This window comes from Polyodon spathula, chromosome 2 (assembly GCF_017654505.1).
Source record: "Polyodon spathula isolate WHYD16114869_AA chromosome 2, ASM1765450v1, whole genome shotgun sequence".
Lineage (NCBI taxonomy): Eukaryota > Metazoa > Chordata > Actinopteri > Acipenseriformes > Polyodontidae > Polyodon > Polyodon spathula.
The window spans coordinates 74179540-74251628 of NC_054535.1; the positions used below are offsets into that span (position 1 = coordinate 74179540).

At 37.7% G+C, this 72089-nt stretch overlaps 3 protein-coding genes and 1 pseudogene across 6 annotated transcripts; 2 read left to right on the top strand and 2 right to left on the bottom strand.

The window, feature by feature from the left end:
• Positions 1 to 3831: 3831 nt before the first annotated feature.
• LOC121300388 (hydroxymethylglutaryl-CoA synthase, cytoplasmic-like) lies at positions 3832 to 14296 on the top strand. 2 transcript variants are annotated; one of them, XM_041228980.1, is made up of 10 exons: positions 3832 to 3963; positions 8089 to 8546; positions 8799 to 8924; positions 9130 to 9294; positions 9906 to 10074; positions 10560 to 10730; positions 10843 to 10949; positions 11187 to 11312; positions 11830 to 11984; positions 12429 to 14296. In XM_041228980.1, the coding sequence occupies exons 2-10, from the start codon at positions 8099 to 8101 to the stop codon at positions 12540 to 12542; spliced, it is 1581 nt and encodes a 526-aa protein (XP_041084914.1). In that variant the 5' UTR covers positions 3832 to 3963; positions 8089 to 8098; the 3' UTR covers positions 12543 to 14296. The 2 variants fall into 2 exon arrangements, with proteins under 2 accessions (XP_041084914.1, XP_041084924.1); XM_041228990.1 differs by lacking the exon at positions 3832 to 3963 and adding an exon at positions 6621 to 6644.
• Positions 14297 to 14438: 142 nt separating this feature from the next.
• On the bottom strand, positions 14439 to 45581 carry LOC121300401 (serine/threonine-protein kinase NIM1-like). 2 transcript variants are annotated; one of them, XM_041228994.1, is made up of 6 exons: positions 45437 to 45581; positions 33354 to 33451; positions 22464 to 23118; positions 20848 to 21193; positions 17816 to 18084; positions 14439 to 15930 (listed from the first exon to the last, which is right to left on the bottom strand). In XM_041228994.1, the coding sequence occupies exons 4-6, from the start codon at positions 21137 to 21139 to the stop codon at positions 15184 to 15186; spliced, it is 1308 nt and encodes a 435-aa protein (XP_041084928.1). In that variant the 5' UTR covers positions 21140 to 21193; positions 22464 to 23118; positions 33354 to 33451; positions 45437 to 45581; the 3' UTR covers positions 14439 to 15183. The 2 variants fall into 2 exon arrangements, with proteins under 2 accessions (XP_041084928.1, XP_041084929.1); XM_041228995.1 differs by lacking the exon at positions 45437 to 45581 and having other exon boundaries at positions 33354 to 33771.
• A 1198-nt stretch (positions 45582 to 46779) lies between these two features.
• LOC121300427 (zinc finger protein 131-like) lies at positions 46780 to 59164 on the bottom strand. Of its 2 annotated transcripts, XM_041229003.1 has the most exons (7): positions 59007 to 59150; positions 54903 to 55041; positions 53993 to 54094; positions 53022 to 53166; positions 52197 to 52900; positions 51047 to 51177; positions 46780 to 50381 (listed from the first exon to the last, which is right to left on the bottom strand). In XM_041229003.1, the coding sequence occupies exons 2-7, from the start codon at positions 55024 to 55026 to the stop codon at positions 49812 to 49814; spliced, it is 1776 nt and encodes a 591-aa protein (XP_041084937.1). In that variant the 5' UTR covers positions 55027 to 55041; positions 59007 to 59150; the 3' UTR covers positions 46780 to 49811. The 2 variants fall into 2 exon arrangements, with proteins under 2 accessions (XP_041084937.1, XP_041084930.1); XM_041228996.1 differs by lacking the exon at positions 53993 to 54094 and having other exon boundaries at positions 59007 to 59164.
• Positions 59165 to 67082: 7918 nt separating this feature from the next.
• The window catches only part of LOC121300467, a 5508-nt pseudogene continuing 501 nt past the window's right edge, over positions 67083 to 72089 (top strand).

Genomic DNA, 72089 nt, shown 5'->3' on the forward strand with positions numbered 1-72089 from the left:
ATAGACTAATGGCAGCCTATGGACTGGGATGAAAGCGGTACTGGCAGATGCATTGTCCTCTGATGTTCACTGTCCACCATCATCGACTCCTGCTGGCAAAAATACGCTTTAGTGCTTTAGTGCAAGCCATAGGAAAGCCACCACAAGCTAAGACATTTGGAGACCTGGCCAATATATTCATACAAACCATTCTTAAGATGGGCACACACTTCAACAGAATTGATGCAGTCTTTGATAGGTATTATAAAGAATTGATTAAGTGTGGAGCAAGACAAAATCGATCCAGAGTTTCAAGACCCATCGAGAGAGTGGTAGAAGATAGGGCTGTGCCTCTTCCAAGTAACTGGATGGATTTCATTGTACTGCCTGAAAATAAGGAGGACCTTAAAAACCTTAGAAACCTTCTGTCTGAGCAGCTCATCACACAAAGCACCACATGACAAAATCATAATTGTAACTGGTGGCTTTGAAGATGAAGCTGAAGTATAGTGTATGACATTTGTGAAAAATTACAATTTACACCTGCAGTTCTGGAAACTCTGTTTCAATTTCATGCACTGACTGGTTGTGATACAACATCTTGCATTGCTGCAAGAAGACAGCACTGAAGGTGTTTAAGGAACATCATCAGCTTCTGTCACAACTTGGTGACAATGACCTCAGCCTGGAAAAGGTGAATGTGTGGAGTTTATTTGTAAATTGTATGGTCTGTTAGAGACCCACAGCACAGACAAAGCACGTGCCATTTTGTTTACTCGCTTGAGGTCACCACAAGCCCCACCTCAGACAAGTGATGCTCTGATGTTCCATATACAGAGATCTCATTATCAGGCCTTAATTTGGAGACAGGCACACATATTAAAACCAGTACTTCCTTCCACAACTTCAATGGGATGGAAAAATGAAAATGAATATTTAATGCCTCAGCTCATGTCGCTGCCGCCTGTACCAGAAGATTGCATTGAGGCAATATTCTGTGGTCGGCAGGAGTCAGAGGTGCAAGTGCAGGACAACATGGCTTGTTTGCTCTTCAGCTTGCAAATGGAGAGAACTCAAACCAGGCTGTGTCAATGTACCTGCCATTTAATAGTGAGTTACTGAAGTGTTGTCAAATAGTTGTTTAAACATTTTACTAAGTTCCGATTTTGGTTTAAAGGGCTTTTGTTATATTCGCAAAAGCTTGTTTTCTCTTGCAGTAAGATGGACATGAATGAGATTTTCTGTTATAATATTGTACGTAAGTATTGTGTATAAGTATGTTATGCGTTTCAATAACCATAGTCCAGGTCTCAGCAGGTCCCTATTATGTTAAAAACAGTTGTTACTGACCTTTTACCAAAAAATGCTATTGTAATACATAACATGTATGATGCAAAATGTTGGTGGCCATTTTGATTTGTAATTTTGAGGATGAAATGGTTAACACTCCTATTATTTTCAGAATTTAGGTACATCTGCCATGTTTTGGGTCATATTGACCCGATGCAATCTCAAACTAATTTAACAGCCTTAAATTGATTAACTGTTTTTATTTGCAAAAGTTTTACTCTCTTATGCTCTTTCAGTCCTGGAGCTGTGATAAAACTTATTTGACTGCCAACCTGGGAGCACCTAATTTTGGAATGTCTTTATCAGTGAGATCCTGTTGCAATACTGACAGTGAAAATTAGGCTCTGCCTTGTAGATATATATATTGTTTGATTTTTTGTTTATAAATATCTCCAGACAGGTGCAGCTATTTCCAGAGATAATAATACAAATAATAATAATAATAATAATAATAATAATAATAATAATAATAATAATAATAATAATAATAATAATAATAATAACAAATTGAAGAAGTTTGTTTTATTCCTGCATACAAATTTACACAGATAAATGCCACGGGTCACAGTGACCTGAAACATCTTATTTATATACATGACCTGTTCTAAAAAAAAATAAACATTTCAAAGGTTCTGTTTTCTGTGTTCATGACCCCATCTTAGGAAAAGTCATAAAATATTATACAGAAAATGAAAAGAAAAATAACATTTAAGCTAATTGGAAACTAGAGTTGGGTCAAATAGACCCGAAACCTAATAGGCGGGTTAAAGTACAGCGTGGTAACATACAAATTTAGATTCAGCACACATGCCTCTTAAAACAATAATCGGCGCTCACGTCCTCGGGCAGACTGGCGAGTTCAGAAACCATACAGCTCCCCACAGCTTGCTCTACAATACAGGTATTGGTTTGCAGTTTGTATTTGAAAATAACCCCAGAAGACAAGACGACAGATCTTAGTTCTGGTTAAATTTCAGGAAAAGACATCAGCTCTGCCTGGCTGCTGCTACTTGTGTGAACAAGACCAAGTGTTAACCCCTGGCCCCATATGTATATACCCAGATTAAGAAGCCTGAATGAGACATTATGTGACTTGATGTTACACTTTGGTTTTAACAGAATGTCTAGTCCCAGTATGTGTAAATAAAAGCATGCCCAGTCCAGGAAAAGGTAGTTTCATTTCTAAAGAGACACACATTTGCCACTGCTGTTTCTCTGTGTGTTAAAAATCTCATCTCATCTGAAACTTCACCCTCTGCTTGTCTCTTCTTAATTTCTGGAAAGCTGTACACGGGACAAAAAGGGGTTGTCTGCAACTGGGTTATATTACTGCTCACTAAGCAACACAAGCAAGTAATACCATCCACAGAGAATCACATTTTTTTGTTTATATTTTTACTTTAAGTACAGTACAAGATTTATAATCCACTTAATTAATCTGATATGTCGACACACACGTCACTTTAACGTGAAAAGTGCTGTCAAAGCCCTTTGTTATTGGTGTTTTGATGCACTGCAGTAATTTATTATTGATCATGAGTCATCTGAAGTGTAATAATGTGTCTGATCCTTTTAAACAACTACTGGACATAATGGATTTAACTTTTAAAATATTCAAGCACTTTGTTAATTATCAATTGTTTTCTTAAGGAAGATTTCAAATACAACTTTTAACAAAAATCCAGTCTAGTCCTGGAAATTCCATAAGCTTCACAGTAATACAAGTACATTATGCTCTAGGTCTATACAGTCAAACAATGTGGTATGCCTTCTTTGGGAAGAATACAGAAATGCTGGAGAAAACAGTGTGTGACTATCGAAAAGTGATACCGTATTTACTTGGTAAACCCACACCTTTCAGTCGAAAATGATTTATTTTTTATAACATCCAATTCACCTTTTAACCTTCTATTCTTCGTCACATAATTCAAATAATACGTCCCTTTTAGCAAATTAGGAACAACATGAACGGGCAGAATAATTCCGTTTTCAAGACAAATAAAAAGAACATCATAGGTTGATTGACTACCCCATGTTAACATGTTTATAAATTGTATAATGCATAGTAAGCATACATTATTAATGGAATAACCTTCCACCCAAATGTGTTCTCTTGTAATTTCCCCTGTTCTATATACGGCAGGTGTAGTTCAACACCTGCCAAGTTCAATGCCGTAGGTGTATCAAAAAATGCTCTGATATGATGCACCACATCGCGCTCCCTCTCATTGCCACGGAAACCGTCTGCAGCTTCTTCGCGGATTCGAGCGAGAAAGGCTCTCACTACATCACGAGGAATCGGACGCTTTTTCTGATTGGCTTCACCACTCTCACCATATACCGTCACTTACTCACACCATTCAGCCATTCAGAGTTGTCCTACACTAAGGCACGCCTCCTAGGACTGTGGTTGGTTGAATTTTCAAATGGGTAGGGGCAAATGAACCTGCAGAGCGCAAACTCGTCAGCGTGATTGGATGGTTTGCTGTAAATTACCGGGAAAGGGTGTTGTCCTGAAATACAGTGCTTCAGAGATCTACTCGTAGAGCTGCTTGGAGGAAACTGTCACCTAACCGAAACGTGGAGTGAGCTGTAATTTTTATTTGAAATACCGTTAAACCCAATATCACCACGGTGAGTACAGTTTTCATTTACTCGCTATAGAGTATTTTGATTTGCTTTATATCACACGTGTTTTCTTTCTGATATTTAAGGTGTGTGCAATATTCATAAACTCAGACTTTGTGTAACACTGAGTGAGGGTCTAGCAGTACTGTTAGCTTTTGTTGTAGTCCTACTACACGTTAGACACTACTGCATCTCATTGACTAAATAAGTGGTGGTACTGTTTTTAATTCAACAAAAGTACAATTAAGATGTTTAAGAAAACTGAAGTACAATGCAGGTGAGCTAATTCATTTTTTGCACCTGTTTCGTTGCAGTGTCTAGATTAAGGGCATCTTTTATCGGCTGTCTGGTTTTTAAGACGTAACAGATGGACTATATTCCAGACGTCATTAGCTTCAGTTTAAACCACGTCAAGTTTCTGTAAACAGTGTCGGACCAGAAGTGGTGTCACGGATGTATTGAAGTAATTTTACCCTCAAAACCAGCATGTCATTTAAAATTAAGATAACCCTACTTAGTTCAGGTGTGCAGAAATCCAGTGATTGATTGCCACATGGATGTCTGATTGTGATGAACCTCTACTGCCTTGTTTATTATTAAAACAAAATGTTTGCAAACCAAACGAGTTTTATGTTTATTTATGAACTGAATTATATTTATTAAACTCGGAATTATATCTATTTTAAAGATCTGAAAGCCCAAATAAAAGTAGCATTTAGCCTTCTTAGTTTTTTGTAGGTTGGTTTTATTTAGCCAAACAATTTTACTGGATTAGGACTGATTATATTATGAAGGAGACTGCGACTTCAACTAAGCCCCTCTTATTATTAATATTATTATGATGATGTTATTTAACAGATGCTTTTATCCAAGGCGGCTGTTATGTTTGGCCCTCAGGTCTACCTCTAGGCACTGGTGCTTAAAACTCCTGCTTATTCTAGACATATTGTATAATGTTTGTTTTACTATAATATACTATTGGTTGGTTGGGTTAATTTTAAAGCTATGATGTGTCTTGCCTTACACATCAAAATGGAAGCTATTCAATTCAAAAAGTTCTGTTAGTCTGTTTTATAAACCAGCCTGACTCTGCTGTAGATTTTTTAGTAAAAAAAAAAAAAAAGTGTAGAACATTTGACACAAAAACAGAACTAACTTCCACTCCAGTGTTTAGCTTAAAAATAGAAAGTAGTGTGTACCTGGATCATTTTATTATTTACAGACAGGACTAAAGGTATGTACTTGATAAACCCTGAGTGATGTAATAAATATATAAAACTTCCACACCACTCACCTTTTTGCTTCTTTCTCATACTGCTGATGCTGCTTCATTCCCATTGGGTGTTACCTATTCTAATCTAGTCAGTGTAAACAGGTCATGGTCTCATTTCCCCTCCAACACTGGACTCCTATATGCAGATCTATGAGAGAGAATTCCACTCAAAACTGTGGACTGCTCTGTAGTACAGAAAACTCAACCCAAAACAGCTGGCCAGGCAGTAACCTAATATATTCTTGTTTTTATTTAATACACCTTAGTTTCTGCTGAAGGAGTTAAGGGTTGTGTCGACACAGGAGACAAAAGTAAAGTGTGGAAACTGGTCTGGGATTTTAAGCAATCCATTTCAGCGAAGAACAAAAGAGCTACAACCGGCTCATATATAGTGCAAGTACAGTTAACCCCTCTTTGCATTTTAAGAACAAGGACACACGTTTATTGCTGTTGCTTCCTTTACTAAAACTTTGAAACTTTGTTTAAAAAAATAATGATATTCAAATTCCTTTCTTAGACAAATGAGCTGCTGTGTCACTTAACCACTACTGCTACATGGAAGTACACACTCTACACAAGATATTAATACCATATTTATTGGCCATGCCCCGGGAAGAGGCCTCCAAAATCACAGGCAAATAAGCTGGGCTACAATATTAATATTATTAGGCTGCAACAAATACATTGGATTTTTTATAGGGAAAATAAGGAAAGCTATACAGCTGTGGTAAAAAGTTTTGCATCAGAAATTTAGGACTGAGACAATACAAAATAAAACTATATCAACATAATTTATATATTGTATATACATGTTGCTTCTGAAAGCGCTCTTATCCCAAATAATCAGTTAAACAATAAACACTAAATAAAATACATCTAACGTCAGGTTTCCGTCACATCCGAATATCGAGTGTCTTAACTTCAGCTTGGTGACTGTGTTACATAAGTATATTCTAAATAAAGTATCGTATTGTTTGTAAGTTTAGACTGTCACTTGTTAGTATGACTACAAAGTACATATTGCAAAGGAGAGGTACATAATAATAATAATAATAATAATAATAATAATAACCTGCTCTATACACGGATATCTGTGTTTCAACGTAGTATTACATATTTTTAGTTGCACATTTATATGTACCGTATACCTTGATATTTAAAAATGAGGAACAGTATGGTCATTCTTACCGGAAAATGCAAATCAAACAGTTTACAGACATTAATTGCCAGGTTATCGTATCGAATTAATATAGATAGCAAAGAAAATAACGTAACTAAACAACATTTGACTGAACCCGAACGGAAGTTGATCCGTCCTTGAATATGTTTCCCCCGGACATTGACAGTCCGGAATTTATTCTTGTTTTGTGTTGAATTTCTAAGGGCAGCTGGGAGCGATATATACGGCTGGCAGGTAAAGGTGTAATGTAATTAAATAATTGATATGGTTTTTACTCTACCTTTAAAATGAGTAATGCAATACACCATTTTGAACAAAAAAAAAGAAGAATGAAATTCAATAACGTAACCTTCATCGTGCCAGACGAGAAGGTGCCCGAGTAGTAGTAAGCAGTTTGTACTGTGTCTGTAATACGGTCATTCTGTTGAGGTTAGCTTTGGTTCGTTTGTTGGCATTTTAAGAAATAGCGGCTTAGGATCTATAGCAATGTTTTATTTATAAAATCAACAAATACATTAAGTAGAATAAAATGTGTTTTTCATTTGCTTGGTGTTTATGTTTGAAAACGAGATATGTGACATTGGGTGGAAGACGCTTGAATAATTCAGATACATACTTACAATAACAAAGTCGTTCACTACAGTCTGTCACATGTAGGTAAAATGTCATTATATTAACGTTTAAAGTTTGTATCTAACGTTGTGAAATAGGTACGCTTGAAACAAAACGTTGGACTTTGGCTTTGTTGTTACTATGTTTTTGTGTACCTGTCCAAATTGAATACTCAAAAGCAAAGGGTGTACTGAGTTCATGGCTGAAGTGGAACTTCAACTTTGGACTAATTTGAGGTGGATTTCAGAAAAACACAACACGGGAACGTTTCTGGCTGGTTATCTTTTAAGGGGATAGTTCAACGAGATGGGTTTAGAAGATAATCTAGGTTTAAATTATTTAAGAACCACGGGGTTACAGTAATGAAACGCTCTTATTTCAAGTATGGTAGTGCCGTGGACGAGGTGGTCAGTGTGCTTGTATGGCTCACTGTGCAGTACGTTTTACTAGCATAACATTAAATACAACTAATCCCCACGGAAACGCAGTTACCATTGATTTACCCCAAGAGAAGTCAATAGTCTATTCAAACAAACGTTTTTACTGTTGCCTCATGTTTATTACTATAAGGCTTCCAGATTGTCTAAAGATTACATTTTGTTAGATGTTTGATTTATTTTAAAAAATTTATTGTTAAAAGCATATTTGTATTTTTTATTATTTTAAAATTTCACATGTATGTGAAATATAAATACATTTACATTAACAGGAAATACTGTGGGAGATTACATTTCTTTTATTCTACCACTTGGCAACATTTTCAGAAAACTGTCCAAACCTGAAACTTTGAACCACTGGCAGTCAGATTGCATTTGTAAACAACCTTTAAACTACTTTCATCAAAGCAAAAAAAAAAAAAAAACCTTGTGACTTTTTATTTATTTTTTTAAATTAAAAAAATAAATAAACATAGTTTTAGAATTGGTCGCCAAATATTTATTTCTCAGTGTGTGGGTTTGTGTGAGTGCACCACGGTTTTAAATTAAATACAAATAAAGCAAAGGCAAACAAAATAGTCTGAATTAAATAAAAAGTGACTGAAGCAAATTCCATGTCGCCACCACAGCCCTGCCAAGATGCCTGGATCCGTCCCAGCTAACGGGGAAGCCAGCTGGCCCAAAGATGTGGGCATCGTAGCCGTGGAGATATACTTGCCCTCCCAGTACGTTGACCAGGCAGAGCTGGAGCAGTTCGACGGTGTAGATGCAGGCAAGTACACCATCGGCCTAGGCCAGGCCAAGATGGGCTTCTGCTCAGACCGAGAAGACATCAACTCACTGTGCCTGACCGTGGTCCAGAGGCTAATGGAGAGGAACTGCCTGTCCTACGAAAGCATAGGGAGGCTGGAGGTGGGCACTGAGACCATCATTGACAAGTCCAAGTCCGTGAAGACAGTCCTCATGCAGCTGTTTGAGGAGTCAGGCAACACAGATGTGGAAGGCATTGACACGACCAACGCCTGCTATGGGGGAACAGCAGCTCTCTTCAACGCAGTCAACTGGGTAGAGTCCAGCTCCTGGGATGGTAGGAAATTGACTTCACTTCATAGTTTGTGAGGGGTTGATATGTTCACCAACTCACTTAATTTATCAAATAATTATATTTCTTTGCATTTTTATCTCCAGTAGTAAGCTGTAAGTTAATTATTGAGCATGGGATTTGAAAAAGTGTTAGTAATGTGTTATTGTTTGCCATGGGTTTAATATCAATTTTTCAATCAAATTGTTGTCTCTTGCTTTGTTTTTTTTTTAATTATTATTTTTTTATTTCATCTAGGCCGATATGCACTAGTTGTTGCAGGAGACATTGCTGTCTACGCTACTGGAAGTGCTAGGCCAACAGGGGGCGCTGGAGCTGTAGCCATGCTTGTTGGTCCCAATGCTCCTTTAGTTTTTGACAGAGGTAAATCATTATTTTAGATGCATGTTTTATTTTTTATTTTTTTAGAATATTTTACTAATAAAAAAACAATAGGATTATTACATTACCAATATGATTATGGATGCATTAGAATAGTGACATATAAAAGTCATAAAGTTACATTGGAAATTCAGTTGCTTAAATAGAAATACCATTTTATTGAATATGTACTGTTTCTGTTCTGTAGGTCTGCGCGGAACGCACATGCAGCATGCCTATGATTTCTACAAGCCTGATATGGTGTCCGAATATCCAGTTGTTGATGGAAAATTGTCCATTCAGTGCTACCTCAGTGCATTAGACCGGTGTTATACTGTGTTTCGCAACAAAATCCATGCGCAATGGCAGAAAGGTATGTTCGTGTTTTTGTGCACTACATAATTGTAGTTAGATGTAAATCTGTCGGGATACTTGCAGTGTTGTTTATATTATAGATTTTGTCCTTTTCATGCATTTTTTTAACACAAGACTACTGAGACACAGACATCAAGTAGTCCTCATCAGATTTAATTTGCCTCGAGTGAGCGGGCATCAACTGATGATGAAGTTCATTCATTTCATAAACTAAGTAAGTCATGTAAATCATCATCTCCCATCACAAATAGTCCTGACCCTTTCTCAAAGTAAGAGTAGACCTGATGACCCGAATTGGATAATATACATAGCTTAACATACATGTTGTCATGCTTGCCAGCTTTTGCCTTTTTTAAGTTTAAACATGTGTTTTCATAATTGATATGTGCAAATATAAAACTGAGACCAGAGAACTGATTAGGTTAGTGGTAAGAAATGTGAAATATGTTGGCTAGGAATAATAGAGTATATACTTTTATGAGATTCAACAAAATGAATAGACAGTTTTACTGGATTAAGAAATTGTACAGTATGTTATGGGTTAATTCCGTTTCACTTCTCTAGGTAATTATTGAACTCTGCATTGTTTTCTCTGTGCATTGTTTTCAGAGGGCAGTAACAAGCGCTTCAGCCTGGAGGATTTCGGTTTCATGATCTTCCACTCACCCTATTGCAAGTTGGTGCAGAAATCACTGGCTCGCCTAGTGCTGAATGACTTCCTCAGCCACCCCAACCCCAACACAGAGAGCGGGATCTTCAGCGGCCTGGAAGCCTTCAGGTGAGGCAAAGTATGATTGAACCTTTCAGAACAGTGTTTAAATGTTAATTTCAAGCACTGTAGTTTGTATGAGTCATTTTTGCCCCTCATTTTGATAGAGGCCAATGAAATACTGTAGTTTGTTCAAGAAATTATCTCCAGCTGTTTTTTACTGCATTACCAACTGTGTATCATTACAGCAACTGGGTGTGTAAATCATTTAGAGTTTTTGTTTAATCTTTTATACAGTATGGGTACACTAAAATGCTTAAATATGTCATTATTTTCCACACGAGTTGTACACATGTAGTTGGCTAAATGTTGGTGTCACTTGTGTATTATCTGAGGGATTTCTCGGGTGGGTTTTCTGATTGGTTACAAACATTAAAAATACAATACAAATGTATTATTGTTTGTACTTAATGTCTAACCCGCAAACCAAGAAACATACACTGGTTTTCAGTACCCCATTTCCAATGAATGATTAGTCATTTCTAAATCTTTAGGGATGTGAAACCAGAAGACACTTACTTTGATCGAGATGTGGAAAAAGCCTTCATGAAGGCTAGTGCAGAACTGTATAATCAGAAAACCAAGGCGTCTCTGCTCGTTTCAAACCAGAATGGCAATATGTACACACCATCTGTGTATGGCTGCCTTGCCTCTGTCCTTGCACAGTAAGTACATGCCCAGAAAATTCCAAGTTCATTCTGAAATGAATCCTTGCTTAAAAAAAAAAAAAAAAAACTCTAGTTTAATAGTAATTTTAAAATGATTTGTTTTCTTCAGGAACAGCCCACAGCAGTTGGCAGGAGAGAGGATCGGAGTTTTCTCTTATGGGTCAGGCTTTGCTGCTACACTGTACTCTATCCGAGTGACTCAAGATGCTACTCCTGGTAAGTTTGTGTGTTTTTGTGTTGTCTAATAATTTTAGGAGAAACTGGTCTTATGTGCTAAATGACAGGGCTCTCACACTAACACCCACATGATTGTTGTCCTGTAAAGTGCATCATTTTCAGATGCTATCTTAATTCTGCAATGTACCTATGTATACACGTTTTCTCTAATCCATATGCTTTATCCTTGTTTGGCCAGTGCATCAGTAAAGAGTATTTTTTAAATATTTTATTCAGGCTCCTCGTTGGATAAGCTTACTGCCAGCCTGTGTGACCTCAAGTCCCGTCTTGACTCCAGGAGGAGAGTAGCACCGGAGCTCTTTGCTGAGAATATGAAGCTTAGACAAGAGACTCACCACCTAGGTATGGCTGTTTCTTGATTCCTCTTTGTGCTTACAGACTGGACATGTTGTACTTCCAAATAAAGTTCAATGTGTGCTTTTTAGCTTCCTTATTCTGTTTCATGCATGGGTATTAATGTTAAATGTAGTCTAAAAGATCAGGCAGTCAAAATGTAAAGAATTAACAAAACATTCTTCATTAGGAAAACCTTTCAGATAAACTTGGTAATAGTTTAAATTTTGATTTTTAAACATCTGCCTGCACTTTGTTGCTTGCATTAAGCTTGTAAATTGATTCTGACATTCAATGTGAGAGACAGGATCTTTTCAATTAGGGGTCACTTTATTACCCTGTTAAGGGTCCTCAGTCTTATTTCCAAGTAACTGCCCCTGATTCTAACCACAGCCTCCAAAATGGCATATCCAGTACATGAGCCATAATGGGATACTACCAGCACCGGAAATAAATATTGTTTAATGTTTTTATTGGGTTTCCCATATAATTACATTCATTGCATTGCCCTTTTTATCTTTATTAGCAAACTACATCCCTCAGGGCTCAGTAGATGATTTGTTCCCTGGAACGTGGTTCCTAACAAAAGTGGATGAGAAGCACCGGAGGCAGTATGCGAGACGGCCCCTGAATGAGAATGGACCTCTGGAAGCTGGATTAGTTCATTCCACTGCTTCAGAGGTATGAAGAAAAGGTTGCTCTGTATTTTTGGTATATTTTTTTCAGTAAAATCAGATTTATTCAGTTTCAGGGCAGAGTAATACATTCTCAACCATAATGAATGTTGTTCAAGTAAAATCCACAAGGGGTAGCAGACACCACTTACACATTTTCATTGAAACTTCTGTTCCACCACAGTTATTTTGAGTAATTACAAACCATTAAAGCAACTTAAACTGTTTCCTCAATATACAGTTTCATTAGTTGCATAGCAAGTGTTAATGAAAGAGGAATACAATGAATGACACTATCAGTGTGCTTCAGAGTCAGTCCTATTGTAGGACATTACTTTTAGCCAACTACTTTACATTGCTGTGCTCAAAGTTTTATCAAATGCTATAAAACTGTATTTCCTTTTTATATTATCAATTTCTATGTTGTTTTTTTATGTTTCTTCTTTTCCAGCACATACCCAGTCCTGCTAAGAAAGTGCCAAGGATTCCTTCCATTGCTAAAGGGCCAGAAACCATTGCCATTAGCAATGGAGAGCAGAGTTACCTCTGTGAGGTGAAGAACTGATGGCTCACCAGTGGAAACAGACAAGGGGGAAATAATAAACAGACAGCCCTTTCCTTAATCCCTTATGCTAAATTAAGCATCTGCACACAATTTATTATTTAATCAGCATATGCAGGAATTATCTTGTGCTGCCGTGTCCATGCTGGGGTTTTGCTGCAAACTTCACAACACTAACATATACCCATCAGGGTATGGGACAACTGATGTTACGCTATGTAAAAAATATACTCATATTTACAGGTACAGGCTGTGTTCAAAGACGGGAAAGTGAGGTTGACTTGTGTAACAGTTTTTATCAAATGCTGCTATAATACACATGCATATCTGTTTGTGATCTCCAGTTGTGTTCAGATCTAAATAGTAGATTGTCCCACAAGCACCAGCAATGTTTGTGCATGTTTTGTAGCCTAGCATCTCAGCGGGCTTTGTAGGGTCTCGTGTTTTGAGTTTTTTGGTCTTATACTGTACATGGAGTCCACTTTTTCATTCTTCTAGGCTGAATCAGCTGTAGTTTGGAATCTCATTTGCAAATGTCTAATCTGAAAAGTCATGTGTAAACCCCCCCCCCCCAAGTTATTTAGCTGTATAAAGTGATAAAGAACATTCTTCAGTGGTTTGCTCAAAAGAGATGGTCCAAGACTAAAGTGGCCTTTTTGCATTCAGCATAATTCTGAGTTCCAGCCCGAGGAGAAAGGGGTTGATTGATGTACAATTGTGAAATAGACAAATTGCAACTCCTACTATAATAGGAATGTGGTTCTTATAATTAACTGTTTATTACATTTATTTCAAAAGGTACCCTGCCTTCTCTTGGGCTGTGCTCAAAAGTACAAACTGTAGACCACTTTAGTCCCTCCAAATGCATGCTTCTTTTTGTTATTTAGCTGGGTTGGCTATTTAATCCGATAAGGTAGTGAGAACAATGCTCTCTTAACCTGTATTGATGACTGTCAGTTTTTGCAAAGACAGATTCCGAATCTGCCTACACAAGGTCTTGATTCAGCTATGCAACTGTGATATAACAATTACTAGATACTTAAGGCATCAGTATGCTTTTCCATTTCACTCCTACCAAAGCAGTGTGATATACACCTTTTACAAAGGCCTTACTTACCAAAATGGTGTTGTAGCATGTGTGCTGGTACACTGTTTTGACAGCCCTGTTTGTTTGGAATATAAAAGGACACTGTACTGTACTTCTAAAGCTTGTGGTGACATTTCAAAGCAGTGTATGAAACGGTTAAATATCCTGTTTATTTGCTTCCCCTTGGGTTTGTGTCTGTTTTCAAATTATTGATCGGGGCAAATTGACATTTATACCAGTCTGGTTTTAAAGCAAGAACGTTTTTATATGCGCTGCAACTAATGAGGTTTGACAGACAGGCATGTTTTGTCAGTATTAGAATTTGCTCAAGTCTCATGGATCTTAGTGTAAGCATGTCAGAATGTAAACAGAAATAATCTTAATGTACAGATTAATGTAATTTTTTTTATTTTTAAAAGTTGCAAACTAATGTGTACTCATTTCTAGTTATCTGGGAAAGATTAATGTTTACAGTTTGTTTTTGTGTTTCAGATTAATTATTGTATATTGAATCAATGTCTGATCACTTGAATTTGTCAATAGTGCATAAATTAAAACAGAAAAATGAATTCTAATTATCTGAATGTAGTGTATATAAGGCTGACTAGAGAAACTTGAACTATGAACTTGGAATACTTTGTCAGAATAAAAATGCTACATACATTTCAAATTGATTGTGTGTTTTTTCTTTTCTGGTCTTAACCCTTTTAGTCTCGTGAAATGTAACATTGGTGATGTTCTCATAATAATGTCTTGAACATTCCATGCAAGCATGTGTCATACTAAAATATGTTCATGCTATGAAGGGGTGGGTAAGTCTTATTTTCTCATAATAAAGTAGGTTGCTTGTCCTTCTTAACAATAAAGGATGGATGTCTTATGTGGAAAATTGGCTTACTGAAATACATTTAAATGAAAGACAGATTTTTGGAGAACTGGTAAGCAACACAAACTTTTCTTTAGTTAACAGCCATTAAAATTGTTAAGATAAGCTTTAATAGGTCATTTTTCACTTGTTTTTGCCCCATTGATACAACCTGACAATTTATTTTGCTCATTCTCATGATAAAATCTAAACTATTCACATACAGCCTTTTAACTGGAGTATTTTCATGACACACTCATCCAAATACTCTTCCTCATTTGCATATTATCATAGCATGAAGGGAAAATGTAAAACTGGTTTTATAATAAGGAAGGGGTGGGTACTACAATGTACTGCACCAATGTGAATTAACTGAGCCATGTGATTTGAGTGTCGTAACAAAAGTCCCATCCCTACCACGTTGCTGATTTCTCGGTCTGTGGTAAAACAGCAGATCTGATAGACAATAGTAGTTGGTGCTGGGTTAGGTGCTTTTGTATATAAGAAACCATCTCAAAAGTGATGACTGGAGCATTCAAGACTTGAACTAAAAAGATTTTTAGTTTAATTAAGAGATGCAATTTATTATTTTAACCTTATAAAAATGTAACACAAACATTGTGGGGCAAATAAACAAACATTCTATTTTCAGTACAAAATCTGTAGGATTAAGACAATGACATCTTCTCAATTTATAAAATTGAACAGAGTTTGGATGTGTACCTGATCTCACGATAAGGCTTTGGCCTCTCTTTCTTGGAGTCTTTGAGTTCCAGCTGTGTGATAATGGGCACGCTGTCGCTTGCCAGTCTCTTCTGCACACGGTGCAGGATGATGCGGTAAACTCCAGTGATGGAGCTGCGCGAGTCCTTCCCCTGGTTGTTCCTAATGTGCTCCTCTGTGATGCCCAGATTCTCCAAAGCCACTTTAACTTCCACCTCCTCTTCCTTCAGGTCACATGGTTCAGCCAGATACATGGGGTCCAGTTTGAAAGGCTCCATAGCTTTGGGAAACTGGACGGAGTGAAGCCACTCGCTGGTCATGATGTGGTCTATAGTGTAGCGGTTGGCAGGCACAGGCTGCAGGATGCCTCGAATCAGTCTCTGGCAGGGCTCTAAGATAAAAGGGGGGATGGTATAAGTGCCGTCCAGAATGCACTTCTTCAGCTTAGCTACAGTGTCTGCTCTGAAAGGCATGGTGCCAGTCACCATGAAGAAAAGCAAGATGCCCAGCGCCCAGACGTCCACGAAGACGCCCACGTAGTTCTCGTCTCTGAACAGTTCAGGGGCTGCGTAAGGCGGAGAGCCGCAGAACGTGTTGAGGGTCTCTTCCTTCTTGCTGATGGTACTGAAGCCGAAGTCACCCACCTTCACGCACATGTTGTAGGTATAAAACACATTTTCTGCTTTCAGGTCTCTGTGAATTATGCTGCTATCGTGCTGAAAATACAGGAAAAAAGGTTGGGTTGAGTGCTTTAATTCTACATGCATGCAGAGCTTGGAACAGTAAACTACAGCTTTAAACCAACGTTTTGCAGCACCCTATCGAATTAAAACATATTGCTTCCTAAAGTAGAGTGAAACCTGCGAATAACGTTACATTAACATACGGCTTTGTAGTTTCCCGTATACTTGACGAAAAACTGATAAAAGCTGAAAAATGTGACATTCTGAAATCCTGTACTACTATTACGGCTTCCTTGACCTTTGCAATATCATTTTGTAGTTTCTTAGATTACATGATGTTAAATAAAAGATCTAAATTATGTTCATAGTTTTATTTTATTTTTAATTATGTCTGTGTGGGCATGAGAATTTCAGGTTGTTGTTAAGGAACATATAAACATGCAATCATTTTTCATTAAAATTAAACTCACTTAAAATATTTGACAAAACCCCCCAAGAGATAAGAGTGACACCTGCTGGAAGAAAGATGAGCAGCACTCAATGTTGAATATAATTCTTATTACTGACCTTTCCATGTATGGTGTATTTTTTAAAATAGCTGGAATATATGGGCTATCATCAATAATGAATATCAATCAAAACTTTATTTACATTGCACCTTTCATACAAAAAGTATATCAAAGCGCTACACAGGACAATACAAAAGAAAATCTAAATGCAATACATTATAGAATTCAGTTTAAAAAAGCAATATAAAAATACAAGAAAATCTAGATCACATTTGTATTGAGATTAAAACAGAAACAAAAGTTTAAAACTCAATTTAAAAAAAAGCTAATATAAAAAAGTTTTCAATTTTGACTTGAAGTCGTCGACTGATGTAGCACTTCTGCTATGAGGTGTCAGTGCATTCCCCAATCTGGGAGCACAGGAACTAAAAGCTCTCTCACTTTTTGTGTACACTTGTGGGAGGCACAGAAGGCCTGTACCAGTTGATCTTAAATCATGAAAAACTTACCTTTAAGTGCTTTATAAGTTAGAAGTAACATTTTAAAATCAACTCTGGGAGCCAGTGCAGTGAAGCCAGCACAGGAGTTATATGGTCTCTTTTTTTAAATCTGCAGTGTAGTCTAGCAGCTGCATTCTGTAAAAGCTGCAATGAAGTCTAGCAGCTGCATTCTGTATAAGCTGCAGGTGATTTATGGCGTGACCCGAAAACCCAGTGAAGAGATCATTGCAATAGTCGAGTCGGGAAAACACAAGAGCATGAATTAGTTTCTCAGCACCAGACAAACAGAAGAATGACCTAATGTTAGCAATGTTTTCGCAAATGGTAAAAGGACACTTTGGTGGCATTGCGAACATGTGACTCAAAAGATAAATCAGAGTCAAATAAGACCGCTAGATTTTTCACTTCTGGTTTTTATGTTTGTGGTCAAATTGCTCAGGTCTATTTTTTGAGATTTTATGGTCTCTAGTTGCTGCTGAGAACCTAATAACAGAACCTCTGTCTTATCAGAGTTTAACTGTAAAACATGCTGGAACATCCACCTCTTCACATCAGTAAAGCATTCAGGTAAGGCTGACACAGCCAGGGTATCATCAGGTTTTACAGAGATGTAGCGCTGTGTGTCATCGGCATAGCAGTGAAAGTTAACACCATGTTTACAGATGATCTCACTCAACAGTAACATGTACAAAGAGAAAAGGATGCTTCCCAGTATAGAGCCTTGGGGAATGTCACAGGAAACCGATGAAAATCCAGACAGTCTCCTAATGAAACAAATTGCTGTCATGCATTGGTGTCTTCCATATGTCCCTCTAAAAAGACTAGAGAGTTTGTCCCCATATGAGGTCACCATGCACGAAAGGGTTAAAAAAAAAAAAAAAAAAAAATCAAACGCTTTTGTAAGCTCACCATGTGTTTGACCGCAGAGAGGATTTGAGAGAAGACGATTCTGCTGTCTGTGTCGGAGAGCCTCCCCTCTGTGCTGATCTTGGTAAAGAGCTCCCCTCCTCCTGCATACTCCATGACAAGGTGCAGCTTGGACAGGGTCTCCACAACCTCGTACAGCCGGATCACATTGGGGTGGTGCAGCATCTCCATGCTGGAGATCTCTCTCGACAGCAGACGTTGCGTCTTCTGGTCCAGCTTCGTCTTGTCCAGGATTTTAATTGCTACCTTTTCTGGGAGACAAACACAGAACGTTAATTCAAGAAATTCTGTATATTTTCCACCATTTCTGTTATTTTTCTAATAATGTCTAGCACCAAAAGCATTACTATCATGTCTCCTGGGAACAAATTTAAATCGCTGTGGCAAAAATCTGACAACGTTTTAAAAACAAATGGAATGGAATATAAAAGCTGTGTCTGTGTTCTGGTAGTCTGTCCCTGTTCGTATTCATTATACCAACATTTTCAGTGTTCTCTGTACTTGAAAGGTCACAAAGTAACCAGGCTAAAAATAGACTGGAAGCCTTGTACTCTGCATGGTATAATGGGATTTGTACTGTCATGTATGTTGATTAGTTTAATAGGATTGTTGTGGGATTGAAGGTACAGTACTGTGGACTGTCGGGGGACTCACTCAGACAGACACACACATTTTCAATGAGCTAGTCTGGTGAACATCAATAATTAACACACCTGCTTAATATCACACCAATTAGAAACACGCTCCGCTTATTATTATCAAACCGAAATGTCCCAACCACAATATAATGGGAAGTCAATGGAAACAAACGTCTGATAATATCACTTTGGTTAACATCAAACTGCGCTTCACATCAAGGAAATGTAACAGACATGCAATTAATTTCCACCCCACTTAACATCACTTCAAAATGCTGCATGTACTGTCCTGTACTGTAGACGCATTGTGTATACACTGTACTGGACAGCCTTGTGTCACATGATCACCCAGCTTGACTCAAGGAGATTAGAAGTGTGTTTTATTAACCATTGCATATTAAAATGAAAAAGTCTCAAACTAAAAGATTTAAACACAGCCAAGGCAGCTGAAATAATTGCTGTATCCGAGAAAGGAGAGACAATAAAACAAACTAACTGTCGCTTACAAATTTTCCTTGCACCTGTCAACGATCGCAAAGACTATTAAAAAACAGGAAAGGATTTGAGTGCCTAGTGGCTTCTACTACAAAAAGAATGTGAGCAGGAGAGTATGAGGTTTCAATGTGTACGTGGTTGTTTGGTTTGTTAGATTTTTGATAAACTCCGCTTATCAACAGCATGTATGCCCTTTGAAGTGAGAGTAAGCAGGTTTGACTGTATATTAATTCATATTTGGATATGGTGCTATAGAAAGCTGGCTTGATATGCAAACATTCTAAATACAACATCTGCAGATAAACTCTGACTGGAGCAAGACAACTGGAGTGAGATTAAACCAGAACACATGCAGTGGTCAGGCACCATTCTGTCCATCTCACTGCCTTCAGCATGTTTCCAATGGAATTATACAATATAATAAAAAAAGTACAAAACCACAAGATCTTCAAAAGAAAAATGGGATAGCAGTGATAATTCTGATAGTAATAAAATGGACTAATAAAACACATTTTAAAACCATCTTTTCCAATGCTTCTAAAGCCGCCCCACTCTTGTGAATGATAACTCTCAAAGCAAATGTCTGTAACAGAGAAAGAGTAGATTTTAAACCCCCTGTGACATGGATGGGGACTTCAATGAAGGAGGCAACCATAAGCTGCATTTACTGGATTTGGAATGACATCATAATGGTACAAAATGTCCCAGCAATGTTGAATGAAATTCAGGAAAGATTATTCATGAGTTGTTGTGAACTACATTCATATCCTATAACTTGCCACAACTGCTTCGAAGTCAATAGGAACTTATTTCGAATAGCCAGAGAATGTATTGATATTATGTAGTGATCTCAATAAGTTTGCATTTGTAAAATAAACTACTGTACACTTATTCAATGTGTAACAAGCTTTCCAGCAAGTTTTTTTTTTTTTTTTTTTTTTTTTTTTTTGTCAACTGACAAATACTTCACAAACATTTCTTGTTTTTGAGATGTACTCAGACAAGCAAGCATAACAGGGCTACATAAAAGACTTTTTGTACTTAACATTTAAACAAATCCTTTAATCTCTTGAAGTCTGGTATTTGTACATAAAAGTACAGTAGTGTTATGACTGCACCACTAAAACACCAGGGATTACCGGTACTGTAAAGTGAGAGCAGTAACAATAACCTTCTTGCTCTGTTTGCTGCCTAAGGGAAATACAATCTGCAGCCTCCTACCAATATTGCTGATCTTGATAACAATTTACAGAGTTTGAAGCAAACTTCAAGCCTGCAACCAAGAAAGCTGTTTCTGAGAAAAACAGAGAGCACATTTGGAGATCACACAGTGCATTGCCTGGCAGCTTTATTAAGACCTGTTTACTCGATTGGATCTGGCATCACCCTGATGTAAGGAATGTTCTCCTGGTATGTCCGGAGTCCCTTCATTACTCTGGAAGACGGGACGAATGCCACAGTTTACTTAGCGCTGCGGATCAAGCCCACACAGCAATGCTACCTGATAACTACTTTCAATTGTGTGGGAATGGATTGTGGAACATGACATCACAATCCCTCAAGACACCTTCCAGCATCGTGGGGAGTCTGTGCCACTTTGTGTCAAGGCTGTGATCAGGGCCAGCTGTGGCCCAACACAGTGTTAGGTACAGGTCCTAATAAAGTGGCCGAGCAGTGCTTGTGCACTTGCAAAGTATTTTGTATATGGTAAAGCACTTACTTCCATTTCACTACAAACCACTACTCTACAGAACAGTTGAGCATGTGACGTGACGTGGTTCAGCTTATTTGCCTCCAGATTGGCCTTCATCTCCTAATGATGTGCCTTTCCTTCATTTCCTAACAGTTCCAATAAAATCCAACATGTCTCTAAGCCCGTACCTTTAGTGAGGGAGTGGATGCCCAGCTTGACGTTGGAGAAATTGCCGCTCCCAATCTCTCCTCGGACCCGGTAGAAGCCAATTCTCTTGCCCAGGGTGAGCTCTTTCACCACCTTCTCATCTTGGGACATGTCCAAGGTCAGTTTCTCAAAGGGAGTCAGCCGCCGCTGCCTGCCGTCCTCCTCCTCAGTGTAGTGCTCGGCGCAGGGATAGTCCTCGGCACTGTCCTGCCGGCTCCACCGGGCGTAACGCTGACTCCCCAGAGTCCCCCCATTCATGTACACTGCCGTCATCCTCCACACTCACTTAGCTCTGCATAGCTGCTGCCAAGGAAAGAGCCGGAATACCTGCAACAACACAAAAATCCAACCAACCATCAAAATGAGGTTCACCTGCAACATTTAGCTGCTATTATACAGAACCCCCCCCCCCCCCCCCCCAATTCTCTTTGTTTTGTGAACTACAAGGTTTAATTACTCCTATTAAAATTGTAATATTTTTTTCAGTGACCTGAATTTCAGAAGAGTTTTCTAGGAAAAAACAATTGTGATGCTGGGACACTGTGATCTCTATTTAACAACTGATAGGAATAGGTCAATTTTAACAGCATAAAACTGGCACTGTATCTGTTCGTAGCTGCAACTGAAACAGTTTTATTTCTTTGACAAGTGCTGCCTTTGCGCTTGCACTCGCTGCTAAATAGGGCCCTAGATACCCAGCACTTAGCTAAGCTCCTCCTTGCACATGTACAATGATCATGTTACCTTTTTTAGTATGCGCTTCAAAAATGTATAACGAGAACAAGTGAAATGAATTTTCTTTCTTGTTTGCACATCACAGTGCTTGAGGAGACTAAAATACTGTAGTAACATGTGGGTGATGGAGAGGATGGGGTGACAGAGGTATGAGAGGCATTTCCTCTTCATACAGAGAGCAGCTTCAATCACTTTTTCAATACAAAGGCACTGAAACAAGAAAATGCACATGTTCTTTACAGTGTAACACTGGGTCCTTTACAAGGCTGATAATTAACCTGTTAAGGATCCCTGTCTACTGCAAAAGAAAGGCAGCGGACTGTAGGTGTCCTACTGCACATAACAATAGGAAGGAGTGGTAAAGAAAATAAGGGTCAGCTGGAGCACACGCACCATGAGTTTCTTCCTCAAACAAGTTATCAGAATGCTCAAAGCCTGACATTACAGGACTAAAACCACTCAATCAATGTGCAATAAAATTACAGGGACTCATGAATACCGATCACAGCAGATCTTCAGACACAGCACTGGCTTTTTCAAGCAGGCTAGAGATAAAACTGTGAGCTGAAACAGGTATATGAGCCTGTACAGTATTAGGAACACAAAGAAGTGTCACCTTAGACTGGAGGGAAAGCAATGGAAGAACATGAAAGCCCTGGTACTATCTATAACTTTACTGTTTCAGAACTGCAGACCCTGTGATAACTCCACTCAAAACAGCAGACCAGAAAAGTAATCTATATATAATATATATATATATATATATATAGATATATATATATATATATATATATATATAATATATACGTACACGTGTGTGTGTGGTCCAGTTCTGCAGATGAGACCCTCATTTTTGACCTACCTTTGTATGCCTGTCCCATGTAGAAAGATGATGCTAAATAAAAGTCCTGTTAGCTTTTTCAAACCTCTTTTAAAAGATCCCCTTGCTTCATATATTTTTCATTTGTAAATGGGCTTCTTGACCTCAAGCAGTAAAAAATAAATAAATACCAATAATAAAAATTCGATAAAATCTGCTTGTGAAAATCTCCAAGGACCTCCAACATCTGTATCGCTAGACAACTTGATGCAAGTTTTTTTTTTTTTTTTCTGATTTGACACCCAAAGTGACAAGATCTTCTGTAACTCAGTCAATGCATTCTGATTTACATGGTTCACTTTATTACTGATCAAATTAAAACAGTAAATCTCCTGTTCAGATCAAGGAAATAGTAAGGCTCAGAATGAGCTGTCCTCAAGCGCTGTGAGGGGCCGCTTTCCTGAAAGGAAGACTGCTTTGCCTTTGGCATTTTCTTCATTTTTTGTTTGTTCTTCTTCGACCCATCACCAGGTAACTCCCGAGCCTCTGAGTCATTGCTATTGCAGTGGGGGTGTTGCCAGCAGTCTCCCTGGCTCCTATTGTCAGACTTGAGGTTATTAGAAGGGCCAGCAACTTTATACACGTTAAGCTGTTTTTTAATTAGTCGTAAATCCTGGGGCTGGGATTCCTCTTCAGCCTAATGCAAGACAAAACAAAATAATAATTAATTGCATTAGGTGGCTCACCATCAATACAGTAGAAAGTACCCCGAATGGGATCATTTTCACAATATAGCTTACAGTCAGACCTCTTGTTTTTGGCCAGACTGTTTGACACATAGAAATTGAATCTGATTTATTTTATTTATTTTTTTGCCGAGATGCAGCCCATATTAATTTCCAAAGTTGATTTCGAAGGAAGCTGCAGTGGAGCAGTTTTGCTTTCAAAGAAACAAATCTTAAGTGAATAATTTAGCAATATGCCCAGTAATCACTTAAGATGAATGACTTTTTGGACACTGAAAAATGCTGAGCCTTTAATGATTTTTGGGATATATTTGTGTTTGTTGTATGTGTGCTTGTCCTATCTTGCAATGTGTGGATGCTTGCATGCTTGCTACCCTGCCGATTCCAACAACCTCTGTTGAGTTGGGACATTGGGGATTTGCTGGTTTCTAACTGGATAAACAGCTTCATTTAAAAATCACAGCCCAGGCTTATAGTAACAGCCACTTCACTTTCATCCACTTATCAAGAAGCTCCACCAGGGGCACTACCACACGGTGCAACATCGCAAAATATTCAGACAGAACGTGACAATGAAACCAAAAGACAAACAACACAATACTGAACAGTTAAATCAATATGTAACTACAAAACTTAAACATTTTTCATATAGCAATAAACTCGCAGATTACCAGTTTCATATCACAAAATAAACCTGATTAGAGTGCATTACCTTAGTAGTTGACCTTGTCTGTATGGTAAGCACGCTCCTATAAGGTTTCCATTACCAGTTTCATAAACCAGCACTACAGGCTCATAAACCAGTAAGTCCACCTCAAAACCAGCACAGTTACGGTGCCCATTGAGAGGTTCTTGAGACGCAGGTAGGTAACATCCCCCGGGTTCACATTCAAAATGAATTCAAAATGGGACAGTATTTCAACCCTGATCAGCAGTCTGTCTGCACAATGAGGATCAGGAAAAGTGGCACAGGTGAGGTATTGTTTTCTGCAGTCCAAGTGAAACTTGAAACTAGCACACATCTAATGTTCCAGCATGAAATATTGCCGTCTTTCACTTGTGTCAGCCAAGTTTGAAAGACAGACATCTTTTCGTTCATTATCCAAACTCGCTGCAGTTTATATCAAGATTAGGCGTTTAAATTATTATTCCATCTTGGGGATGGGCGGTCTTCCTGGAAAGTTTTGATGAAAACTGAAGGAATCTGCATGGGTTTCTTATTTTTAAATTTCCACTGTGCACTATTAATAGTCACATCAAGATATTCAGGTCTAATCTGTTTATGAAAAGATTAGCATGTAATCCATGTATTACTGTTTACAGTATAGCTTTACTTGATTTCATCACTACTATTCATCACAGGTCAGTAACTCATTCAGTTACTAAAATAAAGTACTAGGAAGATTTTTTTTTTACATCTGTATTGTACAGATATTGTAAAATATCTATTAATTTTTAATTTCTTGTGAGGTCTTGACAGCTATAACAGGACTGTTTGTAATAAATAAACAGTATCAACATTTCAATTCAATTGTCTGGGATGACAATACTAAAATCTGCTAATGAAAGAATGGATGATGCCATTAATATTAACATGTATGTGTTTCAGTGCTTTCATAACACAATGCAAAAAGAGAGAATCAAAGGATGGCTTTAGAACAGAAAGAAATATATTTCCATTTTTATGTGGGTGGACTGGCTTTATATTTGTTGCATCTGATTCTCCCCGTTACAATACGAGTAAAAAATAATGTGACTAAAGGACATAATCAAAGACATTAGCTGTAATTATACAGAAATATGATGTCAAAAAATGTGTCACTGTTGTGCAGATGCCAATTGATGCTACTTGACATGTTTCCTCCACTGACACCATGCTGCCTGGGCTTGTCTGTATGCAAGAACTGTTGCTTTACAATAGCAAAGCAGAGGCTCTCCACTCCAGTATGTACCATTACCATAGCAACGGTAATGACCTGCAATTGTCACAAAATATTCTTGTACTGAAAGCTTGCAGGCGCACTGCAGAAGTCCCAGTAGCACTGCCATCTGGAAAAGACCTTGCCTCAGAGTACGTCACAAACAGCAATTTCTGACATGAGAAGGACAACCACAATCTGCATGAGCAACTGGTGTAAAAAACAAGGTTAGATTATCCATGCTCTTATTTTCACTGTAAAGCTGAATCTATCTTTCAGCACTTGTTGTACAATAAGGTTCAGTTTGAAAAACATTCCCTTCCATGTATTGCCTCCACTTCCTTAAGTTTTCTTAACTATAAAAAAAAAAAAAAGCTCCAACTGCAACAACATAAAGTATCTCACTCTGTGTTGATCTATTTGTATTAAGAATGCACCATTGCTCTCACTGCTGGTACTTCTCAGAGGAAATAGTTAACTCTGCTCACCTGTGCAACAGTTTCATGTGTCAACTGGAACAGCACTTTTTTCCACCAAAGTAAAAAGTGGCGTCCAGTAGGCAAAGAACAACACGGAAGAGGGGACTTCACAGACTTTTCCGATTGAAGAAAATTTAAAAAAAATGAAAATGGCATTGAAGCAAGTAAGGGTAGTAACATGGATTTGAAATATTATGAAGTATTATTTTGTCTTAACCTCTGTGCTCAATAAATCCATTTGCTCAATGGTTTGGGCAAGTGGTGAAGAGTAATAGACAGTGGTAGGGCCAGGGGTGAAGGAAAACGGACAGAGGTAGTGCCACGGGTGAAGGGTAACGGACAGTTGTAGGGCCAGGGGTGAAGGGTAACGGACAGTGGTAGGGCCAGGGGTGAAGGGTAATGGGCAGTGGTAGGACCAAAGTGCTGGAATACAGAGCCAAAACAACCAAAAATGTGTCACTGCCTAAATACTTTTGGAGTTCACTGCATATATAATATGACCCGTGGTCTTTGGCAACAAATAAAATAAATAAGTGCACAGCTTCTTAAGTGACCCTGAATAAACCCATGAACATGAAATCCTGCATGGTAAGAAAGCAAACAAATTAATTTGCTGAAAGGTGCATTCTGACAGAGGATAGTTTCTAATTAAGCTAGAAATGTAAAACAGCTGGCAGGGCTTTTAAACACGCATTTACATACGCAAAAGAGAGTTCTCAGAAGTACAGAACTGTAAAGGGTTTTAATCAGATTTTCACAGGCTTCTGAAGACAGATCGGCACTTTAGTCTCCACATGATCTCCATTACAGAAGCAGCTCTTGTCCTTGTGTTGTACATATTTGCAGTTTCACAGGTCAAGTGAGTGGCATCTAACTTTTAATTACAACCTGTAAATTCAGACCTGGTGTCACATGAATTGGCAGGTACGAAGTCAGTCCTTAAGTAAAGACAAGCACAGAGCACTTCATTTATAACCCACAGTTGCATGTTAAGACCCATGAATGAACTGGTCTCAGTAAATGTTGTGGGGGGACGATGAGTCTCGGTGATGTAACATAATAAGAGCTTGCATTCTAATTGCTCAGAGCCCTTTAGCTGACTTCAAGTGTCTGCTGTACAAAATGAAGTCTGGTCTTAGTTGTTATCTATGGTCACTGTACAGACACCAACCATGTAAACAAGCGATACCACTGCCAACCCTTCCACTTTCCCAACCCAGGCTGATTGTACAACAGGAGCCAAACAACCTGTCCCCCCAGTCATAAATCAATTTCTTTTCAACATTGGTCTTTGAAAAACAGTGTTGGGACAGTTAATACAGCATGCTCGGGACAGACACCTGTCAAAAACTTGGAGTTATATGTCTTTAAAATAAAAACAAATTATAAAAGAGTATAGCAAATGAATGTAAAACCCTACTGGCTTTTCATGTTTGAGTATTTTGGAACACAGCTTATAGCTGTTATTATTCACTTCTTTATCCCAGTAAGTAACAGTTGTTGTTTTTTTTTTGTTTGTCCCCTCCCCCCCTCCCTCCCTCTGAAATCTGAAATACCAATCCAATAACCACACATTCACAAATCCAGAAAACATAGATCTCAGGTGCAATCATTTAACAGAGAGCCACACTTTATTTCAAATAACCAAAAGTTGCAAATCCATTTAAGCAATCAACAATCTATTTCACCTTTCAGTGTACTTTTTGTAATGAGCTGTTTGATAGCTGTAGCATATAGCTCTGAATCATTCTCACCTTCTGAAGGGTACTTGTGCTGAACAATACAAGCAGAAACACTGATGAGTGCAGAATGCTCTGAACCAAATTAAAACCGCATTCAGCAATTAAGAGAGACGTCAACTGTCAACAAGAACCAGAAACAAATAATCACTTTCCAAAGCAGCAGTTGGCAGCTTAACAGACAAAAGGCAAACATGACTGTTTGACAAAATAACAGAACATGTTCTTGGACCAACAACGCGGTCTTGGCTGCCAACAGCTTTAACTGAATCTTGGGGAGTTTGCAGTAATAATCTGGCAAGTGATATTAACTTATGTCAACATGATTAAGGAAGCTCCTTGGGGGCAAGAGGGTTACCTCTTGCCAGTTGGTTGACTGATAACATCAGTAAGCAAGGAAGTGATTCTGCTGCATGTAATCCGAGTACCAGCACCAGCAATGCAGCTCCCAGCAGGTGACACGACACAGTGAAAAGAAGACCTTCTGCGGGACTGCAGGGAGTCTTGCACTGCTTCATTCGGGTGTCACTTGCACTTGTCTAAATTATGCACTTCTGCATGTTCTTTGGATAACAACTGTACATTCAAAATGAGAGCTATCAGTAGGATGACAAAGTTGCTGCCATGCCATAATATATATATATATATATATATATATATATATATATATATATATATATATATATATATATATATATAGTGAGCAGGGAGAGGGTTAATTTCCTCCCTGCTTAAAAAAAAAAAAAACACGTGCAGGTGCACATTTGTGTTTGTTTAATGGTTTAATTAATGATATTTGTGTTAATTACTAATAAAACAATTATCCCCTGCCTATCATTGTAAATTAAAGCCAGTTTGTACAGGGCAGCTGCTGTATGAAGAACCGAATGTGTGCCGTAATAGTTAAAGGTAGTGTGTAAAACCTTTGTGATATGTGCAAAACTGTGTATGTTTTGTTGTGTTAGCTGGTAAACAGCCTAGCTGTGTGTTATAGCTAGGTTCCTGTTGGTTCAGTTAGTGCTCCAGTGGGAGAAAGGTGTTTATTTTGTTTATTTTGTTTATTAAAAGTGTGCGCAAGCACCGAAACTTCCATTTCTGTGTCCTTGGTCTGTGATTGAAAGGGCCAACGAACCTTGGTGAGGTGCAATCTTATTACATATGGTGGCAGCATCTGTGGGCGCCCCTAAAGACATAGAAATGGACACGGATTTAAAATCATTGATCGAGCAGCTCAATAGGAGCAAGAGATGGAGACAGGAGAGGGGCTACCAGATCCGGAGCCAACAGAGTTGGAACTGCTGCTCCAAAAGTAGGAGCAGGCAAGAGAGGCACCGATGTCTGCAGCCCCAGAGGGAGAAGCCCCGCTGTCTCTGGCTCTAGGAGGAGAAGCACTGCTGGGAGAAGCCCCGCTGTCACCTGTACCAGAGCAAGAGGTACAGTCGACGGAGTGAGAGGTATCACCGGTGGCTACAGTGAAGGGGGAGGAGGTGAGGAGCCCACCACCACCTTGTCCCTTGTCCCTTGTCCCTTGCTCCTGGAGACCCTGCCGGTCTGCCTAGACCTCCCTGCACTAGACCTGGAACCCAGGAATCTGCACCATGGGCCACAGCTGTGCCCCTGGTTCCCTAGTCCGCTCTCCACGTGCACCCAGACGTCGCTAGGCTGCTGCCAGACGTCGCTTGTACTCCCCCTGGGTGACCTGACATGCAATGAAGAGTTTAACACAAAGTGGGGAAGTGGTGTTTATGTCATTAGCTAAGCAAATTAGCATCACAGTAAAGTATATTAAAATGACTGACTGAAAAATGACAGTATGAGGAATAACTATGTTCCCAAGATGCAAAAATGTAAATACAACATATAGACTGATGACTGTACAGAGAGACACCTCCAAATATCTTCACAATCTGACACTCCCAAGAAGTCATACTAAATAATGATAATATCAAGTTTCATCACAAATGGATAAGCGATTGTCCAGATACAGTGAACAATATCAAGTGTGAGGTATGTATGTATGTATTGCCTGCACTGTATCCACATGAGTGGGGATTTCCTTCACTGTGGGAAATAACCGTAAGTTATTAGCATTGGCGCTTAAAATGCAAAATCACCACAACGAATGAAAACATCAATACTAACACATTTTGCATTTGCACTTTTTATTTTATGATGAACTTAAAAGCAGCTGGACACTGGACTGGCTCTTGCAGGTGTTTAGGGACCCTCGTTCTTTCAAAGCAGCCTTCCGTTAGTGCGCTACTCACATTTAGTTCTGCCAGCCGATCACTCGCATCCGACATGCGAGTGTATCTCCTAGAGCAGCCTGGTTGAATTCAAAAGGTAGGAAATCATGAATACCCTGTTTACTGTAACCTTCTTCAAACAACGCATTGCACATCCTCGCTGCCTTATTGCAAACACACATGTTTCTATTGGTCTTTGAGCTGAAAGAATGACTTTCAGAACAGAGCAGTTTAAATCTTCAAAACAAGCAGATGTCCTAATTAGAGTCGCAATCACATATACCCGAATAAAGGAAGCATTTCTTTTTCTGCATCTACCATTGATCTCCCTCGCCTTTGAAACCAACAGCTACTTGCCTTTTTAATACAGAAACAACTCCCAGTGCCAATACACAATTCTTAGTTACTATTCAGTTATTCTCACATTTACTTTAAATCATAAAAAAATATATAAACAGGTTTGAATTATTTCAAATGTCTACCATCCAGAAATAACATGGCCACAAGAGAGTTCAAATGTAGCCACAATTTCAATAAAATGTAAAACCAATACTTGAAACCGATGGTCATTTGGTCTGGTCTATAAATGTGATGTGCTAAAAGTGGGGCTGTAAGTATTTGAGCATTATATATCAATTTTAATACATAATAATAACAATAATAATAATCTTTGCATCAGTTCTGATTCTCAATGTCTGAATCTAGCAATCCTTACTGCAACAGTGTAGATCAGTAAACACACCTGCCAGAAGAGGATTGACAAACACATTGCATCATCTACAATATCTCCTCCTTTCCCTCGGCAACCTTCCCTCAGAAACCCTTAATATACAAACAACCTGTCTTCCCATCACCCACCTGTCTGATAAAATGCTCTGTGAAATGCTGCTTCATTACATTCAGTCAATTATATACAACATTGTACTGCACTGTACAAAACAGTGGTACTGAGATCACAAGGACAGCAGCTTTGTAATCCCTGCATGCTTCCATCATATATATTAGACTCTGTGACACTGCATTCCATTAGGCACATTGGCAGCTGCACTTACAGTAACTACAAAAAAGAACTCCTCTGGGAGGTTATATAACAAATTGTAGAATTATGCTGCACACCTGTGTCCTACTTTCACTGTGCAGTAGTGAGCATTACATGTTAAAATGAACAGATATAATGAAAATACTCTCAAAAAGGAAAACAACTTGTAAATATGGTTGCAATGCTTATTAGAAATGCTAGGTCACGTCTCACCGCAGAAATTCCCCAACAAAGCTGAGGATATCAGTGGGTGCCCTCACCACGGTCAAGCCAATTATTTTTTTCATGCTCAGGAACTTGAAAGCGGTTGTTGGCTACATCACCAGCAGCCTCGCCAGTAGGGTCCACAGCAGTGCAATGAGGAGAAACAGTGCATGCTGTTGTTGTCCTATCTTTTGGAAGTGCCAGAGCCAGAAATGCTCCCTCTAGAATTCCCAGCAAAGACCAGAGACTCTGTGCTCCCCTGACTGTATGACTCACCCTGCACACCACGTGGCAGTGCTTTTACCAGGTAATCCTCTCGGGGACCCCCGCTTTGTATTTATTTACAGGTTCATTTGTATAAACAAACCTATGTGTGGCTCACAGCTGAGTACTAATCACTGCTTTTCCTATAACTGTGTTTTCAATAGAGACTTAACTCCTTCATGCGACAGAAGTTGACCGGAAGTACGTCATTGAAATATGTGCAATGAGCATTCGATACATATTCCTCTCCAACAGCTTCAAATAAATTAGCAGCCAGTGACATGCTTTGATAATAGAGCTGTATTTGACCTAGTATGATACCAGATTGAATTATTTACATGTTTGCTGTAAGAGGTGCTTCTTTCACAATTGCACATAGGAAATCTACATAGAGAATGGAAACGCACATCTGGTAAGATTAATGGAACACCTGAATTACCAAAAACCTCTTCAATGAAAGAAAGCCAGCTTAAAGACCCTATATCATAGTTTAACCACCGTAGGGTTGTATGTGCAGTTTTTCTTTCAATTCTAAACAATTTTACCTTGCTTAAAAAGTTTCCCCGCTCAAAACCAGACCAGTCTCAACAACGCACCTCTGGTTATGGTACACAAATTTAGAAAAATTACTTTTGAAGTATGCATTTTATGAAAACTTTGAAACGACATTTTCATGACATCTTAAAACACATAAAATCAGTCTTTAAACTGATAGGCCACTGAGTTCATTCAGCTGGTTCATCCCAGATGATATCAATTGCCAGCAAGAGTTTGTGATGCAATTGATGTCAATGGGAAGCGCATCTAGAGCATACTCTGCTACATGTGAAGCCAGGCAGACTGCAGCCTAGCAACCTGAGCAGCTGCTAACTGTAAAGGTTAGCTCAGATGAACTCTGGAGTGAGAATAATGAAGAGGTGCACCCACTGCCTTTTATCAGGGTGGACTGTGCTGCTACCTGACCGGATAGAATGAAGACACTAACTCTGGGACATAATCAATGCCACCGGGATTTGGATAGATCGGAGCTGCCCAAAGCAGTTCATAATTCTGGAAAAGTACTGGAAATTATTTCAGGTAATCCAGGAAGAGAAGAAACAGCATAGTAAGGTCCGGTACATCAAACAGGTAACGTTATAATTTATACAGATATGATACTGACTCCCTAAGCTGCACTCCACATGACCTCCTGTACTAAGGAAACGGTTATACATGATCCGGTTCTTACTGTAGATGCAAGAGGTGCTATGTACTATGCTGCTGATGTTCAAATTCTACATATCATTTTTTTTTGGGGGGGTGGGGGTGGGGGGGTATACTGTCATTAAAAATTAAATCAAATCTCAATGGAGCCAGACTCTGCAGTTTCAACCTATCTCATTAAAGATTAACTGTATTTGTTATGATCTCACAAGGCAGGGGAAGATAGTTTCCCTCTTTTTCCAGTGTATGTGTGCATTTTGGAAAATATTTACACGTAATACAAAAAAGTCCCGTTTTTTTTTTTTTTTTTTTTTTTTTTGTTTTTTTTTTTTTTTTTTTTTGGACAAATGTTTATAAAGCTAAGTATGGCATTTGAATTTACCTGCTTATATATCGTATTTGCTTTGAAAACATTATTGGTGTTACATCAAAACTTGTGTAAAGAAACAGCTGTAAGGCCATCTAAATCTGGCTTCCTTGAATTCTTCTCTGATATTAGTGATTAAATAAATAAATAAATAAAATTCTTGATTAATAGAAAACAAATATTCATCCATCGTGCATCAGACAATGAAATTAGATTTTTCATTAAAATGAGCTCATCTTAATCATGTGCATTGAGTCACCAGTTAACACCAACATAAGAGACCATTTGGAATGAAGAAACTGCTAACTGCAGCAAACAAACTTTGCTACAAACTCCCTTTAAAAGTCAACGATGATTCCAGTGATCTACACAACTGAGGGATATTTCTTGTATTTATAAGCTGGTTGCTTGGTAATACAGTTTACTCACACACTACCTGATGCCACCTCTCTTCCTGCAAATTTAAAAAAAAAACTGTACATCAGAGCATGCAGAAAAAAGTAGACTTAGTAAAAAAGTATTAAGGAATACCTCAAAATAATATAGTAGCTAATTTCCCCTTTTGAATCATATTATTTGTTACATAGATATGTTTACAACAGCGTGCACATATTATGAATTTATTTCTAACAGAACATGCTTTAAATGAGAATCACTGATGAACAAAAACAAACAGAAAAAAGAAAGAAATCAGAAAAACTCAGCCTTGTCAAGCAGATTACTTACCTCAAACTACTCATGCTGCACAGGGGCACCCCCAACGCATGAAACAGCTCAAATGCTGTTTAGATTACCGTCTGTTCTGGGATGCTGCCCATACAGCTCTAAAAAATAAAAGGAAAACATCAGTTTCTCACCGAGCAGACAGAAATCCTTGTCTTTCAAAGAGCAAAGAGCAGTCCTCTATATTTCTTTGACAGGGCAGCAGGAAAGCGAAGGAGGAAAGGTGTCGCTGAATCTGTCAAAGAAGACAGTTCGTTAAAAGAAGGCAAGATTAGAGACGGCATCAGACTCCAATTGCTTGGCATGAGCTGCATCCAGAATGAACGTGCAATGAAGCTGCGAGCCAGCAGCTCTGTTGAGGCTACCTCAGGACCCTCTCCCGGCACAGACTCACCAGAGCGTCACCACACAATGCTCCCCTGTGCTGGCTAATTGAGCCGCACAGCCTGGGAATAAAGAAGAGGATTCCTATTGGAACATAACAGAGACTGTGACTCATAAGTAGGCTGCTCACTGAAGAATAATTGAGTGCTACAAACACTTGGGAATGAACAGCTGGTTCGTTTTTTTTTTTTTTTTCATTTGTTGTTGTTCTCCTGATCTAAATGAATGTCCAGAAAACTTAACCCCTCAAGGTACACAAGGAATTGAGCAGCTATTCAAACATTTTCTTCTTAAAATACATTTCAGTGTTTTGACTCAAGTATCACAAGGAAACTGACCATTTGAAATGAGCAGATCCAACCTGTCAGTAATTTTTAAACCCTGTTTCATGCAGCTCATTGCAAAAACAACAAAGTTAGCAAAATTTATTTGTGAGACACATATGTCCCTTGTACCTTTAGGGTTAACACAAATGCATAGAGGTTTAGAAAAATAACTGCAGACCACAACTATAGTCTAGGAAAGATAACTGAACTCAACATGGAAGACCAGTAAACTGGTTATAGGTATGCCCAAATGTAAAAAAAAAATTAAATAAAAAATTAAATCATTATAGGTCAGTGTATGGTTACTAAGCACTGAATGCATTAGGGCTGGGTTTTTTTTTTTTTTTTTTTTTTTGCAGTGTTGTTTTGCTTACCAATAAAGCAATGTGGAGGGTCTCAGAATAGCAACTGCCTACTCACCAAAACCAGCTTTCTGGTTAAAATTCATCTAACAGCCCCTCCTCCATAAAAACTACACCGGTGGAGAAAAATGCAGAGATGAAGAGAAAAAACAAAGAGAAAGAGTAATAGAATTGTTCAGTAACACAGACTAGACTGTGCATTCTGTCGTGAATCATTTGCACAACAGCTGATGTGAATCGTGTACAAACAGCATCCTCACTCAATGATGATGTTATTTTCCTCGCGCTCTCGTCTCATGCAGTTATTCTAATTGGTACTCTTCTTCTTTTAAGCTAGGAATATCAATGCAATTAGAGTGCCTGGATGGCTTTTTACACAACCTGATAAAACAATCCAAACCTCAGCTAATTAGGCCTACCGTGTTTCTTGACACTTCAGTAGAAATTTATCTGCTTCGAAAGACATCAAGGAACCTTATTAATCTATTTTTGGTGTCTCCTATTTTCTTCGGTTGTCTTAATCCTGTTGCTAGTAAACTCTTGCAGGACCAAGCTTTTTCTGTGTTGTGTGGATTTATACTGTTGGCAACTGTACCAACTCCCCCAAACAGAGAGATAGTTGCTATTATTCTATCATATAATAAGTCATTATCCTCATTATCATAGTAATACCTTGATAACAACACACTGATCATTGAGCTATAAACTGGTACAGCAAATCATTCATGAGAACCAGGCATGAATGCCTATTTTATTGTCAATGCCAGTGCCATGGAAGAACCAGACATCTCAGGTTATAATTCTCCTGTTAACAGGGGTGAGAAAGTGAACTGTAGTGCATTCACATTTTCAGCTAAAACCACTGCCATAAAGGTCACAGAATGCCCAGGCCTGTTTGCCCCCTTCGCTTTCTGTATTGTGGCAGAGTAGGGGGAGGAAAGGTATAGTCCTTAAAGTTCAGGACTACATCTCCCAGAATGCCACGGGAGCGAGCCAGGATGAATTACACCTGGTTCTAATTTAATTTGAAACGTCTGTCTGTAATTAGACAGGCAGGTGTATAAAGCAGGTCAAAATGTTTGGTCTTGATCTGTGTTAAAGCTAAAGCCTAAGGGGAGACATGTGAGGAACCTTAAAGAAAGGAATGTGTTAAACATGGAAAGTCTTGGTTTTGGTGACTGGTAAAGGGCGTAGCCATCCAGTGTATAATTTTGAAACTTGTCAAAGTTAGTTAGTATTTCTTGATGGAGTTAGTATTTTGCTTGTTTATTTTGTTTTGTATAAAATATACAAGGACTGCCCTGTTTTGAAACCTATCTGTGGTCTGGAACACTTCTTTTACACTACAGTGTGAAAAGGTCCTGCAAGTGACAAAGAAAACCCCACTTTGTCTCAGTATGTACAACAATAATGTGAAGCTTCCCTAAACCATTTTTCAAAACATATACTTAAATTTAGTTAGTGTCTAGCAGGGGGCCATGATGCATATACACATGATTAGTTCTGCTATGTGACCAAGTGATGCTTTCTGTCAGGATATCTTAGTACTGCAAATTACCACACTACAGTAACACATCTCTATCCCCCAAATCTAGCATTACAGAGATCAGGGAAACTTGCCCAATTGTCCTCACATGTTTATGCAAAGCCACTAGAAGCCCAGACAGCTACACTTTAATACATTTGGCCCACAGCTCCAGACTCAATACTGTTAATTTCCCCAACAACAAAGCATAAGAAAGTATTGAAAAAAGGAGGTTTCTGTGATTTATCACAAAATTCTATGGTGACCAGTTTTTTTTTTTTTTTTTTTTTTTTTTTTTTTAATTACTAAAAAAAGGGGGCCCTTTCAGCATAATTTACTTAGCCATTAAATTAAATAGGTTATCTTTCACAGACACAAAACAAAGGCTCTCTTTTAGTTTGATACTGACCGTTTCACTGTTTCAGAACTGGCACCAAATCTCCCCCAGCAACCAAAACCTTCACAGGTGCCAAGCAACAGCAGACACTAGAAGCATAACCCCTATTCCCAAATAAACAGTGCAATAAACTTTTATGGGCCTTGGGGATTTATAGAGGCGAAGTGCACAGAAAACTTGCCCATGGTTACAACAAAACAGCCAGTGATGGGAAGTCTGAACTTCAGAGCCTCCCATTCTCCTGCCAGGGGAGAATTACTGCATTACCTTCTTTTAAAGGGTAACACTGAGAAGCAGACTTGTCAGTGGACTCCACTGAGACCAATGAATCCCAAACTGAACTTTCCATAAGCTGAAAAGTCTCCATGAACCTGAACCTCTTATCAACTTTACTCGGTAAGTAGGCTTCCCTGTAGAGCAGAGTCCCAGGAAAGTTGTAATTATTTCTTTATTTACAAATAAACTACTGTTAATATCACGTCATCACACTGAAATCTCTCGGTTGGAAAATAATAAATGATAGAAACAAGTTCCTGATAATTTCACTGCATTACTTGTCCCACTTACAGCTAATATCCGAGAATTCAAAAGTCTGACTTCATTAGAGATGTACATCTATGTCACCCTACAGAATTAACTTATTTTGCTTCATAAAGTCAAATTAAACCTGCTGGATAATGTTGCGTTAGCATATTAAATAACATACCGCTTTGTAGTATTCCACATACTTAACGAGAAACTGACAAATTTTAAAAAAGTGATATTTTGAAATCTTTTTTTTTTATTTTTTTTTTATATTTTAGAAATTTAGTCGTTGCCAATTATTTTTGTTATTTTCTCCCATTTTGAAGTGCCCAGTTATTATTTAGGCTCAGCTCACCGCTACCACCCCTGCGCTGACTCGGAAGCGGCGAAGATGAACAAATGCTGTCCTCCGAAACGTGTGCCATCAGACGACCACTTCTTTACACACTGCAGATTCACCATGCAGCCGCCCAGGAGCTACAGCGTGGGAGGACAACGCAGCTAACAGGCAAGCCTGTAGGCACCCAGCCAGACTACAGGGGTCGCTGCTGCATGGTGAAACGAGGACACCCTGGCCGACCTACACCCTCCCCAAGCCAGCGACACTCAGCCAATTGAGCACCACCTCCTGGAAACTCCCATCCAGGGTCGACTGTGGAATGGCCCAGACTCGAACCGGCGATGTCCAGGCTTGCGGTAGACTTTTGCGATATCATTTTATAGTTTCTTTTATGTTAAATAAAAGATCTAAAATGAAGTTCATATATCTTTTTTTTTTTAATCATAGTAATAAAATACTAACCACAGTTGTAGGTAGTAAAATGCTTATATTCCACTTAGCTTAGAAAGCAAAGCTTGACCCATAAAGAACCAAGCAAGTTTTTCTTTGGAAAAAAAAAATCAGAACACAAGCTGTAGTTAAGTAACGTGATACATTACAATTAGATTTAACTTTTGCAGTTAACAAAATTAGAGTAAGTTATCATAACAATATTGTTCAACAGAAAAAATAGCAGTTAAAAATGCTCCAGAAAATTACAAAGCAGCCTTGTACTCAAATGAGGACAATAGCACGTAATGGGTTATGATCTGACAGGCTTATTTGCACAGAGAGTCGGTAACCTTGTCTGTCCAAGCCTTGGTACTGCGTAACATTACATCAGCATGTTACTGCATGTACATGTTAAGAGATACATGTACACAGTAAACACATTGAAAACTAAACTGAAGCATGTAACATGTATAGATATTTTATGCAATGCAGAAGAATACTTTTTTTTTTTTTTTATGTGTGCGTGTCCCATTCTAAAAGCAGTGCTAAATTATAACATAGATTTTTCACATTTTATAGACAGTAGAACATTTTCTTACATGTGATCTGTTAAAAAGCCATGATTCACTATTTCTGAGTGTGCTTTGTTGACAGTTTATTAATTTAGTAACAGTAGTTCATGCTAATTGTTTTGTGTTGAGAAGTTAGTGTGCTCTTTGACAAACGTACACATTTATCAAGAGCAGAAGCAAACACGGTTTATTTCATCACAATGGAAATAAAATTGTAAATGTTTCATTGTTATCTAAACCAGAAATTAATTCTGAGGGTCTCTCACTTTGATTTTTAAACTTTTCAATAATGGTCTTGATATACTGTGCAGTTCTGTACTTTAATACTAAATGTGAAAATTGATGTAGCATTTGAAATGAATACAAAAGTCAAAACTGTAGCTGCTACATAGTCTTACAGTCTAAAACAAAATGAAAATATATAAAATATTATTTACTTAAAATATTTCAACCTTCATTTATTTAATGTATAAAGTCTGAAAACGGAGGAAAAAATCTCAGTTTAATACAACAGGTCAGGCCACGTTCATGTTAATTCTCCATAAGAAGATATAACTCATTAGGATTTCTCCCAGGTCTAAATTACCTAGCAACAGAAACCCCAGTGCACCACACCTTCCATTTCAACCTGCACACTTGCTACCTTGTAAGATTATACTGTGCTTAAAATATACCATCGGGAACTGTATGCAAACAAATAAAGGTTCAGATGTATAAAAGACCCAAACCAGGTTATAATATACTGTATAATTATAAAAATAAAAAAAAAGCTAAGAAGTGCAAATGTTTCATTTGTAATACCTACTAAATCATATACAAATAGATTAGCATGCATACACATACATATATGCATACAGCTACAGTTTGACCTATGTTTAGGAATATACAAGTTCATTGATGACGTGAGAAGCACATGACACACAGATTGTTCCAACCATGAAAGTGGTCTTAACACAAATTACCAGGAACAAGAATCCTCATCTCATTAACTAATGTTAGTCAGGGAACGACTAACTACATAACTACAGCAGTGACGTGCCAGACAACAGGTCAAGTGCAAAGACGTTACAAGGAGTTCATGTGGACATACAAATCGGCTGATTTAGACATGTTTTTAAAAGCAGAGATATAGATTATCCTGCAGCTTACAAAATCATTGGAGAATTGCTCAATAGAATACAGGATGAAAACCCATTACAGGGCTGTAGTCTACCTGTCAAACATGTTCCTAATATTGAATTCCTTTTATGTTTTATATCCTTTAATGTGTGTTCTATATTGCTTAATTGCTTATTAAGTATTCCAAGGCTGACTGTGGGGAAGCGAAGTGGGGAAGCCTATTGGTGTTTGCACTGAAGAGGGTTGTGCGCTGAAGCCTGTGCAGCATTGAAATGTTTTCTATTCTACATTGTGACTCAAATATGGCTGTACATGGGAACACAGCTGATGTACTCACAAGCTGCACCCAATCAGAAAGATGACAAGAACCCTCAAATTCCAAAGCAGTCAATAGAGGCTCATGACCTCATAACCTTGTATCCATTATCTTCAACTGTACTGCAGCAGAACTACAGTATAATGGTATGTAACAGTTCTGTTCTGAGGGGCAATGGTAGCACAAGGGCAACTAAAACTAAGCCTTTGGTGGTGTGGTACAACAGTGGTATCTATGACCCTGTTCACACTACTGGGCTGCCCCAGGGCCGACCCATATATAGGGCTTCAACCCCGTCCACATTGCGTTTTTAAAGAGCCTTTGCGAGTTCACTATGTGACTGAAAAGTGGCCTAAAATGTGGCAAACTGCTTGTTTGTTTTTTGTTTTTTTTAATGAAATAATTGTTTTGACCGTGCTTTAAGGGATAGTCAAGGCCTTTGATATTTCTTTATGCCCATCCCCTGATCTGTGCCTTTCAACAACTTTGTCCTGGAGTTCTTTTGAAAGCGCCTTGGTGCTCATGGTTGAGTCTTTGCTTTGAAATGCACTAGCCAGCAGAGGGAACCTACAGGAACTGTTGAATTTATCCTGAAATCATGTGAATCACTACAATTTAACACAGGTGGAGGCCACTTAACTTGACGTGTGATTTTGAAGGCGATTGGCTAAGCTAGGATTGCTATTACAAGGGGGGTGGACACTTATCCAATCAAGCTATTTCAGTTTTTATTTTTAATTAATTTTTTTACAAATTTCTAGAATATTTTTTTCACTTGGATGTTGTGGGGAAGGATGTATAGGTAAATGAAAAAAATATATATTTGAATGCATTTTAATTCCTGGCTATAAGGCAACAAAAGGTGAACATTTTGAAAGGGGGTGTAGACTTTCTATTGGCACTGTATGTGAAAGAAACAATCTGAACATTAGCCAGCTAGATTTTTTTTAATTTAATGTTTTTATAAATTAAAGTTATATGATGTAGAAATAATTACCATTTAATATTGATCCACTGCCATCTTACCTAGCACAGATTCAGCTTTCTATTTACATTTTGCATATGTGAGAGTATGGAATTATGGGTAATGTGATATGAAAAACCAGCCCTAAATCTGCTTTGCGTTCATACATATATAAAGGCCAGCCCTGGGCCACACTGAAACAGCGGCCTAAATCAGGGCCAGTCCTGGAACGTTCACATATGAAAAAAGGCAGCCCTGGGCTGCCTTAAATTGCAAGGGTGAACAGAGTCTATTTCAGTACAACAGCACCATTTTAGTACCAAATCAATTATGTTGCCACAGATAATGTTATGGCAGATTAATGGTTCTCCTAAGGTTTCTACTGGGATAACAATGATAACCGATTCTCAATGTGATTTTTTACAAAATGTAAAGGAAAATTTCTCCAAAAAGGTTGGGATAAAGTAATGAGATTGATCACATACATACTTATGTTACTTTATTTTGTCCAGTATGTCTGGAATAATTTCACTAAATTTTTGAATATCAGGTGTCTTGCTTTGTGACACATTGTTGGTATTGTAATCCCTTGAGAGCTGAGAGTGACTGGATTCAATATTCATCCTGCTTTATGATTGTTTTTCCTCAAACTGTTTTTGTCCTCCACTAACCTTTGCATGTCGATAGTAGTAGTCATTGAGAAACTAGATTAACAAGGAACATTAACGCTTCAAACTCTGTCACCATGGCAACCAGCTGGAAATGTAACCTGTTAATCATTTTAAGACTAGAAATGTCACAAGAAGGTATATTATTATATATATATTATATATTATATATATATATATAATATATAATAATAATATCTGATATTATATATATTCTATATATATATATATATTCTGTCTGCTTAACTTGAACCTACCTGCTGATTTATTTTCCATGGTAGGAGTCCGGCTCAAAGATTAAAATGTGTGTTTATTATTCCCCTTTATTTAAAGTACATTGGCAGTAAATGTGTGTAATTTTGTATTAGACAACATCAACAATACTTGAGTGAATTACAGAGGACAACTGTGAACCAAATACAAAGATCTCAAAGTGTGTGATCTGTAATATTGATGTAGCCAGAGATTAAAACAGTTTGACATTGAAATGGTTTATTTTTAACATATTATTAATTGGTCATTTAGCAGACACTTTTAACCAAAGCGACCTACAGAGACTCTAGGGGGTGAACTATGCCTCAACAACTGCTGCTGTAGATTCAATTACAATTAGGACCACAGTTTTACATCTCATCCGAAGGACAGAGCACAAGGAGGCTTGGTGACTTGCTCAGGGTCACACACAGCGAGCCAGTGGCTGAGCCAAGGTTTGAACCAGGAACCTCCTGGTAGCAACCCTTTTTCTTGAACCACCAAACCTACCAATTTTTTTTTTTCTTTGAAAAAATCAGAACACAAATCATATTTATTTAATCAGAGACATAAAAAATATAGACTTACCTTTTGTGGTTAACAAAATTAGAGTCATCATAACAACATAGTTAAATTGTAAATTAAAATAACAGGTAGATGCCAGTTAAAAAATGCTTAAAAAGTTATAAAGTGGCCTGTCCTCAAATTAGTACAATGGCATTTAATGGGTTAATGGGCATTACTTGCAATGAAAATTGACTAATGGAATCACAGGATACAGGTGTATGCCAAGTATCTATCATTCAGAAAGGTCAAAGTCGCTGACACATTAAAGCATACATTTTTATATAACCTTGCCAATATAAAGTCAGTCTCAAAGGCTCCCTGAGACATACCCAGCAATTGCTGCCACAAAAGGATACAGAATATGCTGCCAATATCTCCAAAAGGTGACATGACCACAACATGGTTGCTATCTTTGGCCACAGTTTAGAGTGAAGGGTGCAATTACAGTTTCTAGGACAGATCTGAAACGTTTTGAGAAAAGAGCAGCATCAGCAATGGATTTACAATAACATTTCAGCTCCCCTCACAGGAATGTTTAAATAATATTCAGCTGCAACAACAAAAGTTGCAAGCATGCTCTTTTTTCAGTCTTTTGATAATAGATCCCAACCGTCTGTTGTTATTTAATTACCAACAAAAAACAATGGCGAGCTGGGAGCATGCCTTCTTCAATAGCTGAAAGGAAACATCCAGCCTCTGCAATTTATTAAATTGAGTCAAAAGAAACAAGCCTCCATCAGTTTTGTATGAACAAAATCACAGTATTTCCAGTGGAATAATTTAAGGGGAATATTATCCCTGATCTCTGTGGCACAGTCTGCCATATTTCCATGTTGGGTCAATGGAACTTGATCTAAAGAATCATTGAATTCAGTTGTGTACCGAGTACAAAGCCAATATCTCAAAAAAGTTAGGTCTTTCTCATCCAGAAGTCAGAAAAAAAGGGATGGACATTCTTTAGCATTTTTTTTTTATCAGAATCCCAAGATATAAATATTCCTCCAAAAATGCCGAGTCCCTCGTCTACGTTGCTCAGCTGTATTTCCTAATTTCATCTTGCCATCTTTCTGGAGGTCTTCTTCTTGGTCGCTTTATATCTCTTGGGATCCAGTCTAGTATCTCCTTGGTCCAGCGATGGTCTTTTCATCTTGCTACATGTCTGGCCCACTGCCATTTCAGTTTTTTCGCTCTTATAGTAACATTGCATGCTTATGTTTGCGCTCTTATCCATTCCTTCCTTTTCCTGTCTCTTCTTGTGGTTGTATTTTTTTAGTCATTTTTGCATTGGGCGGTCCAGGTTTCATACCAGTAAGTTAGCACTGGCAACACACATAGGATTCATCTACTATGAAAAAGCATTTGCCTCTGTTTACACAAGATCTGTAATAAGCTCTTTGAAAAAACAAGGAATTGAGAAAACATAGAGACTTGATCAGTACCATATACAATAAAGCAACATCCACAGCAAAATCAAGGTTGAAAAAGGAGTTTGTCAAGGAGATACAATTTCCCCAAAGCTCTTCACAACCACTCTAGAAGACATTTTCAAAAGACTGGATTGGGAAAATAAAGGGCTGAAGATCAATGGAGCCTACTTTACAACGTGCCCAAAAGAATTACAAAGAAGAATACAAGAACTACATGAGGCTAGCATCAAAGCAGGTTTGAAAATGAACCTGAAGAAGACTCAACTCATGTTCAATAAATATACCACTCCACAGGCAACTGAAGTCAATGGGATCAAGCTTGAAGAAGTCAATAACTATGTATACTTAGGACAGTTAATTTCAGCAATGAATAACCAAATGTGCAAAATCAACAGAACAACAAAAATTGGCTGGAGTGCCTTTGGAAGATTAAGCATGGTCCAAGACTTTCTCTTTGATGTAATTCGAGTCTCTCCCTTCGACCATGGTTACGCCAGTGCGGGTCACAGTTATTTACATTATATATATATATATATATATATATATATATATATATATATATATATATATATATATATATACACACACACACACACACACACACACATACATACACACATACACACTGCTGTGCAAAAGTCGCTCGCATCACTTGATTTTCAAGGTGTGGTATCCGAAGCATAATCAACAAGTACAGAGAAACATCATCGTAATTGACAAACCCAGAACTGGAAGACCCAAAAAGCTATCTAACAAGGATGAGCAATACTCAAAGATAATATCCTTAAGGAATAGAAAGAAGACAAGCGTTGAACTGACAACAGAACTGGCAGAAGGCACAGGTATCGTTGTCCATCAAATCAACAGTACGAAGGTCACTCTTTAAATCAGGACTTAACTGATGTATTGTAGTAAGAATACCTCATGTTATGAAAGGAGAACAAGACTAAAAGGCTACATTATACACAAGAACACAGAAATTGGACTATGGAACAACAGTCAAAGGTGCTTTGGACTGTTGATGGGTGGACAACTACACCTGTGCCTTCGGCCACTTCTGTTGTCAATTCAACACTTGTTTTTTTTTTCTATTCCTTAAGGATATTAACTTCAAATACTGATCATCCTTGTTAGACAGCTTTTTGGGTCTTCCAGTCCTGGGTTTGTCAATTATAGATGATGAGTCTCTGTACTAGTTGATTATGCTTTGGATACCACAGCTTGAAAATCAAATGATGCAAGCTATTTAACTCAATGTTTTTTCTTCTTTATGCAAGTCAAAGTTGATATAATAGTAGAAAACACTAGTGGAGGCTTTGAGTAAATTGTTGATGCTCATAACGCATCAGAGTAGAAAAATGCAACATGTCTAAGACTTTTGCACAGCAGTGTGTATGTATGTATTTATGTATATAATGACCAGGCGCTTACGTTTTTACATGTGCATGAGATTGACAGCTCTATTTTGGGAATATTACTAGCATACGTGTTTAGCTAAACTTGAAATTTGTATAGCTGGCAGCCCCAAGGATTCCTGCAAGCACAGGTAACAATGTACACTTTCCTGTAAGCACAGGTAACAGGGCACACTTTCCTGCAAGCACAGGTAACAGGGTACACTTGAGAGTTCTATTCATATGCATGTCTTAAAAAGCAAACTAGAAGCATGATGTTCTCCCCAAAACACAAAGAGATGGTGGTGCTATGCAAATTAAGTCGTAAGCATTAACGTCCTTCTTGCTCGAATGGATCTATTAAAAACGGATACACTTCAGAGGGGAAAAACACCAAGAACCCTTAGCCAATATATTTGTCGTTATGATTACCTCTGTTTTTAATGCAAATAAACTTATGTATGGAACTAACGTTTAAAACACAAATAAATAAAAACAATAAAACTCATCCCTTACCTTTTTGTATTTGAATGCATGTGAAATTAAATTTGGTGACGTCGATTTAAATCAATTGCTCTAGAAACACAATCCAACAAACACTTCCCCGCTTGATCATTTTGTCCATTTGATTACATGTACCCATATAGTCGCAGCAAATTCTTCTGCTGTTCAACGTAACCAAACCTGCTGTCATCCTCGCTCATCAATGGCAACGAAGCTGACTAATCACGCGGCGAACGGGGATGGACTTCTGCTTACATTTAGCCAACGAGATCGAAGAATTAGACTGGCAGCTGGTTTGGGATGTAGACGGATTAAAGGGAGAAAAAAACGGTTTCTATATCAGTCTAAGTAAAAGTGGATGAGTTTGCTGCGCATCAGAAATAATAATGAGGGAGCTACAAATCAATATTATATTACATAATATTCTTCGTTTGTAAATATTGACTTTTGCTTTTTGCCTAGTATTAGCTAATATTAATATTAGTGTATTAGCTGTGCATGTAATTGAGCCGGTCTTAGTATGTTTTTATTTAAATTAAACTGACGCAGCATAACGAGATAATGACCTTATTACCAGAGTTTGATCCATACTCTGTTTTTCACTTGTGTTCCGCTGTGTTGTGGGAGCTTTCCAAGGTACCTACATGGGCGCTTCTACACGCTAAATACACCGTTAAACATTTGCAGCACTCTGTCATAATGTAAAACGGCCGATTGTTGCACTATGATGCATATTTTAAAATTACATTTTTAATTTTTTTTAAATAAGTGTGACGATTTTATAAAGGGGTGTCAAGTTCCGTACGTTTAACAGTGTTATGTCTTTCTGAAATTGGATCGCTGTTCTGAAATTGGATCGGTATCGGTCAATTCATTCTTTTGAATCAAAGTGCAAGCCTGATCTTGTGTTGTAAAACTGAATACGCTGATGAAACAAGTAAAATGAGGAATCTGCAAATGTAATCCAATTATTTTCTTTCCAGCACAAACTATTGTTTGCTCATACAGGAACGTTGTTTGTCTAGATTCTAAGCCGGGGATCGTCAAACCTTTTATGCTATTGAGTGTTTGTGCTAAAATACGTAACTGTTGGAAAGCATTTCATCAAGGTTCAATTTGTGTACATGCCGTTTCCTTACATTAATAATGTTTTAACGTACTTCTTTCACAGCAAAGTCTTTATAGTTTTAATGACACTACTATTTTTTACAATTATTTTTACAACAATGAAGTACATTACCAGCAACAAGACCTGTTCTGCGTTGCCCTTGGCATAAGTTACAGGCGTGTAGTTACCGCACCCCCCGCACCCTTGTGAACAAGTCATTTGTGTGCGACTTAATGAAAAAACACCAGCCAGCTGATCTGAAGGACCTTTCTAAGAAAACACTGCAGATATCTAGTGTGTATAATACTCTGTCATTAATCATTAAACAGTCTAAAAAGGTAACTCCTTTCAAATTAAGGACTGCTCTTTTAGACTCTGATTTAGCAATGATTTTGGATTACCTACATATGCTTCATAAAACTGCATAAATCTGACAAAATGTAGTAATGAAGTGTAACCAAGGTGTAGGAAAAGGCCATTTTGTGATGCATTCTGCTCTTTATTATTTAATAAACAATCAGAATTCAAGAACTAATGTACTATTAAAGGTTCCAATGTACACATTGATTCAAATATTTACAAACCAAACTACACCTATGATTCAGCACTACTTATGTTACACATGTATTATAATGTTACCAGTGTTGAAAAGGAGCTGTATTACAGAACAATGTACTTTAAAAAATAATAAAGAAAACTCATTGCTGACAGCCACTTCCTTATAAATTCCTGTCACTGCAGAACTGAGTATTTGTTTGGACGTGCACAGGTACAATACTTGTTTATTTGCAATAGATTTACTGGAAATGTATGGTACATTTTCTAGACATTCATTTTTGTATAGTCTGTACATGTACAAGTCTGTATGATGAAGGTAGGTTGCATACCTGAAGCCATAACCCATACAAACATTTAGTTATTACCAACACACAGATATCCACCAACATTTTTTTTTTATATATATCAAATGAAACAATGAGCAAAGCCGTGGAAGTCAGTATCAGTAAATAACATGTTTCTAACAAAACAGAAACAATGCTTTGTAACTCCTAAAGCTCAATTGTGTTGCAAGAACTTTTTCAATACAAACCAGAAAGCAGATTTTAGCAGTTATTTTCACACACAGTGTGTTTTAGTCCAAGTAATACAGACTCATCAGCTGCTAACCTTTGAGAAAGGTTGACACCAAGCTTACCATCTGCTTTTGGAAAATTTGTATTTCTCAGAATGAAGAATTAGTAGGACTTCATCTGTATGCACAAACTTAAGTTCAGTCCTGGGTTTTGTTTTTCATAAAACCTACAATGGAAAGGAATTCTAATAATCAAAAAATATTACCTTGTTGCTTACCTAATAATATCACAAACATATGTATAAACTCTGGCAATGTAGTCCATTACCATTCCTTAAATATGAATTACAATATAACATTTACAAGAGATGTAAGTTGCTTGGCTGGGAAATATAATTTTGGTAATTTAAGTGAAACAGTGAACATTGCATATTGGTAAGTATTTTGAATAAATAATTACCATTTGCTTGTCACTACACACAGGCAAAATACATACCAAATCTTTAAGAGTTCCATCTTTGACAACAGTGTCTTACTATGACAACAAGCACGCATGGTAAAATAATTCAAACTTCAGGTAATACAGAAAGAGCTTGGGAAGGGTACAAATATTTGCAACAATGTATCAACACAGGGCCAGGGCATTCAGCTGGGTCATTACATAACTGATGATATGAAACATTCTCATAGTAATACAGTGTTATTCAGAAGTCAGGAATAATACTACTTGTAGCAAAACAGTTTTTGTTGTGTATGGGAATTAAAAGTTGTTTAAACAATCAGTAGATTAGCGGTTGACGCTGATCTTGAAGTATGCAAGGCATGGTTGAAGCCAATCTGTGGAACTGAGGGTTACCGCCCCCAGACAATTTTGAGGATCTGCAATGCTCTATCCCTTTTTCCAAATTGATGTACAAGGGTACATAATGTATAAACCCTGTGGTTCATGCCTTTAATAACACTGTATATACCAGCATTACGTCCCCATCCCAACAGCTATATCACACCTACAACTTTTTTCTTAATATAATATGAAGTTTTCTACTTTTTATTGTTTTTTTTTTTTAAGTTTTAAATAGTTCTATTACACTGCAATACACAAAATATCATGATGACATCCACAAACGGCATTATTATATATTTAAAAATAATTTTTACATTCTGCTCAACTATTCACTTTTGACAGAAGATACAATTCTGTTTGGCTTTCAGCCAGCCAAAGGAAGGCGTGAGGTAAGAGATCTGATCCACACAATAGTACTGATTTTTTCTCTTTTCCTTTTATAAGACTTAATGGAATCCTTTGACAAGCTATTGAATGGAGATTTGTTGGCCAAGCTTTTCAATGAGCCAGTAGAAGATAAATAAACTGAAAACCTGGTGGCACTATCCACTGGGAAAAAAACATAGACACATAGATTTTTCTTTTTTATATAAAAAAAGGGACATATGAAAATCCAGGAGGAAATGTAAAGAATGTGTTTTATAAAGTAAAATGACAGTACCCCAAACCTGGCAGGTTCACAATTGCCAGAGAAAAAGTATGTTCAATAGAGCAATTCTAAGGTGACACAAAATGCCAATCAGTTTTATTTTCCTGAAGAACTACTGTGGTTATACACTTAAACTGATTGTTCTCGGGTGCACAGCTTTACGCTGGCATATCTGTAAATGTGTTATATGACTTTAACCAACCTGTTCCAAGAATATCTAAGCACAGATTGAAGAGTTATATTTATATCCTTGCTAAATAGTGGGGTTCACATAATGAAGTAGCAAATGCCCTTTCCACCAACAGGCAAGCAGGACCAGTACACTACATTTCAGCCACAAAAATACATTTAATAGACTCCACTTTCCCCATGTAAGGAAGAATGTGTACTGTTCTCTAAATCATAATGGAAAATCAGCTGCAGTGTTAAGCAATTAAAAAACAAAAACCTATGCTCCAAAGCTTATTTTCCATCCAATGTCACATATATGATAGTAACAAATTCATCGTAAACGAAGTAAAAAGAAAACACTTCGGTGTCAGATTTATACTGATCCTTGAATTCCTGTACGTTTACCAGCACCAGGTTTAAATTATTATATTGAAAGCCAGTGGAGTTCAAATGGTGGTCGTTTGTATTGGTTGGACTAGCAAAGCCTGGCGAGCACCCCACGGGATAAATAGTCAGGCAATTATGCAGTTCTTAATCCTCAGTTTACACATCTTCTACTTGCACTTCCCCAACCTCTGCTTCCTCCACCTGTATTTCAACCTGTTCCACTGGGACCTCGCTATCCTGCACAGTTGTTTCCAGGTAGTGCTGTACTGCATTGCTTTGGATGTGCTCCACCTGGATTTCTATGTGTTCTTTTATCAGTGTTTCGGAGGATTGTTGCTCGTCATGTGGCTGATGCACCTGGATCTCAGCTGTTTTCTCTTCCTCCACCTGGACTTGGTCCATGTGAACATGTTCCTCCTTCCCCTCCTCTCCTTCCACTGACTCCACCTGCACTTGGATGGTCTCCAGCACCTCTGATGATTCAATCTGCACCTGCTCCACCATCACATGCTCCACATGCACATCCTCCACATCTTCCTGCTCCGGGACCACCACCTCAGTCACCACTCTTTCATGAATGGCGTGGAATTCCCGGAGATGCTTACGCATGTCTCCAGCTTGGGTGAACCAAATGTCACATATAGTGCAATGATTGGGTTTATCTCCTGTATGGATCACCAGATGGTCCTTAAACTGGTCCCAGCTGTTGAAAACCATGCTGCACACCTGCAATAGGCAAAGCGGGAGGGAATTATAAAAAAGGACATAGAGGAAGAGGAATGGCAGCCACTCAGGAAGAGTCATTTTTCAGATGCTTGTTTCTGTGGTCTCAGTATGCCGGATTACATGACAGTAACTGCTAGAATGCAGTAACATATCGTGGTGAAGATTTGTGAAAATTCAAGGGTGCTATTGTATTCAGTGAGACAGACAGACACAGTGATAAAGGGTCCAAGTTTTTAATAAGTATGGTGACTGGCAAAACTAGTATAAAATTAAATATTGTATCACCATTTTGGAGAAACATATATTTTGATGTAAAATGAAAAACAAGTGTCCCAACTGGTAGCACCACTACATTTAACCTTTAACATATATTTGAAGACAAGATGTTCTGCATTCCTAAAAAATAAATAACATTTTGGGGTACCACTGGATTTGTGACAGTTTGATCATATAAAATCCTTTGCATATGTTTACATAGGAGGTGATTAGCTATGTATGGATACCAAGATATTTATTAAGTACAGGGACTGAGTGGGATTAAAAATAAAAGAGGAAATAAATATCCCATCATTCCATTTCAAGGACGATGACACCATAAATTTGACCGCCTGCGTGTGTGTGCGAGTGTGTATGCATGCATATATATTGCACTATTAAATAAATACCTGGCATTCATAAAGCTTCTTTCTTCCCTTTTTCGCACCAACACCGTTTTGACAAGCTGCAATGTGGCATTTCAGTGTGCTGTTCCTTGCAAAGCGCTCATGGCAGTCTGGACACTCAAAAGGCTTCTCACCTAGAAAAAAAAGAAAAAAAAATTAGTGGAATACTCAGTCGTAGTAATGGGACATAACCATGTCTTCACAAAGAGACATACAGATCATAGACCAAATTCAGCTCTATGAAGCAGTGCTATTTACAGCTTACACACTGGCTCAAACAGGTGTAGGTGCCAGTATAAAGGCAAGGAATCTGAACCTTCAGCCAAAATAAAATACTTCAAGGACCTACCCTCCTTAGAAAGCCTTTAAAAAAAAATTACTAGAACCATCTTTCTAGGCTCCAACTGCTGGAATGTAACTGGTGGCTAATTTTTCGGCTGTCAAAACTCACTATTTCGGTTTAAGCCACAGTTGCACTGTAGTTGATCATGCAAACCCAGTTAAACTTGATATCATCATTGAGGCTCCATTAGAAATGAAAGCTGCTTCCAGCTCTTCCTAATTTTTTGGGGCTGGTAACAAATAAACTATTACAACTGATTCGGTAAACCAGTACATCATGAAATCCAAGGCACAGCTAAATCATGTTAGTTAACAAGACAAACCCATAACATTCCTATAAATAAGAGATTTTTTTTTTCTCTTAAATGTATACTGTAAATCCCAAAGGCATTCTAAATAAATTAAATCAAGTTACATTAACTTAAAAATTCTAATTGTATTCATAACACTCATTCATTTTAAGTTCGTTTAACATTTAAATTTACTTTAGTTGTTCAAACGTAAATGGTTTAAGTAGAAACGGGACTAGATTCCCATCAGCCCTTGCAGGACTTGTACAGTTTATTTTCACAACATTTTTTTTTAGTAAACTTGACTGATCAGGGTTTACAGTGTAATGGTCACTGACAACACACTGATGTTTTAAGTGTGAGTGTATCCTTGTATTGGTTTCACTTAATAAAACTATTCACTGCAACATTTTCCTTTTTTCTATTTAACCTTTGGAAGTCACACAATAGCCTTACTCATGTAAAAATAAAGATGCCATTGGAGGGTTTAGCCACCCACCAAAACACCCTCAAGTGCCCACCTGTGTGCTTCCGGAGGTGTTCTTTGAAATGGCCAAAGTGGTCAAACTGCTTCTCGCAGTATCCGCATACATGCACTTTCTTCTGAGGCCGCTGGCGGCGCGATTCCTCCACCTCAAAGTGGTGGCAAGCCAGGTGGTGCTTCAAGGCGCTCTCCCGCGTGTACGTCTTGTTGCAGTGAGGGCAAACAAAGGCCTTGTCTGAGTGCACCTTCATGTGCTGCTTGAAGTGGTAGAAGAGCTTGAAGGAGCGGTCACACTTCTCGCAGCGGAACAGGTTATTAAGGTGGGATATCTGCACCTCCACCACCTCGATGCCCTCCAGAGTTTTGCCAGTGGCAACCCCCTCCAGATCAGTGGTGCTGCTCGCTTCATCGTCCTTCTTCATCACATGCAGGGTCGACTCACCCTGCTGGTATTTGCTGGTGATGTCAGCCAGCAAAACCAGGGCAGAATCGTCCGAGGTGTCCTGGGAGCTGGCATCTTTGTCTGGCTGTACTGCCACCTCCTCTACCACCTCAATGCCCTCATCCTCCACCACCTCTATTGTCCCACCAGCAATCTCCACCTCTATCTCCACTGGCTCTGTCTCCATAGAGGGGAGCGTTTCTGTTATAACGTTCGAGGTCTCTGCTATCTTCCTCTTTTTGGCTTTGCTTGTCTCTGTCGGACTTTGCTTCGAGGCCTCAGGTGAACTGCTCTTGGTCCTTAAGGGGGAAAAAAAGGAACTAATCAATACCTGCATTTAAAAAAAAAAGTTTTTACTATCCTCAGTATAGACATAACATTTCTAGGAATTACTAACTTTTTACACACTTTTAACAATACCTGTTGTTGAGAGCTTTGATTGCCTCTTGCATCTGTAAGTACTCTGCAGCTTTCCACACATCACTGACTTCTTCATTTCCATTTACTGCAAGCTTGGCTGTGTAGGTGAATTCAATCAAATGACGAAAGGCCAAATTACTGACCCCTGCAAGAGTACACCAAAATACAAACAGTGACTTTTCTGTTTGTTTAAAAAAAAAAAAAACGTTTTTCATATTGAAATGATCAAATCATAGAAGAGACCTTGTGTGACATATGTACAGACAGACGTATATATAGATTACAGCTATATGCAGCTTACATCCACAGTGTGGCAGGGCAAAAGCCCTGCATGTGTAAACAGTGCATGGGGGAAATGTAAGGTTGGCAGGGATGAGGTAGTTTTGTCCATGCCAACAATCACAGGGATGTCCATTCCCCAATCAGGTAAGTGAGTGCTAACTGGGGAGTGGCCATCTATATAAAGGGGAGTAGAAGTCCTTTGTTTGGGGAGTGGTTTTGACCTGTGTTGTGAAGTGCATTTTGATGAATGGTAAAGAAGGTGATTGCTCAGCCTATGTTTGCTTGTTTTGTTTGAATCGGTCCTCGTCCCGCAATTTGTTTGTTCCTGTGTTTTGCCCTTCTGTCTCTGAATCTTTAATTCCTGCCGGTAACAGCTTAGGTTGTGACGTTATCCTGCCACACACAGAATCACATACGAATGCTAAACATTGTGCTGAACAAACTTTGTGACATACCTATAGACACCTTCATTATGTCCAAGTCTAATAAGTGAAAACTAAAACTTTTAGACTTTTCCTGAAAATTATATTGAATATGACAATGCACCTGATTTAATCATTCTTGTCGATCTAACTGTTTAGTGTTTGAAATATTTTAAGACAAGGCTGGAAATTCTGTTCAGAATATGGTAACTAACAATGTCATCTTGTGAACACACTCATAAACCACACATTTTAATACACACCTACCTTCAATCTCCACCAAAGGCTCTAATTTGAAATCCTGGAAGAATTTATAGAAAAACTGACTGCAAGCAGCAAGAACCGCCTTATGAGCCCTGAACTGGTGACCTGTTGATGGGAACGTCGATAGGGGGATGAATGTAGCATCACATAGTATCTAACCATAGACAAGGCTTAACAAATAAATGCAGCATCACAGGTACATGGCAAGTAAACAAATACAAGCTTCAAATAGAAATAAATAGGTTTTTTAAATGTTGCCACTAATTTTCTCCCCAATTTGCAGTAGATATTTATGGACATTGTGAATGCAGAATTAAATATGGCTTTTGCAAGAGTGACATCTAGTCAGATTTGTTTGGTACTGCAAATAACATGTATAATGCATTTGCTCCATCTACCAACATTTACAATGAAATATGACTCCTGGAATCAATACGGATATATGGTATTTTTTCTTTCTTTTTTTAAATGCTTAAAGAAATATATGATAATAATAATTAAGTTAATGCATAAATGATAAAAGGTGATACAATACATATTTGATTTTAACAGGCATGTAAAATCCTGAATGTAAACAAACAAAAGAGCAGGTCTCCAGATAAACTATGTACTGGGTGTTACGCAATGAACAAATAAGAATTATACATGCTATTTAAATATAATGCATTCAGAATATGCATAGCAATGCTGCTGCACAGCAGTGAGTTTGCATGTACAGTATTTACTAAAAACACTCATGACTTCAAGGTAATGTTGCATTTTACTCACTCAAAATGCATTTTACTCATGAAGTGTCAAAATAGGAGAGTACATTTCTCAATGACCAAAACCTTATCTGGAGCGCTGCAAAAGAGTGAAGATTTTGGATGGAGAAATGAAGATGCTATTGTTATCATGTATCTTGATTACGTACCATCCACAATCAGTGTGATGTCTGTAAACTGATCCAGTTGCCGCTGTTCATTCAGTCTGTCCAGCATCACCTTGTAATGGGCTGGAAACTCATTTCCACAGCCCACTATCACTTCTGCAGACATGACTGGATACTCCTCCTGAAAAAAAACCCCAAAAACATACAATGTCATCACTGATGTTATACAGTCAGGCAACAAAAATACATACCGATATCGGATTCTTTAATAATCACTCAAATCTGGTAAACACGATTATCGGTATTATCGGGATGATCACAACTAAACTTAAACAGTTTATGTCAAAGGCACAATGCACCCTGGTTAATATTCTAGTTTGGCCGAACCCAATCCCAATAAATACTAGTTTCTAAGTTTAACACATTTCAGCAAGCAAGCTTGAATGAAAAATCAAATATTAATATAAATTGTTATAGTAAAAATGAAAAAGCAGCAAGGGTTTGCCCTGGAATGTAAAATAGGATGTACAGTTTCAAACAGAAATGTGTAAATTTATAAGTCTACAAACTGTGAAGATAGAGGATTGGTTCAATGAGCTGTGCTGATCAAAGACAGCTGAGACGTTTGTTTCTTTAAACCACGCGCAAGAAATTGTTATTTTACACTTTTTTTTTTTTCAATGTACTGTAAGTTACTATTAAGAAACATATCAACAAATAATAACTAACATTTGACTTGCATAGGTTCTATGCTTAATATGCCCTAAAGAAGTTGACTGGTCCATCCCATATATTAACAATTTATTTAGAGATACATCTTACCACTGTGTGGTAATTATTTTATCAGGTCATACACATGAAGATGTTTACTTACACAACAACATTTGAGCTAGAGCTGTTATATTACACTATGTAACACAATTTTTGTTCCTGGGTAGTATGTGTTATTTCCTAATTGCTTATGCCTCAAAAGTATAGAAAAAGGCTATTATTCCCCACAAACTTTGCTTTTGTGACCAGGACAGTGATATTTTGAAATTTACCTATTTCCAATGAGAAAACTGTCTTTTCGTTCACATAAAGTCAGAAATAAAAAACATATGAATCCAAATTAACATGTATTTATACTAAAGTAATACAAAAATGACTACAAAAGATTTAGAAGTGAGTAGTTTTTCGGGATTTACGATTATACTGTAAATCACTTTCACGAATCAGCCCCCACATGTAGTCTCCCATCATGTTCTCGTTATATTGTCCTTGGTAGCGGCGTTCAAAGTCCAGTATATCCTGGTGGAAGTGATCGTCTTGCTCCTCCGAGTACGCTCCCATGTTCTCCTTGAATTTATCAAGATGAGCATCAAGGATATGGACTTTGAGGGACATCCTACAGCCCATTGTGCCGTAGTTCTTCACCAGAGTCTCAACCAGCTCCACATAGTTTTCGGTCTTGTGATTGCCCAGGAAGCCCCGAACCACTGCGACAAAGCTGTTCCAAGCCGTTTTCTCCTTACTAGTGAACTTCTTGGGGAATTCATTGCACTCCAGGATCTTCTTTATCTGTGGTCCGACGAAGACACCGGCTTTGACCTTTGCCTCAGACAGCTTAGGGAACAAGTCTTGAAGGTACTTGAAGGCTGCCGACTCCTTATCTAAAGCTCTGACAAATTGTTTCATAAGGCCCAATTTGATGTGCAGTGGTGGCATCAGCACCTTCCGGGGGTCCACCAGTGGCTCCCACTTGACGTTGTTCCTCCCCACAGAGAAATCGGTCCGCTGTGGCCAGTCCCGCCTGTGGTAGTGCGCCTTGGTGTCCCTGCTGTCCCAAAGGCAAAGATAGCAGGAAAACTTGGTAAAACCGCCTTGGAGACCCATCAGGAATGCCACCATTGCAGCCTCTTGATGCCATCTCAGAAAAATGCAGATATGTATCCACTTAGGCAGCTGGAACTAAACTGAACTGGTGGGCTTAAGGCCCCTGTATTTATACTACTATTTATATTACTGGAAAGTTCTAGAAGTTACTCCAAGTTTACTCAGCACTGAATCTATCTGGAATGTTCTGGAAAATAGGTAAATTTCAAAATATCACTGTCCTGGTCACAAAAGCAAAGTTTGTGGGGAATAATAGCCATTTTCTATACTTTTGAGGCATAAGCAATTAGGAAATAACACTTACTACCCAGGAACCAAAAAATAAATAAATAAATAGTTACACAGTGTTATCCAGTGAATAATGAAATTTCAGTTTATCAACTACCACACGGATTGTTAACCCTGATTCTGGAGTCATTTTTTTGTTGCAAATGAGCTCCAATTACTTAATTGAACCATTAATTAACAAATAATTTGCCTAATCAGAGCATTTTAATTATTTTGAGCAATTGGAGATTTCAATTTACCAATGAAATGTTGTTTTTACGTAACTTGAATTATCCAACCTTTTATGAACTAAAAACAATAAAATTTGGCAAATTATTAGTTCAATTAAGGTTTAAATTAAACAACAGTGCTCATCTGAAAAGCAAACAAACCAGAAGACACAGGGGTACTCCAGGATTTGGGTTGAAAACTTGTGAAATATAGCACCTGTAATTTGTAGCTGAATCTAACTCAAATTTCAGGATTTTTATTACAAACATTCTGTGTTTGTGTTTTAGGAGAACACATTGTCCTTTAATGTTTTGAGGTCTACAAACTGCAAGTTCTTCACTGTCAACAACATTTGTCATGAAACTGGCCAAATTACCTTTTAAGTAATTGTCATAAATTGTCACCTGGTCTCTTAGCCTTTTAAACTTTTTTATAGAATGTAAACTCGGCTGCAAAGTTTCAAACAGAAATGTGTAAATTCAAACAGAACCACCTTGTCTCTTTGCTGTGATTGGGAGGTGTTCAGAGGAAACAGAAATTGTACACTGTATTCAGTGTGTGACAGTGGAGAAGTGGTATAGGACTGTACCCAGATCTGCTCCCTCGTCCTCAGCTCTGTGGTTTTCTCTGGGCAGACAAGACCTGACTCATGCAGGGCAATGTATGGCAAGCTCACCGTCATATAGAATCAGATGTACTGCTGCACTCAATCCTATAAAATAGTCTACAAACGCCGCTGCTACAGCCTGGCATAACCTAAAGTGTTTAGGTTCTGTAAAATGCGTAATTTAAAGTTAAGGTATTCTGATACTTTCATCTCAATAGTTCGAATCTAATTCTTCTCTTGTTTCGCAGGAGGAAGCAACTGGCAGCTTGCTCAACCACTGTCACGCCATTGCGTCAATGTATGTACAGTAGAATATACAGATAAGAATGTAATGGTTCATTAACGTCCTGTAATAAGATTGATTATTTTACAACAGTAGGTGGTCCGGTTTGTGTGAGATAGTACTAATGCGCGACATATTCAAATTTTGCAATATTTACCAGCAATCACATGTCTATATGTTGACATTATTTTAAATTACTGTCTTTTTGTCTCGCCTCTGAACATGAAGTCAATTATTCTGAAACCGATTGCAAATTGCTCAATACAAATGTGTGAATCGAGGACTCCGATTACTGAATAGTTATTATACTTGTTAAAATGCCAATTCTAAAGAAACCAATACACGGATGGAATGCCTGACAACTATTTCACATTCGTCCAATCGGTGCAAGCGAATGTCAAGAGCCACTATCAATCAAGAGACACCAGACCAATGAAAACAACCACCAGGGCTGAGCCTGGTAATGACAACTCACCAATAATAAACACAAAGCTTTCACTCAGAAGAAGATGACCAATCAGAGCGCTGGTGGGTGGTCTCCAATAGCACATCTATAGTAAGTATCCGGAGCGGAAGGCCTATTTAAAAGTAAACTTCAAAAACGTGTCTATATTTAGCAAAATAAGAAATACCGACATTGCAAGTTTTGCTTAACAACACTGGTGTACATTTAATGGCAACTATTTACTTTAAATCTATTCAGCAAAATATGTGATGTAAAAGAACTACAATACCGTTTTAGGCCGCTGCTCTCGCTGCTTGTTGTTTGACCACCGCCATTACGTCATCAAATCGCGCATTAAAATTGGCTTTTTTAACAGGTAGATCTAAAATAAAAACGGTTGAATCTTGGTTATTTTAGCTAACCAATCGCCAAACCCACCTTTTGTTGGGTTCCGCTGCTCCTAGCAGTTTCTGCCGGTGGTGTGACTTTCCAAGCTCTCTCTCTCTCTGCCGATCCTCTCCCGATCAAGAGAAAAAGGGGCGGTCGCTGCCGATCGGCCTCGGATTCCCAGCAGACCCCACGCTACGAGCGGGCGCGGGCGCTGATTGGCGACGTTGCTAGGCAACAGTAACGCGGAACTTTCTTTAACTGGGATTGGGTACAAACTCATCAGTATCATCCTTCCAGCCAGGGAAGAAAAGCTACAAAACATGTTTACACACACCCGAAATGAGGGAAACATACTTCGCCGATGCCAATGCCACAGACATATGTAATTATTATTTTTTTTTTTTTTTTTGGAATATTTATTTTTTATTTATGAAAATCAGTAAATTGTTACATTTATGAAAATTATTATTTTTGTTACTTTAATGAAAACGTAAATACTTGAAAAGAGTCATTGTTAGTTAATCTTCAGAAGTAATAGGTTATATACCCGCGTCCTATCACAGAACAGCTCCGTTGTGCTGATTACCCTTCTCTTTTATGGCCCGATCATTTTCTAACGAGCTGTTCACTGTCAACAAATAGTACGACCTCGGTTTCTCAGCCATAATATTTGTGTAAACAAACTAAACAGTCAATACAGTTAATAATGATTTATAAGTGCAGAGCAGATCACTTAAATTGTGGTAGAAAGTAGCAAACACCACAAATAAATTATCGCAAACTTTCACTTTTATTTAAGAAACACAGAAACACACAGCACACACACTAATGTCTGGCGGATCAGAGCGGTCCTGCATTTCTATAATGTATCAGAGTCGTTACAAGAACTTCATTAGCGAGAACATATGTTTTATACATTTAAGTTTTTCATTAAGTGTAAATGCTTTAAAAAATAAAAAAATCAATTAAAAATAATATTAAAAAAAAAATAAAAATCATAACACCAGGTCTCTATCTTTTAGAAAATTGGCATTTAATTTTAAGGGGTAAAATTGACCCACCTCGAGGAGTGTGTGAGCTCCCACACACACACACACAACATATATATATATATATATATATATATATATATATATATATATATATATATATATATATAATATATAAGTAAACACTTACTGCTATTGTACTGTGATTTGTTACACAGGTTTAACTGTTTTATTATAGAATATAATGTAACCAACTGACCAAACAGGTATCTATAAATAAAACCCTTTTCGATTAATCAGGGGGACGTTACAAGACAGACATGCCTTGGTGCATGTTTGCTCTTTTATTCAACAAAATCAAAGTTGCGGAACTCTTTATCTGCTATAAAGAATTGCTGGTTGAAAATAGCATTCCTTGTTCCATGAGAGTTTGGCTTCCTGCAAAGCAGTGAGTGAAGATAACATTGTGGATTATAATTCATTCTGATTCAATGGAGAGGACTTTGTTTCCTACCTTGGAACAGTTCTGGATGTCTACAGGAAATCGTTGTGGATCAAAGAAGGGCCGTAAGTTTCGACTGAGGGTTTAGTAAGAAACCTTATGGACTATATTGTTGGGTTTATTGTATATGATGAAGTGTGCTGATAATGTGTTGATTGTCTAATAAAGCAAGGTTGCTTTATCTCTTTGCACAACCTTTGTTGTGTAATTTATTCTGACGTTTTTGGTGCTGACTATTGTTTTTTCTTACAATCTCTGGTTAGTTACACATGTGTTAAATTTTTCAGCACTATAAAATGGGTTAAGATAGATTTAAGTATATCAATAAGGAACATTACAATCCATTGCCAAGTGTGTCACATTTCAGTAGGTGTCTTGACATTTATTTGTCCCGTTGAATCTAGAGCTGTGCAGAGACCTCTGTTGGTAAAAACTAAGAATCTTGGATACTTTTCAGTCTCATCTGGGTCATGGTGATTATCATTTGTTAGTAATGTGCTGTAAGAATTATCTGCACACTACAGAAGGAGATGTGTTTTAAGCATTGTTTCAATTTTCTTTGAACTTCATGGCAAAGGTGTTGTACTTTAAAGGTGGTAGGGAAAAGTGATTTCATCAAGATTAAAATGTTCCCAGATTGAGATCAAACAGAAACCCAGAACAGACTATCTAAATACATTTATTAATTTTATCATCTTGTTTCTGTTGTGAATGCAAAGTTAGTAAACTGCAGTTTAGCTAGCCTAAAAAAATTCAATATAACTGAGTGATCTTGAGTTAAATTTGTGTTCTATTTTCACAGGGGCAAAACTTTGCTCCTTTACACCTGCTACTAAAAAAGTCTCAAACAAGTTATCAAAAACATACCACAACTTAATTCAATTAAATTTTATTGTAAATATTTGTGCATATGTTAATTTTCAGACATTGTTTTGAGAGCACGAGGAACGGTTTCCCTTCCCATGTGTACAAAGTAATCGGAACCCACAAGAATGGAAGTGGCAATAGAAAGCAACAAGGGATGAAGCAACATCACGGTTTTATATCTAGCTGGCCAATTAGATCATGAGATGGTATGCTGAGGGTTTTCACTCCTCTGGAAATTAAACTTGTAAACTTCAGTGTATGTTATGCAATAAGAAACTTCTCGGAGCATAATTTACCCCAATATACTGTACCTGCATTCCTTCCTAAGGACATAAGTGTTTCTGAAAATGTCATTTTAATGTGTTTTTTTTTTTTTTTTAGTTTAGTTTTTTTGTTTTTTACACCATCCCTTATCTCTCTATGAAGTTTACAATAATTGAGTGGCTCAGATGTTGCTCTAATATTGAGATTTACATGGTTTTACTATTTGGCTCAGTCAAATTCTAAATTGTTGCTAACTTTTGCTGGTTTGACCTTTGAGCTCTGAGTCCACCTGCTTCTACAATGCCTATAGAAAGTCTACACCCCCTTTCAAAATGTTCACCTTTTGTTGCCTTATAGCCTGGAATTAAAATGTATTAAAATAGGTGTTTTTTTTTTTTCATTTATATACACATCGTACCCTACATTTTCCAGGTGAAAAAAACTATTCTAGAAATATGTAGAAAATTAATTGTAATAGCAATCCTAAATTAGCTCAGGTGTAACCAATCACCTTCAAAATCACACACCAAGTTAAGTGGCCTCCACCTGTGTTAAATTGTAGTGATTCACGTGATTTAAGGATAAATTCAGCAGTTCCTGTACGTTCCCACTGCTGTGTAGTGTATTTCAAAGCAAAGACTCAACCATGAGCACCAAGGCGCTTTCAAAATAATTCTGGGACAAAGTTGTTGAAAGGCACAGATCACGGGTGGGTATAAAAAATATCAAAGGTCTTGAATATCCCTTGCAGCACAGTGAAGACGATTATTAAGAAGTGTAAGGTGTATGACACCACCAAAACCTTGCCTAGATCAGGCCGTCCCTCCAAACTGGATGACCGAGCAAGGAGGAGACTGATCAGAAGAGGCTACCAAGAGGCCAATGGCAACTTTGCAAGAGCTACAGGCTTTTATGGCCAAGACCGGTCAAAGTGTGCATGTGCCAACAATATCCCAAGCACTCTACACATCTGGCCTATATGGTAGTGTGGCAAGAAGGAAGCCATTACTCAAGAAAGCCCACCTTGAATCCCGTTTGAATGATGCAAAAAAAAAAAAAAAAAACACTCGGGAGATTCTGTAGCCATGTGGCAAAAAGTTTTGTGGTCTGACGAAACTAAAATGGAACTTTTTGGCCTAAATGGCACAAACCCAACACAGCGCATCACCCAAAGAACACCATCCCTACTGTGAAGCATGGTGGTGGCAGCATCATGTTATAGGGATGTTTCTGAATGGAGCAAAGTACAGAGAAGTCCTTGCTGCCCTATCAAGAAGGCTGAAATTGGAATTGGAAGAATGATGAAATATTGCTAAATCTAGGTGTGTAAAGTTGGTAGAGACCTATCCCAACAGAATCACAGCTGTAATTGCTGCCAAAGGTGCTTCCACCAAGTTTTAACTCAGAGCGGTGGAGACTTACCCAATTATGATATTTCAGTTTTATATATATATATATATATATATATATATATATATATATATATATATATATTATTTTTTATTTTTTTTTTCTCATTGAAAGCTTTTTTCCCCTTAACAGTGTGGATTATGGCATGTAGATACGTGGAGAAAAATCCACATTTAAATACATGAAACTCTGAGGTACTGACACAACAAAATGTGCAAAAAAAAAATAGACTTTCGTGTAGACTTTTTGTAGGCACTGTATATGAAGCAGTTGGGTCGATCTAAATGCTGAATAAAATTGAAAAAATCACAAAATATTCTTTTGCTACTTTTAAAAAAAAAAAAAAAATTGTAATATTCTGCTAGTTTTTTTAAATCTCAGTTTGTCCTCCAGAACTGAAGAATGGCAGCAATGCCAGATTACTCCTGTGACCGGCAAACACTATGTCAGCCTTAACTTATCTACTTGGCAGGCTGTTATCTACTCGTGCACTCAGTGCTCCCTCTAGTTACCACTACAATGACAATAAAGGGCAGATAATGCTGTGATTCTTTAACATAATAATACTGATAAATAAACTTAACACATTCAGTAAGTTTTTTTTTTTTTTTTATTTTAATTTAAGTAAACAGTGGTATTTTATTTTACATATATTTCCAGGTTGAACCTTTTATCAAGACAGACAGTTGTTCTTATTACGACTTGGATGCATTGGTTGGTTCTAAAGTTATTGTTGCCAATCGTACAATTGTCCGAACGTCACCTGGGGGTGGGGGTTAGGTTGGCCAGGGTGTCCTCGGCTCACCATGCACCAGCATCTGTGGGCTAGCCTGTAAACTGCTCAGAGCTGCATTGTCCTCCATCGCTGTCGCTTTGAGGTGGCTGCATGGTGAGTCCGCAGTGTGAAACTGCACACGCTTCGGAGGCTAGCATGTGTTTGTCTTCACCGCTCCTGAGTCAGCGCAAGTGTGGTAGCGGTGACCTGAGCCTAAAAAAATTATTGGACATATCAAATTAGGAGAAAATAATTGGCAATGACTAAATAATAAAAATTAAAAAATCTTATTGCTAACTTGAAATATGCAGCTGTTCAAGAGTGGAAAACAAGTAAAAAGGTCTAATTAAGCAAGTTATCAGTTCAATTAAGGGTCTAGTTAAGTAAATGAGAGCTCGGTTGGAATGAAAACCAGCAGCCACAGGGGGTCCCCGGACCAAGTTTGAGAAGCCCTGTATTAGAGCTAGTTTTTTTCTGTTTAATTTCCTCAACGTTTAAATATTTAAATATTAACATACTAGGCATGTTTGCAATCGAATTGGAAAAAACATTATAAGAAGCCCACCATAACTGTGCTGTATAGCACTACAACATGTATATATGCGTACAGCTTTAAATTAAATACAGAAATGACTGTAAGTAACTACTGAATATTAGTTCCATTGGCTTACAGCCATATTTGTCCTGCACATTTCTTATAACTGTTAAACATTATGGTAAAGTTCCAAACATTTAACACCTGGCTAACTGCAAAAGTTTATTCAAGAAATTTACTGGAACAAGAATATTGTAACTGTGCTGCACTATGTGCTGCTTGTTCACTTCTAGTGCACCCACAGTCTTTAAAAGAAAGTTTGCTGAATGTTTAGCCATTTAGTGCTTAGTATTAAAATCAATGTGTTACAACACTAACCGATGGCTAAACGAGAGGCTGATTTATGAGAGGTGGACAAACCGGTGCTGACGGTACAGAAATGCTGGATCTCCAATCTTCAGCTCCGTTTCAGTCAGGCTGAGCAAGACCTCACGGCCTTGATAGATGGCCAATAACTGCAAAAAAAAAAAAAAAAAAAAAAGATTTACTTTGGAAAAGACAAACATTAAACTGCAGTCAGTGCCAGCACATTCCACAGATTACTGGAATAAATCAGCAGACACAATATGTTTCAAGGTCATCAAAGGGTGAATGATTGAACTTAAGGACACATAAATATCTCTATCTTCTGTACAATATAAGCAAATTAAAAAACAGACAATAGAAGTTTTTTTAATATTTTTTTCGTGAGATGGACACCATTTGTAGTTTAGGACAAGACAAAAACAAGAAGCATTTTGTAACATAGTTACATTAAGCAGGTTTCAAAAAGTTAATTATCCTCCCAAGTTGAACATTCCCAAAGTAATAGAAAATTAACTTGAAATGAGAGCATGTGATCCTGCCAAGTGTTTCTGTAAACACACTAACCCATGCAAATTAATCATTAATCTTGTATATTTATCACGAGAGAGAAATATATAAACATCAATATTTAATGTAGTGTTTGCTTTAAGAGTCTAGAAGACCAATCAATCCATGATATTTCTACAGCTTATTAATAGCAATAGTATCACTTATTAAATATTATATATCTTAAAATCACAATAATCAAGACATAATCATTTCTTTGACATATTCTTTCCAAAACTTGAAAATCGCATGACAATCTTTTTCAAAATGTTATCAAATTTAATTGGCAGTGTATACCAAACAGTCAAGCCAATTGTATTGGCAATGCAACAGTCAGACTTCAATCTATGGGTTGTGGTTTCTTTCCAGCCAAAGGCTGAGTTCGACCTAAAAAGTAATTTCTATCTAGTGACTGGGTTATAGGAGACTGTTGTATAAGCCTTTTTAAATTATTTTATTATTATTATTATTATTATTATTATTATTATTATTATTATTATTATTATAAAAAACAAAGCTAAGGAAGCTGAAACACATTTGAAGGCATTGTGGGGAAGCTTGCTGGGTCTATACTATTGTGCACTGGGGTTACACAAGGATTTTAGTCTCCAAGGCTGACAACATTGAACCCTCCTCATATCAGCTGACTAATCACACTTTATCTGCCAAGGTCATTGTTGCACCGTCTATGTCAATAAGCCAAGAAATACATGTACATGTTGTTTGTCACAAAGACACAAGTAATGGAAGGAACAGTAAAGCTTCAGCAGCTACTTTGATCAGCTCCATATATTTATATTGTTCTTGTAATATGTGAGTGTGTTTGTATATATCAGTATTGGTAGTCCAGTTTAATAGCACAAACAAACACTTAAAGGTTACAGTGCAAATAAAAAGCACAACATCAAAATGAACATCAGGGTCTAAAAATCATTAGTCAATATCAAATGTACTGTAGATCATTTAAAGTATGTGTGAGTTTTACAGACTTTTGCAAACTACTCTGGTATGATATGTCAAAATGTGGTGTTACCATGACATACACTTTGCACATAAGAGATAAGAACTCCATGTAATTGCTAACAGAGCTGATTGACAAATTATCAATGCACCCATCTTCTAGTAGCCATGCACTGTTTGGTGTTCATGAATCTGTTCTTTTCTGTTCCAGGCTTTGTTTTTAACAGGGAAGGGTGATTGATTTTCTGAATGAATGAACTTGTGAATTTCCTGCAGCTCACATTAATCCTGACTGCACTTTCTGAAAGCTTTAAAAAAAAAAGTATTTCTACTTTCCAGAACACTTGACAACATCTTCAAATTTAATATAATGGTGCTTTTTCATCTAGTCAAGGAATGTTTTCTCTATGATGCACATCTTCTGGCAACACATCTTAATTCCTTCAATTCTTAAGGGATTTGACAGGACAGAGAGATCACATTTCTTTACCATTTAAAACACCTACTAGGTCCATAATATTATAAAACAAGCCAGCCTTTTTATTTTAGCTTGATACTGTATAGACGTTATAATAATTTAATTTTAAAAGGGTCACTACTGTTCTCTGTTTTTTTTTTTTTTTTTTTTTTTTTTTTCCAAAACAGATTCATTATGACTTCTAATTCTTTTTCGCCCCAGAGAAATAAACAAAAAACATAAAATGAAAAAAACAGGCTTCTGCAGCTGTTTCCTCCTTGGAATGTACCACTCTGAGGTTAAGATGGTGAAAATTGATAATGTATTAAAAAAAACAAGTTTTCTCTTTTTTTTATGATAAATACATGTTCTCTGTCAAAAACAAAATACGTTTTGTACTCTTGTAAGCTTGTCAAGGTACACAACAATAAAACTAAGTGAACTTTGCCTCATATTCAAGTTGGACAAACAAGTGGGGTATAAATAGCTGAGAGCAGCTGGATGATGTTTATTAAGAGGACTGAGGACAGAGGGAAAAGAGCTGAAGAACTACAGGGAATGTAAGACATATATTTTACAGTTTTTTGTTGTCTTTTTCTAGTTTGAGGATTATCGTAATATATGTATTTTCTTAAACAAGAAGTAAGCATGTACAAGTTTTCTAAAACTTATAAAAACATGTTTCCGAAGGGTGTGGTTCTGTTTTAATCACTTTAATAAGTGTCCAAAATAAAGTTTATGATAATAAAAAAAGATCATTGAATATTGTAGCAGGGCGGTAGGAAAGCCCTACTATTTAAAGTGTGTTTCTATGTAGAGGACGAGTGTGCTGCCCCACGTTATTGTTTTGTTTTTAATTTGTTTTTTTAGAAAGGGGTTTCCCCCTCCGCCCCTGTGTTATATTGTATTTGTTTTCTGAGTTATTGTATTTGACGGCGTGTTTTTTTAGGATTATGTATTTAAATACGACGACGAGAGCCGTGTGTTGGTTTGTTTGTAGAGTGCATGGGCAGCACCATCCACGATAAAACCTCGTGCAAAAAGGTGGTCATCTCCTAAGTCTAATTAGTTAATTTATTAATTGGGAGATAACTACCAAGATAAAAACCTGCTACGCTGTCATTGCCTGAGTGAGTGAGTGATAGCGATTCCTACTCCTACTCCTACTCCTACTCCTGGAGTCTGCTGGCGACATGGCATCATTTGTCGACCAGTGGGGGGACCCTAGGGGGCGTGCTCTGTACCACCTCCCCTTTTATAATTCTAATTTAATTTACAGTCCTTTTTCTGGTTTTTCTTTTAAAATTTAGTTAAATGCCTATTTATTTAGCATCCTCTTTTACGAGGATGCTAATTGGAATTTTTTTTTCTCCAGCCGCCACAAATGACGGTTGGAGGTGACGTTTGCCTTTTAGGCATTTAAATAGACCTACTCCTACTCCTACTGCTACTGCTACTTCTACTGCTACTCCTCAGCCCGACCGTTTGTGTTAGTGATTTGTTTTGTTTCAACCGTTTCTTTTCGCTTTGTGAGTAGTGTTTTTTTGTGATTTTGTCTTAAATTCATTCCCAGTAATTCTTTGATAACTAGCCAGGATTATTCCCGTGAATACAATCTGAGCGATTCGTACAAATTATATTTTAAAAGTGGTGGTTATATATTATATATATATATATATATATATATATATATATATATATATATATATATATATATATATATATACATATAGCTTTAAGAAACCTAAACATCTTAATTATTTTATTTATTTTGATTTCTTCATGTTTAAGTTTTAAATTTGAAGGGGTGTTTTTACGCACAACGTAAAAAAAAAACGAATATATTTATTATTAATCAAAATGAGACCATCCCCCGCAATCACCGACAAACTTGTTTGGTGTTATACATAGTCTAAACATTGAATACAATATTTTATTTATTTTCAACATCTAAAAAATGAAAATGCATTGCACAGGCAGAGATTGAACCCGGCACCTACAACACCGATCCGCTGTACAAGAGAGAGCCGCGTATATCACAAGTTCTGACCGCTACACCATGCATGCTACAGCCTACTACTAATGTAGCATTGGCTAAAAGCATACTTTGACAAGTGTACATATAGCCTGTATATGGTTGTGTGTGTATATATATATATATATATATATATATATATATATATATATATATATATATATATATAGTACTCCTATAAAATATTGGAATTCTGTTCATGTGGGTAAATACATAATTAGTGTACTGTTTTAAATATATTCTCAATTATTTCATGATTTATAATAAATCCTTTCAACCTTAATTGTAATATTTTGCCGTTGGATCATTTTTTCGCTGTTGAAGCGATTTGATCAATGTGGGGGTATCGTTTTCGGTATTGTTATAATGTCAGGAAATTCATTCCAGCGCTACAACAAAGACAAAGCTACAACCAAACAACTGGGTAATATAATGTCTCCCAAGCACTGTTATGTTACTTGCTTCTCATGTGGTAACATTAACATGCATTTTTTTCACTTAATGTAGTTAATTTAAGACTTGAGTAAAAACTTTTTACAATATGGACCATTTCCTATCAGCTTTTAAAAGATCTATCTTCACCTGTCCTGTGGTTTGTAGCTGAAATCCATTGCAGCGATGTGGACAGGACTGAGCCTGGTCCTGGCCCTCTCCCTGCTGCCCGGCGGCAGGCCAGAGAGTGAAGCCGAAGGCAGACGCTGTAAGAAGCCCCCAGACTGGACCATCGGAGAGGAGAACCCTATGCTTGGGTCACTGGGACAAGTGACAGTGGTGGCGCTCCTCCAGGCTAGCTGATCTTTCTGTTTGGTGCAGGCATCCGGGTAACTAGATTATGTATATCCCACCAGAAAACTAAGTAACTAGCCTGTGTAGCGGGTCCTACTACGCACGCTTTAGTCTGGTCTACTGTAGCACTTTAATTGACTGAAGCTCTGCGTCATGTAATTTTTTTTTTAGGCGATCAGCCACTGCACCCTCAGGACACAGACAGGGCTATGTCTAGAGCCAATATAAGCATCTCTCAGTGCTTGTATTCAAGGTTAAGTTTATAAACAGCTTTCCCTCCTTTGTACACCTAAATGTAAGCAATAGGGGTGGGGGGGGGGGGGGGGGGGGGGGGGAGTGGGAGCGGGTAAGATTTGATTGTAAAGTTCTGTATATAATCTACCTACTTGTAGAAAGTATTTCAAGATAGTCTTCTACACTTCTAGTTAACTGCTAAAAAGAAAAGGAAGAACAGGATTTATATACCATGTTGTTACACCAAAATATATATAAAAAAAAAAAAATCCTGAATGAAAAATGAAATGGGGCAATACCTCACTGGTGCTGATTTATCTTTTTTATCTGCTCTGCTTGCTTCCCAGAATAGATGACCTGCGTCTGAAGTTAGAGAAGCAGGGCCTGAACAACATATCCTACATGATTGTGAATTCCCAGGATCACAAGTCTCGTCATCTGTATCCCCTCTTCCAGAAAAAGGTTTCTGTGAATATCCCTGTGTATAATCACGATAACCTCCAGGAAGACATCTGGAAACTCCTGTCTGGTGATAAATATGACTTCCTCATCTATGACAGGTTTGTATGTTCCATCTTTTTCTTCAGTATTATGTGTTATGTCATCTGGATTCAAATTCTTGGCAACTCTTGTTGGGGGAAAAAGTGTTGTTAAAGGCAAACATTTAGTAAAGTGATATAGAAAACCTAAATCGTCTGGGTGGATTCACAAAGCTTTTACATTCATTTTTCCTGGGCTCAGAGTTGGCAATTCTGGAATTAATAAATGGGTACATTTTTAAATTGATCTCTTGTTACTTTGTTTCAGATGTGGTCGTCTGACTTCCCACCTTGGTCTGCCTTATTCGATACTAACCTTTCTGTATGTAGAGAAATCAATCACACAAGCATACTGCAGTAGCGTCTGTGGAAACTGTTCATTTGAGGTAATTTTATCTCTCTATAGACCAGTTCTCAAGCAGAATATTTTAGCAAAAATTACAACCCACTGTTCATCAGTCATTAGTAAACGTAAAAAGTAACCTGCTCACTCTGGGTACGTGCATTGCTGCTATCAGCCAAACAGCAGCAATAACCAAAGTAAGTGCTGCAAGCTTCAGTGTTATTTCAAAATAAATGAATCCATATAGGGATTTTTCACTTGTACATAATAAAAATAAATAAATAAATAAATAAATAAATAAAGCATTTTTTTCTTTATAGAGCCCTGATGACATAACAGTGTGTAACACTGTGATGGCAACAGAGAAGCCAGACGAGGCCACTGAACATCTTGACAGACATCACAGCCATAGACACGAGCACAGCAGACATGGGGGCCACAGTCACTTCCACGGCACACACCATGGCAGACAGCATGGCCACCACCGTGGGCAGAGTCGCCAAACACAAAGATTCTCCCAGAATCATAGGGACTTGCAAATTAAGCCAACAAAACTGCATGATGAAGGTATGTCCCAGCAGCAGGCTGTGGACATCCCTTTTTTTTTGCAGAGACCTTGTAAGAAAGAGCTAGCCACATGAAAAAATCGGTACAGCTGAGAGTTACAGCAAGGGGTATCCGACCTTGCTTCTTTCAGCTGATGCTGACACTGACGTCAGCTGTTCAGCAGTGATGCTTCTGAAAAGGCAAACCTCTGACACTGCAAGGAAAAGCTTCCGGCTTCCTGACAGTGACAAGGGTATCAGGGTGAGTATGAGGTCAGGGAAACCTGACAGTGACGCTTGCCCTCCTCCTCCTGACAGCTGTCAAAAGCAGCAGGTCAGTTGGAGCTGCCAGTAGAAAGCAAAAGCCCCTGAAAGTGACCACAAGGGTCAAACACCTGACAGTGACAGGACCAAGAGCAGTAAATGTTCCCAAATAGGGAACAATGTGATATTGTCTTGAGACAAACAACATTCTTGTCCAGGTGTTCTACTTAATTGCATTGAATCTATTGAATCCCATTCCATAGAGCAGCAGTGCCTGTAGAACACCAATCGTCTTGTCACCGTTAGGGGTAGGACCTATTTTTGCTTGTTACCAACTAGTATTAAGTGGGCTATCTGGTTAGACTATGTATCTTGTTACTTTTCTCCCTAAATGTTCTATTTTCCTAAATGATGACATGTGCATAAACTAAGCACTAGGAGCGCATGTTTGAAGCCAGGCAAATGAGAGCAGGAGGAAATATGCAAGAGACATACTAATTAAGTTTAACATGAAAGAGTATTAGAACAATCCCAAAAATCAGTCAATATATTGGCACAATCTGTATAAATTATAGGTGAAAACATTTGAATGGTGAATGAACAGGCTTAGATTGTTTTTATTAATGTTTTACATATTCAAATCCTAAATTCTGTGGGGGGGGGGAACATTTAATTTCCGATTCTAAAACATTATAAAGCACAGATACAGCCCAG

What these genes read in the sequence shown, in the direction of transcription:
- LOC121300388 (XM_041228980.1), top strand. Translation starts at nt 8,099, where the DNA reads ATGCCTGGATCCGTCCCAGCTAACGGGGAAGCCAGCTGGCCCAAAGAT. An exon ending in AGAGTCCAGCTCCTGGGATG is followed by an intron (nt 8,547 to 8,798) that starts GTAGGAAATTGA and finishes TATTTCATCTAG; the next exon opens with GCCGATATGCACTAGTTGTT. An exon ending in ACAAGAGACTCACCACCTAG is followed by an intron (nt 11,313 to 11,829) that starts GTATGGCTGTTT and finishes TATCTTTATTAG; the next exon opens with CAAACTACATCCCTCAGGGC.
- LOC121300401 (XM_041228994.1), bottom strand. Translation starts at nt 21,139, where the DNA reads ATGACGGCAGTGTACATGAATGGGGGGACTCTGGGGAGTCAGCGTTAC. An exon ending in CATCCACTCCCTCACTAAAG is followed by an intron (nt 18,085 to 20,847) that starts GTACGGGCTTAG and finishes TTTGTCTCCCAG; the next exon opens with AAAAGGTAGCAATTAAAATC. An exon ending in TCTCTGCGGTCAAACACATG is followed by an intron (nt 15,931 to 17,815) that starts GTGAGCTTACAA and finishes CTGTATTTTCAG; the next exon opens with CACGATAGCAGCATAATTCA.
- LOC121300427 (XM_041229003.1), bottom strand. Translation starts at nt 55,026, where the DNA reads ATGTCTGCAGAAGTGATAGTGGGCTGTGGAAATGAGTTTCCAGCCCAT. An exon ending in GCCTTTGGTGGAGATTGAAG is followed by an intron (nt 53,167 to 53,992) that starts GTAGGTGTGTAT and finishes GTACTCTTGCAG; the next exon opens with GGGTCAGTAATTTGGCCTTT. An exon ending in ATCAAAGCTCTCAACAACAG is followed by an intron (nt 52,901 to 53,021) that starts GTATTGTTAAAA and finishes TTCCCCCTTAAG; the next exon opens with GACCAAGAGCAGTTCACCTG.